The sequence below is a fragment of the Anolis sagrei genome, chromosome 1 (assembly GCF_037176765.1).
Source record: "Anolis sagrei isolate rAnoSag1 chromosome 1, rAnoSag1.mat, whole genome shotgun sequence".
In the NCBI taxonomy this organism is placed as follows: domain Eukaryota; kingdom Metazoa; phylum Chordata; class Lepidosauria; order Squamata; family Dactyloidae; genus Anolis; species Anolis sagrei.
Window position 1 is genome coordinate 229594334 of NC_090021.1, and position 72089 is coordinate 229666422.

The 72089-nt window shown below is 41.3% G+C and overlaps 1 protein-coding gene across 1 annotated transcript; it reads left to right on the top strand.

Annotated features, from left to right (window-relative positions):
* The first annotated feature begins 2102 nt into the window (after positions 1-2102).
* Positions 2103-39022, top strand: CFAP65 (cilia and flagella associated protein 65). Its single transcript, XM_060773269.2, has 31 exons — positions 2103-2158; positions 3163-3265; positions 4338-4504; positions 5622-5818; positions 6581-6726; positions 7409-7631; positions 8600-8865; positions 13659-13859; positions 14238-14600; positions 14955-15092; positions 16673-16918; positions 17767-17991; positions 18415-18573; positions 18892-19057; positions 19150-19278; positions 21531-21747; positions 21902-22030; positions 23104-23280; positions 23772-23838; positions 26627-26737; positions 28869-29060; positions 29347-29505; positions 30372-30515; positions 32316-32432; positions 32711-32848; positions 34089-34154; positions 34632-34846; positions 36087-36251; positions 37265-37549; positions 37845-37982; positions 38718-39022. Exons 2-31 carry the CDS (start codon positions 3224-3226, stop codon positions 38842-38844), a joined length of 5115 nt encoding a protein of 1704 aa, XP_060629252.2. The 5' UTR covers positions 2103-2158; positions 3163-3223; the 3' UTR covers positions 38845-39022.
* Positions 39023-72089: the final 33067 nt, after the last annotated feature.

Genomic DNA, 72089 nt, shown 5'->3' on the forward strand with positions numbered 1-72089 from the left:
CCAGGGAGCGGGACAAGCTCCCGGTGTTATCCCCAGCTTCTGCCAACCCAGAAGTTCGAAAACATGCAAATGTGAGTAGAGCAATAGGTAACATTCCAGCGGGAAGGTAACGGTGCTCCATGCAGTCATGCTGGCCACATGACCTAGGAGGCGTCTACGGACAACGCCGGCTCTTCGGCTTAGAAATGGAGATGAGCACCAACCCCCAGAGTCGGATATGATAAAACGTAATGTTGAGGGAAAAACCTTTACCTTTGCTTTACTGGGTGGCTTGTGCTTTTTCTTTCTATTGCAATAATTTGTGCTCAGTGGACACAAACTTTGGCTTCATGCACAACGTTATTAAAAGTATTGGGTATACTATCACCTTCAGGATATTTGTACAAGGTGTGCATATGAATAATAAATAAATGTTGTGTTTAGACCTGGGTCTCATTTTCTACACATTTCACTGTGTACAAAGATGAAAATAGAAAAAAAGGGGGTATTTCAAATTATTATTATTATTATTATTATTATTATTATTATTATTATGCTTGTTTATTCTCCACTTTTTTCTCCCCACAAAGGAGACTCCAAGTATTACAAGCATTTCAATACAATTTAAAACCTAAAATATGGAAATATTAAAATTGAATTGCATATTTTTGGTTAAAATCCTACCGGCTGTTAGGAATTGTGGGAGTTGAAGCCCAAAACACCTGGAGGGCCAAACTTTGCCCATGCCTGATCTACACTGTCAAATTAGTGTGTTTTCACACCAATTTTAGTGCAGGGGCTTAATGCTATGGGATTTTGGGAGTTGTAGTTTCACAAGGTCTTCAGCTTCCTCTGCCAAAGTGGGCTTGTTCTTCTCCAGACTATAACTCACAGGGTGAAATAGCATTGAGCCATGGCAGTTCAAGTGGTATTAACTTGCCAGTGTACCCAAAAAATTAATTTATTGCATTGTGCATTCTTTTGGAGAAATATTTTAGTAATGATTTTTAGATGATCAGTTACACTACAGAAGTAACAAATATTATGAAGACTGAAATCACTAACAGCTATTCTGGAAATAAATAAATTATCTTGAATTCATAGACCCCAAACAAACACAATATAATGATATCATTTTAAACGTTTATTATGCAGCAAATCCCCATTGAATGTACAGGTTTACTCAGAGTATACATAGGATTGTGCTGGTATAGATCGTTCTCTAGAGTTAAGGATTTTCTCTGCTAAAAAAAAATGTTCATGACAAAACATTTCCTCTAAATGCAGTCTAACACAGTTTTCGTTCTGGAGAGTAAGCTGCTCCATAATTTCTGAATGGCTAGACTGTTTGAGAATGATCTTCTCCTGTCATCACAAGCTTTGACATTTTGCAGTTTTCTGAATAATTAAGATATCCTTTGGCTCTCTCAGGTGCAAAGATGCTCACTCATTTAAATAGATGCACATCCAGCTCAGACCCTCTTCAAAGGCTCTGCCATAGTGGTAGAAAGCAGGTCAGTAATTTTTATGACTCAGATTGTTTTACACTTGAAATGCTGAGCAGTGTTATTTCCACTGACATTATCTTTGTTCAGGGGTGGGAGTAGTGTAATCATCACAAAAAAATCAGCTAAAGATGCTTTTTTTGGGGTGGTGGTGGTGGTGACTAAAACAGCATTTGGAGACATGAACCCAAAACACTTTCTATATGTGTTGTGAAATTACTTCCAGCCATTAGAAACATCACTTCCAGCCATTAGAAACATCACTGAAAATGATGTCCATTTTGTGGCCCTCAGGAGGTCGGGGGGGGGGGGGGTGTTGGGGGGGGGAAGCAAAAATACCCCTAGGACCCTTGATGTCATCCCTGTCTTAACTTTTCTAGTTATTTGCTCATAAGTATTGATATTAGAATACTTTCTCTTGCTAATTCTTTGGGTACGCAATAACTTGTTGTCTGGATACAGTCATGCCCAGTTACAACTTGCTTGTCCCTATTTCTTCAGAAGCCGGCGATGTCTGTGCAGGAGTCTACTCTAAGGAAAATTAAGAAGAATATTTTTGCGGGCATTGAAGTCGCTGAGACTCTCAATTGGCAAGGATGGTGTCTAGGAAGAGAATTCACAAAACACTTAACTTTGAGAAACGTGTGTCTGAAACCACAGAAACTAAAATTCAGGTATGTAGGTCATACCAAAGACAGGAGGAACTGTTCTCCTCTAAGCACCTTCCTCTCAACCCATGTTAATAAAACCTTCTGTTGCAGCCTAAAAAAACATGGATTTTAAAGCAGGCTTTTGGCCTCCAGAAGGCTGAAATGGGCCCATATGAGATTGACACTTCAGCACTTTAGTTGTGATTTGAAGGCAGCTAGTTTTAATGACAGATGGTGTGTGTTTAAAACTGTGTTTTTAGTTTATTTGATGTGTTCATAGTGATTGTTTTTTATAACTTTTATGTGATATTGTTCTTATACTCATGTACTGTTTATGTTATATACTACACTTCTAGTGCCTTGTAAGCCACCCCGAGTACCTTTTAGGAGATGGTGGTGGGATATAGATAAAGATTATTATTATTATTATTATTATTATTATTATTATTATTATTACTACTCAGAAAACATGTCCACAAAGAAAGGAATATGCAAGAGTGATACATTAATAAATACTTGTCATCACCCCATCTTTTTAAACAAGCCTGGAAACTTCTGTCGGATTTCTTGGACCTAAATAATTTTTCTTTGCTTTTTAATACCCTTACTGGATTGTGTAGGTTTTCTGATATGCAGCAATTCTAATTATCATCATAAACATTTTCATTAATATTGGCCAAGCTCCTGTATCAGAAGTTACAATGTTTAACTTTACAATGGCAGAAATATGTTGCTGACATGATGTGCAACTGTTCTAGTGACCTGCGATGTATAGCTTTATGCATTTGGTTTATGATTATGTAACTTCCCAATAGAATGCCAGCCAGTATCTTTATAGTGCTGTTTTTTAAAATGTTTATTTGATTTTTTTCTGAATGCCACAGTGGAACACATCTGATTTCACAATGTTATTTGGTCAATTCACGTATGAGTACAAACACTCAGCACCATATATTGTTAACATTTTGTAGTCACAATTTTTATTATGTCTTGAACAAAATGTGTTATGTTTTTGGTTTTAATTCCAGACCTCCCACTACACATTTCTTCATTACCATTTTTCCCCAGCCGATAATTTTGAGTCCTGGCATGTCTATAGCTCTGCCCGTCATCTTCCGTCCTTTGGAAAAGGTATAGTGGGGGTATTTGCTACTCCTTTAGAATCACCAATATAATTGTGTATTACCTTGATATCTCCCCCGCACCCCTGCCGCAGCTCTCATTTTCTAACTTGATAAGCAAAGAAAAAAACAAGAGAGATGAATATTGAACTAGCTGACTTATGCAAGGATTGAGCTGGTATGCTCCCTCTGGGACTTGTAGGCCCTGCTGTTTCTCAAAATTTATTCTTAGTTTGCTGTCACAGATACATGAATTCCAGTTAAAGCTTTCCTTTTCACATAATTGGAAGGAATCCAAATCTCAGGAAAGCAATGAGTAGTCTCTTAGGTGCAGTAAGAATAGTGAAATATTGGCTATAGTACAATTCAGTCTCGCTTTATTGCGTGTCATTCTTTGGGTGAAAGGTGGCATAAAAATCCAGTAAATGAATTTTTTAAAATGACCTTAATATTTACAATACTGTCCACACTACCTGCCACCTGTATAACCAACCTTAGTAAAGATATTGTAATAAAATTGAACTGGAAAAAATTAATCAGTTAATGAACTATGGGTGACCTTTATTCCTGGGTTCGGTTTAAAGGGTTGGTAATAAGCTGTTTCCTGGCTGTTTAAGTCTTCCAAATTTATCTTGAAGATTTCCTAAAGATCAGCTTTGGTGGCACCCCTCCTTTGTCCATTAAATAATAGTTGACCAGACAATACAAAAACAGGACCATCACGGAGGTGATATCACAGTTGTAAACATCTCTCCCTCAGTACATCACACTCATTTCCCATTTTAGATGGTGTTTGAAGCCTTTTTTCTGTTTTGCATTTTACAAATCTGCTGCTTATATTGTTTTTATCTTTGGATTTGGGTTCCCTTTATTGTTTTCTTGCAAGCTACTTTGGAAACTGTATTTGAAAATAATTTAAACTAATAAATTGGCCTAATAATTGCTGCTTAACTGTTCATGTTCAGTTTATTTTCTAGAAATCTCTTAGGAAGTATATATCTATACTTTCTGCTAAAGATGGCCTTCCTATTCTTTTCATCTGACATAGATCATGTCTTCATTTTGATTGTCCTCTAATGCAGAAGGAATATGAAGACAGCATCCTTTTTGAAAAGCAAGAGGGAGAGTTCTCTGTTGCACTTCGTGCCAAGCTACCACATCTTGACCTGCTTTTTCCAGACAGCATCCAACTTCCTGCCTGTGCTGTCCATGACTATACTGAAGCCTGTTTTACTGTGTACAATGATGGGTGAGTGTGCTTATGGGTAGCCTTCAGGGTTACTTACTGTCTGGATTCAAGGTGGGATGCAGTCTATTTCAGGAAATCATAAGAAGACAACTTCTGCCTCCATTAGAGCCATGATATTTGTGCTGCACATACTCCATATGAAATCTTTATACAGTAATTGCTGCTTGATTACTATGCTTTTCCTTTTTCATCCTCATCTCTTTTCCTCCTGTGCCTTTTTATGTAATAAGCACCAAATAAGAGATTTTCTTTTTTATGGGTTTGTACCTTCTGAAGAGCAGGATTTAAATATGTATTGTCAAAGGCTTTCATGGCTGGAATCACTAGGGTGTTGTTGTGATTTCTGGGCTGTTGGGCCATATTCCAGCAGCATTGTCTCTTGGCGTTTTGTCTGCATCTGTGGCTGGCATCTTCAGAGGATCCTTTGAAGATGCCAGCCACAGGTACAGGCGAAATGTCAGAAGAAAATGCTGCTAGAACATGGCCATACAGCCCAGAAACCACCTAATATCCCAGGATGCAACTCATCTAAATAAATACATGGTAAATAATACATGCAGCTGAATCATTCCTGTTGAATTCATAATTTCTTCCCACCTACCAACTCTGAAATGTAGAAATGTGATTAGTTTCTTGAAAGGATGCTGTAAACAGTTTTGAATGGGATAGCAGCAAGCTCTTGAGCTGTCAGCACTGGGAGTTGATAGGCTGATTCAATCCATGTGTTAACTTTTACGTCATATATTTGGGTCTAAAAATGTCTCTGTTCATCTCCGCAAGAAGATTCAAAGAGCAAGTTTAAATCCATACAATGGTATAGTAGCATAATGTCTGAACAATGATTGAGGGCCTTGTATGAACTGTCACTGCCGTGAAGTAACTGAGTAACCCTAAGTAAAGCTCCCACCAGCCTTCTCCCTGCAGACATGAAATTTGTTTTATCAGATATCAATATAAAGTAGGTGAAATGTACTTCCTTGCTAAGAAATTGGAGGGCATGGTATGTAGCATTCCCTCCACTTCTGGTTCAGAAGGAAGGGCTGATCAGGTGCTAAATATCTTTCCAATGCTTTGAGAAAAGGTTTCTTACCAGGATTTTGTCATGTGTTCTTTCCAGGGATCTGCTGACATGCTTTAGCTGGGAGGCACCAAGCCCCTTCTCTCTTCTGCCTACCCGTGGCATATTGGATCCAGGAGAGAAGTGTACAATGAAGGTGATCTTTCAACCTCTGGTGGCTCTAGTATATGATGTATCAGCAGTTTGCAATTTTGGAGATACTTGCGAGAAGAAGGCCATCAGGCTCAAAGCTGTTGGTGAGGACTCTAGAAGTCAGGGCACCCAACATAGGTCATAATGTTAGATTTTGTTAATTCAGTTTCCTTTTACCACACTGGAACGCCATGTGTTGAGACGGCATGGGATATGTCATCCTGTTTTCTTTTTTGCATAGTATCTTAACACTTGGCTTTATCTGATTATTAGGAACATCTCTAATTTGATCCTATTTTTTATTTGCTTGGTTCCTAATTCCATCATATTTTCTGTAATTTGCTGTATAGCCATACTCCCAAAGTATCTACCTAAAATTATGCCTAATGACTGTTTAAAATCCTTGTGCTGCTTGATGAATGTTTAGATACCTTCCATGCAAAATGGCACATTTTATAAAACAATGTGTTTTCTTTCTGAACATTTCTGTTGTGAGTGCATCTAACTCCCAGAGCCTGAAGGAACAAGTAAATCCCAGGCTAGATTGTATTCTTCTGGACAAAATTTTCTTCTTAGGAAATGATTACCATATTATTAACCAATATGGCTTTAATTCATTTTTATGTTTGATGTCTCTTATTTCTATGTGTTTCATTCTTGACAGTCCATTCATTGTGATGGGTTGAGTCTTGTACAGAAGGCACATTACTAATCCCAGAATGTTTTTGCAGCATCTTGATCCACCCTAAAGCAAAACGATGAGCTTGGAAAGTAGGCAAAGTGAAACGAATCCCTGAATTTGCACACTTTGAGAATAGAAAGATTCTGTAGTTGCCTATTAAATATTTTCTCACTTGTCCCTGCAGCTAAATATCCCCACCTGCTGGTGAATGTGCCTGAAGACCCTTATGAAGATCCTCGGTTTAAAAGTTTCCAGGATGTGCTCTCTTTTGGGTCTGTTGCTGTTGGAAGAACTGTGGAAAAATATGTGCAGATCTTCAATGTGTCTGTGGTACAGAAAACTGATCCTTGAATTTGAAGTAGTTAGTCAAATATATATATTCTAACTTTCTTTGTCAGTATCTATAGCAGTGGTCCTCAATCTGTGGGTCCCCAGATGTTTTGGCCTTCAACTCCAAGAAATCCTAGCAGCTGGTAAACTAGCTGGGATTTCTGGAAGTTGTAGGCCAAAACACCTGGGGACCCACAGGTTGAGAACCCTTGACCTATTGCATGCCTGTATTTTTACACCAGTGGTTCTCAATATTTGTCCTCCAGATATTTTTAGATTTTAGCTCCTTGAATCCTGAACATTGAATTCTGAGCTGTCCCCTGAAAAATCCTCAGACTAGGCTACTAAAAAGAGCAGGCAGATGCCCATGAGTTTCCATTCTCGTAGTCTTTGGTATGCTTCGCAGTATGCCCTGTATTATAGGTCCAGGGCTACAGAGAAGTCTACTGGATCTCCCTCCCAATCTTTTATTCCCCATATACACCTAATGTGATTATGTCTGCTGGTGCATCTCTGTTGCTTATTCCAAGGAGATTGTGAGTGGCTTGCATGGGAATTTAGTAATGGTTGCATTATAAGGGGAAAGTGTGCCATTTATGTTAACCTCTGCTGCAAAATGTTAAGGAAACTGTTTTGTATCCCAATGATGAGAGGGATGTAACTTTGTTTTGTCTTTTGACAGGTCAAGGCCCCGTTTACCATTAACAGACCAAAAGAAGGGGCATATCGCGATCATGTATTTTCCTGTGATATTATCCAAGCCACTGCTCCAGCTCGTGGGGCCTCAGTCATCCCTTTTCGGTTCACCCCACAGACTGTGGGCATGAAGAGCGTGGACTACTTCACTGTTATGCCGTCTGGGAACAACACACGCTCTGTTCTAAAAGTGACAGGATCATGCAAAGGTAATTGACAGTGAAAACACAAATGTTGGTATTTAACTCCTGATCACAACAGTTTTAGGATACAGAATATTTCTGGATATTAGACTTTACCATGTACAAGAGATTGCTATCTGATGTGCTTATGTTACATTCACACTACAGAAGTTGACCTTTGCAGGCTGTAGGTAATAATAATTAGAGATGTTTATTTTGGGTCTCTTTTCATTCCTGTTCTTAGAATCATAGAATCATAGAGTTGGAAGAGACTTTGTGGGCCATCCAGTCCAACCCCCTGACAAGAAGCAGGAAAATAGCATTCAAAGCACCCCTGACAGATGGCCAGCCAGCCTCTGTTTAAAAGCCTCCAAAGAAGGAGCCTCTACCACACTCTGGGGCAGAGGGTTCCACTGCTTAACAGCTCTCACAGTTAGGAAGTTATTCCTCATGTTCAGGTTGAATCTCCTTTCCTGTAGTTTGAAGGCATTGTTCTGTGTCTTAGTCTCCAAGGCAGCAGAAAACAAGCCTGCTCCCTCCTCCCTATGACTTCCCCTCACATCTTGATACATGGCCATCATGTCTCATCTCAGCCTTCCCTTCTGAAGGTTAAACATGCCCAGCTCTATAAGTCCTATAGACTTTGTGTGTTCTTTGAGGCAACTGTCACCTTCACCGTGGGTTGCTAGATAGAAATGTCTCGTACTACCTCCTTCCATTAGCAAACCGCATCTGGTCTTTCAAATAGAAAGAGGTAGATCCCATCTGTCTGGGAAGGTCTCTGTTTCTCGATTACTTTGTACAAACAAGAGTTTCCTTGTACAGCATTTGTTTGGAAGCCTTGAGACAAATACCCAGAGAAAGGTGATTAGGACCAATTAGTTCAATCGCAACAAAACTGAACAGGCAACTTTTGGAGGGCAAAAGACTGGGGACCATTGAGAGAAGGTCAGCAGCACTCATTGCATAAACATTGGTTGTATTTGTCATCCTAGGTCCTGAGGTTTCTTTTCAGCATCCCTTTGTCTACTTCAGCTGCATTAATCTTGGGGAATACTTGATACAGCCTTTAGAGATGACCAACAGCTCTGATGTCCCTGCCTACTATCAGTTTGACATAGACTGCAAGCAGAGTGTCTTTTCCATTGACTGTCCTTATGGGATCTTGGATGGGATGACCACTATCACATTGAAGGTGACATTCCAGCCCACCCACCCAATAATTTGCCATCGAAGAGTGGCTTGCCTTATTCATCAGCAGGTAAGAGGCATCAGAGGACTGCATCTTCTTTTGAAAGAGCTCTTTTGCTTGTACATTCCACTGAAGGAGCAAAATCAGTTGACTAGTACAACTCTGGTATTTCCTCTGGTGGTGCAGTGGTTTCAACCGCTGAGCTACTGAACTTTCTGACCAAAAGGTCAGTGCTTTGAATCTGGGGAGTGGGTGAGCTCCTTCTGTTAGCCCCAGCTTCTGTCAATCTAGCATGCAAATGTGAGTAGATCAATAGGTATGGACAATGCTGGCTCTTTGGCTTAGAAATATAGATGAGCACCATCCCACAGACGTGACTAGACTTAATGTCTGGGGAAAACTTTACCTTTGCTTAGTACAGTTCTGCTTATGTAATATTATTCTCACTCCAATATCTTTCTATTTGCATTCTGAAGAATATTTCTTAAACTTGACCAGAAGCACTGATTTTGATTTGTGCAGCTTCAGCTTTAGCTTCATAACTGCAGGTAGTGCTGAGTCTCCACATATTTATTGGTTTCATTTGCTCCCTTGTAGTATCTCAGGTATGGGAAACCATAAGTCCCGGGGCCAAATCTGGCCCTCATGTCCCTTCCTCCTTCTGTGTGATGCCACTATTTAGTGGTTTTGTAGCTTTTGTATATTTTCCCCTAACCCCTCCATTTTAAAAAGCTGGTATTCCTCTTCTGAGAGTTAGGTACAAGCCATAAGAGTTTTAAATTACAAAATGCCTGCAACATGCTAGAATTTTCAGTCCCAAGTCTTTATCTTTGGAACCTGGATTAGAGTCCTGAGAATGCTGGCAATGAATGAGAAAGCTCAGGCAAAAGGGGGTCCTACCTTTTTAACAGCTGTTGTTCCTTTTATTAGCCAAGTGTTTGATTTTAAATACTTTATCCTGTGGTCAGCTGTAAGAAAGGGAGATCTCATTTCCAGGCAAAATTCATAAAACATCTAAACATCCCTAAGACAATTTCTTGTATATCTATTTGGGAGAGGGAGAACAAAGCCAATAGCACAAGAAGGATTCTTGGAAAATGTTTGTATAATTTCTCTAGAAAACTACCCAGAGTAGAAGGAAAATGTCCAGAATACACAGAACTGGTAAACCTGCTGTTATCACTGTAGTATGTGAGGATCAGCCCAAGTGAGGCTGTTTGCCTATCCTCTTATATAGGATTGTTAGACTCTGGGTTGTTGTAGGTTTTTCCGGGCTATATGGCCATGTTCTGGACGCAATTTTTCTCCTGACGTTTCGCCTGCATCTATGGCAAGCATCCTCAGAGGTAATGAGGTCTGTTGGAACTAGGAAAAATTGGTTTATATATCTGTGGAATGACCAGGGTGAGACAAAGGACTTTTGTTTGCTGGGGCTAGCTGTGAATGTTTCAGCTGATCACCTTGATTTGCATTCAATGGCTTGGTAGCGCCTGGGGGGAATCTTTTGTTGAGGGTGATTTCATGTGCCTGTTTGTTTCCCCTCTGTTGTTTTTCTGCTGTAATTTTTGAGTTTTTTTTAATACTGGTAGCCAGATTTTGTTCATTTTCATGGTTTCTTCCTTTCTGTTGAAATTGTCCACATGCTTGTGGATTTCAATGGCTTCTCTGTGTAGTCTGACATGGTGGTTGTGCGAGTGGTCCAGCACTTCTGTGTTCTCAAATAATATGCTGTGTCCAGGTTGGTTCATCAGGTGCTTTGCTATGACTGATTTCTCTCGTTGAAGTAGTCTGCAGTGCCTTTCATGTTCCTTGATGCGTGTCTGGGCGCTGCGTTTGGTGGTCCCTATGTAGACTTGTCCACAGCTGCATGGTACACGGTAGACTCCTGCAGAGGTGAGAGGATCCATGGTCCCGGTAGCAGACACCATGGCACTCATCAACCAGAGGTTCCCAGAAGACATCACAGCTCTGTTTCACCATTGCCTCACCACCAGCTACTTTCAGTGGGACAATGAGTTCTATGAACAGAAAGATGGAGTAGCTATGGGGAGCCCTCTCAGCCTGGTCATAGCTAATTTCTACATGGAACACTTTGAAAAACAAGCCCTGGAAACAGCAACCAAAAAGCCCACCATATGGTTCAGATATGTGGATGACACCTTCACTATTTGGAGCCATGGAGAAGAAGAACTCAACAGGTTCCTGGACCATCTGAACAGCATCCACCCAAACATCCAATTCACCATGGAAAAAGAAAATGAAGGAAGACTGCCTTTTCTAGATGTCCTAGTCATCCGCAAACCAGATCAACAATTGGGTCACACCGTTTACAGAAAACCCACACACACGGATAGATATCTACATAAAGACTCCAACCATCACCCAAGTCAAAAAAGAAGCACAATTAAAGCCTTGGCAGACCGTGCAAAAAGAATTTGCGAACCTCACCTTCTCCAAGATGAACTGAACCACCTAAACTGGGCTCTCCAGGCCAATGGATACTCCACCTCAGACATCAGAAGAGCTGCAAAACCGAGAACAAACCACGAGCGTAAAGATGAAGATCCACCCAGAGGAAAAGTGTTCTTGCCATACATCAAGGGAACCACTGACCGCATAGGGAAACTGATGAGGAAACACAACATACAAACCACTTACAGACCCACCAAGAAAATCCAACAAATGCTACATTCAGCAAAGGATAAGAGGGATCCTCTCACCTCTGCAGGAGTCTACCGTGTACCATGCAGCTGTGGACAAGTCTACATAGGGACCACCAAACGCAGCGCCCAGACACGCATCAAGGAACATGAAAGGCACTGCAGACTACTTCAACGAGAGAAATCAGTCATAGCAGAGCACCTGATGAACCAACCTGGACACAGCATATTATTTGAGAACACAGAAGTGCTGGACCACTCGCACAACCACCATGTCAGACTACACAGAGAAGCCATTGAAATCCACAAGCATGTGGACAATTTCAACAGAAAGGAAGAAACCATGAAAATGAACAAAATCTGGCTACCAGTATTAAAAAACTCAAAAATTACAGCAGAAAAACAACAGAGGGGAAACAAACAGGCACATGAAATCACCTTCAACAAAAGATTCCCCCCAGGCGCTACCAAGCCACTGAATGCAAATCAAGGTGATCAGCTGAAACATTCACAGCTAGCCCCAGCAAACAAAAGTCCTTTGTCTCACCCTGGTCATTCCACAGATATATAAACCAATTTTCCTACTTCCAACAGACCTCACTACCTCTGAGGATGCTTGTCATAGATGCAGGCGAAACGTCAGGAGAAAAATTGCGTCCAGAACATGGCCATATAGCCCGGAAAAACCTACAACAACCCATGGATTCCGGCCATGAAAGCCTTCGACAATACATTGTTAGACTCCTTTTCATCGAGGGCCATATCAACCTTATGGTTGCCTTGAAATGGCCATTGAATCTATGGATGGCATATCCGTCAATACAGAGGGACAACAATAACCTCTTAATCATCCGGGCGTCTCCTAGGCAACGTCCTTGCAGACGGCAAATTCATAGAATCATAGAATCATAGAATCAAAGAGTTGGAAGAGACCTCATGGGCCATCCAGTCCAACCCCCTGCCAAGAAGCAGGAATATCGCATTCAAATCACCCCTGACAGATGGCCATCCAGCCTCTGCTTAAAAGCTTCCAAAGAAGGAGCCTCCACCACACTCCGGGGAAGAGAGTTCCACTGCTGAACGGCTCTCACAGTCAGGAGGTTCTTCCTAATGTTCAGATGGAATCTCCTCTCTTGTAGTTTGAAGCCATTGTTCCGCGTCCTAGTCTCCAAGGAAGCAGAAAACAAGCTTGCTCCCTCCTCCCTGTGGCTTCCTCTCACATATTTATACATGGCTATCATATCTCCTCTCAGCCTTCTCTTCTTCAGGCTAAACATGCCCAGCTCCCCAAGCCGCTCCTCATAGGGCTTGTTCTCCAGACCCTTGATCATTTTAGTCGCCCTCCTCTGGACACATTCCAGCTTGTCAATATCTCTCTTGAATTGTGGTGCCCAGAATTGGACACAATATTCCAGATGTGGTCTAACCAAAGCAGAATAGAGGGGTAGCATTACTTCCTTAGATCTAGACACTATGCTCCTATTGATGCAGGCCAAAATCCCATTGGCTTTTTTTGCCGCCACATCACATTGTTGGCTCATGTTTAACTTGTTGTCCACGAGGACTCCAAGATCTTTTTCACACGTACTGCTCTCGAGCCAGGCATCACCCATTCTGTATCTTTGCATTTCATTTTTTCTGCCAAAGTGGAGTATCTTGCATTTGTCACTGTTGAACTTCATTTTGTTAGTTTTGGCCCATCTCTCTAATCTGTCAAGATTGTTTTGAATTCTGCTCCTGTCCTCTGGACTATTGGCTATCCCTCCCAATTTGGTGTCGTCTGCAAACTTGATGATCATGCCTTCTAGCCCTCTCTCACACCAGAAGCGACTTGCAGGTTCTCAAGTCGCTCCTGACACAACAACAACAACAAAAAAGCTCTGGTCATGATGTTTAATGAGAAGGAATACAGGAGTTGTTGTCCAGCATCTGGAGAGCCACACAAAATGACCTAGTGGGGCAGATTCAACCTGTGAGCCTTGAGTTTGACACATGTGCTCTAACACAATGGAAAGGTGGTGGTGAAGGTACAGTAGGAGTGGCTAGCTGTACCTTCAGCACCAGCAGCATTTTCTCCTGACATGGATGCCTCACTCCCTCTGGCCCCTAAAAGACTCCCAATTAATGATTTGCAGCGCTGTCGAGAGTGAAAAGACTACACTGAAGATGACCCTTCTCTCCTTATGCTTGCATTTTTTTCAGGATCCGTTATTCCTAGATTTAATTGGGACCTGTCATACAGAGACAATGCACCCACTTATTCTGACACTGAAGCACCTTACCAAATTCAGGACGCACATGGCCAGGGGACTGACCTTTTTCTCGCCAGACATCCTTGGCACTATGCTGAAGGAAGGCAAGCTTTTGGTGGATGAAAACGGAACTCTCACACTCCCACCAGAGGTAAATAATACATGTCTGTGACAAGGACCAAACATACTCCATCCTGCAATTGTGTGATACTTATGTATAATCACTGCTGTCAGGATATGGTGTAAGAAGTATCATGAATAGAAGATGCCCATACAAATTCAAAGCTACTGAATTTTATGTTATTTTCAGCCTCCCTTTCTGGGTCCCCATCCTAATGATCTTTATTTAGAACTGGAATGTTTCTGAAATCTTGATTTCCCTATGAATAATGGCATTCTGACATTTGTTTCCCATACCTAGTGATACTGAAAGAAACACCATGTGCTTTTGGTTCAGAACAGTTCCCATCTAGTTATTTGTTTTCTCTTGAGACTAAGATACTCCCCCCCCCCCCTTTTGTCTTTATAGATTCTGGAAGACAAACCCCCAGAGGAATACCCTAACATTGAGCCCATGGTTGAATATTTCCATGATGGTGTCAGCAGTGACTTTGCTATGTTTCCTCCCCATGTCAGCCTTAGTGTTAAGGAGTTTGATTTCGGCTGTTGTGCAAAACTGGAAGAGATCGAGCCACTTCCTCTGAGTGTGACTAACCACACAAAGGGAAAGGTCACTGTGATATGGACAAAGAAGCCAAGCAGTCCTTTCCAGGCGATCCCAGAGAGTTGTGACATCCCACCTTTGAAGACGATGGCGTTTCGCATCACCTTCCAGCCTACCCAGCTCAATTCCCTGTATACAGCTGAACTAGAAGGCTTTGCCTTTTACAAGGTGAGTACTAATCAATGCCAACCATGTTAATGGCTTGGGCGTTCCAGTCAGTAAACTTGCATTGGTAATAATTTTTCCTGGTTATGGAGATGATCACAAAATATTTGCTCATCATCCTTTGGTCTACTTGATTTGATGGGCATGGAAGCCAAATTCTTCCTTTCGCAGTAAGAAGTGGCACTTACTTAAAAACAGACAATAATGGTCAAATGCAAGATTTCTGTTTAAGGCCAGCTTGATCCCTTGCTATCTGGTAGCCCTGTGATTTGGTGTGGAAACAGTGCATGGATAGAAATGTACTTTTGGTATGCTTCCAGTCAGAATGGTCCAATTTCTTGCTTTTTTCACTGGCAGGTTCTGCGCAACTATAACAACATTGAGGAGTCAGTCACGATGTGCCCTTCATGGAGCTTGACCATCCGCTTGTGTGGACACACTTTTCAACCTGGTGTGCAGCACTTAATCCCACGGTACACCATGGACTACCATGAGGTAAGATGGATAGATTCATCCCCCGAAGAAGGTTCTCGGTTCTCTACAGCAAGCTGACTGGAGATTAGAAGGGGTTATCTTTAAACTTCCACTTGGTTCTGTTTGCCAAAAACATATTCTCTTCACTTAGTTTGCTCACAGTTTATGATGGAGGTAAATATCTCTCCCCACACCCCATTTTATATACAGAGAACCAATTTCAAGAATTCATGCTTTGCCAGTTACACCCAGTGTCATGACTGGGCACAGTTAAAAATCTTGTGTGTGCAGAATGGAAGGTCAACACTTTACCCACAGGGCCATACAGTGTTTTTTCCCCTTCTGCACACTTACAAATCTGCCCAGAGCCTTGCATTGTGTATAATAAATAATAAAAGGATTAACATTTGTTTCTTGCTTTCTTTCCTCTTCTGCTGCTTGAGGGACAATCTTTTTCCTCCTTGGCAGTTGCCAATCAGAATTTCTGAATAAGTGTTTCTTGAGTGTTGTCTTAACCAGCTTAGTGACAGCAGAGGTCAGCAGAGGCCCATCTCCAGTAGGTTTGACATTTCTATGGAACTGAATATTAATTTAGTGCTGTAAAAAACCTCTTTTTCTGGTATTTTGGGAGTGCCACTTTATAATCATTTACATTATACGAATGAGGGATTAGAAGCCAATTCCTCCATTGTAATGACGGGGAAATCCCTCTCCTCTTTGTTCAATTATACTTGTCTTTCATTCTACTATGAAGTGCAAAGACTTGCATCTGTAGCAACCTGACTATATTTTCCTTTCATCTCAGATAAATCTTGTTTTTACAATATGTAGCCAAAGGGACTTTCCAGTGCCCTGATGGATACAGGGCTTTTGTTTCACTCCTGAAGACTCATCCTCTAGCAATAATTTAAACAACTTTTCAAAAGCCATTAACCATTACCCCCTCCTTTATAAAAAGATAAAGTTTTGGCCCATAGTATGGAAAGAAAGAGGCTACAAGGGTAACTTTCCGTTAAATTGTTGAGAAGATTAATTTATTCCATCACAGAATAGCCTATACACATTTCTCTTTGGTAGTGCATCTATGTATAACCTCACTTAGCCACCAAATTCCTCTCTCTGCCCACTTTTAATTTCTGTGTGAGTCTAGCCTAGAAAAGACTTCAGTGTTACAAGCCATCAATGACAGTATCCACTACTTGGGACTTACACTTAGTGGGCCTCTCCCATGGAAAGTGGACTAGGTGTTAGGCATTTTATTTGCTCTTTATTGTTATCCTCAGAAAATTCTATTGTCCCCACAAAGTATATCTTTAAGGAACAGAAACTAAGAAAAAAGGAAAATGCAACTAGACTGTTTCTCCAACCAAAACTTGTTTGTTTATTTATTTAATTTATTTATGACATTTATATCCTGCCTTTCTCAACCCTGGAGGGGACTCAGGGTGGCTTTACACGTAGGCAACTATTTGATGCCTTACGACAATGTACAATAAAAAAAAACATTTAAAAATAGAATTCTAAAATATATTTAAACATTTAAAACAATACATTCACTATTAACCACGCTATTTGCCATTGTAATTGTTATTGTCTCCCAGGTCTTCCCTCCAGTATGCCGGAACACTACTACATACCGCAGCATACTGCTCTATAATGTGGGCTGTACATCCGTCCATTTTCACATGGACCGGGAGAAGTGCCCTGCCATCTTGGTCAAGCCCAGCTGCGGATCTGTTGCACCTGGAGCCCATCAGATCTTTCTTCTCTCAACCTGCCCAGTGGACACTGTTACACAGCACCACATCTTGTCTTTGTGTCCCAATTACTGCTCTGCATTCATCAAGGTAGGGACAAGGAGATAGATTCTCTGTTCTCTTATTTCATCATGTAAGCATACTTCCCCATCATGTCTACACCAATTTAGGATTTTTCAATAATGTTTTTTTTTATTCAGGGAGATATGGTGGGTTATAAATAAAGTATTATTATTATTAACCTGCCATATCTCCCCGAAGTATTACTATTTTTAGGAGCCTCCGGTGGCACAGCAGGTTAAACTGCTAAGCTGCTGAACTTGCTGACTGAAAGGTTGGCGGTTTGAATCCAGGGAGCAGGGTGAGCTCCTGCTATTAGCCCTAGCTTCTGCTAACCTAGCAGTTTGAAAACATGCAAATGTGAGTAGATCAATAGGTACCATTTCTGCGGGAAGGTAACAGCGCTGGCCACATGACCTTAGAGACATCTATGGACAATGCCGGCTCTTTGACTTAGAAATGGAGATGAGCACCACCTCCAGAGTTGGACACAACTAGACTTAATGTCAGGGGAAAACCTTTAACTTTTACCGATGATGAAGATAATGATGATGTTTAATGTTCTAGACAGGAATAGGGAAGTGAAATGTAGCAGGATGCCAGAGTCTTCCATCGCAAGGCCTCTGTGGGGGCAGATGATGTGATAGGGATACTTTCAATTTGCTTTGCAGTTGAAAGTTATGTTTCTTAAATGACATTTCTGGAACTACACAAATTAATCATTTATTTTGGAAACATTTCCCTTGTGCCTCCTTCTCATGTTATCCCAGTTCTTTCCAGGCATGTCCATGCCAGCTTAGGAGCCAGCTCAACTTTCCTGTGAAAGCACTGTAACTGTCAGCTTTGGCTGAAGAATCCTGCTGATGTTTCTTCCTCAGGAGATCCACCTTAAGAGTAGGGCTGAGCCCCTAGTCCTCCTCTTAGAAAGTGATGGCAACCTGTACTTCAAACCCACCTGTGTGGGCACCTTTTCCTCACGTACCTTCACCATCAAAAACTGCACCCGCTTGCCCATGCTCTTCAGGTGGAAAATTCAGCAGTTGGACAAAAGGTTCCTGTCTGTCCAGCCTGCTGAGGGGACAATATTACCCAATGAAGCTTTGGTGAGTAAGACAATTACAAGGAAAGGTAGTAGCGTTTTCTTTAAAACAAGGTTAATAAAAAATAATTCCAGTTTCAACTGTTTTTACTGTCCCAGCAATTGAGGCCTGTCTTGCCCCCTTTCTCGGCCTTCCTAACCTTCAAAATCTGTTGCCTGAAGTGGTTGCTTTATTCTGTGTAATATAATGGGTGGCTCTCCTCCTTCCATTGACAAGAGTCTTTCTAAATACATGCTGTCAAATGGTTGATAATGTAGTTCTGGATGTGAGAATGAGGGAAGGCATAGGCAGTGTGAGAAAAAAAAACCAGTTTGTTTGGAGGTGGTCCTCTGTATCTTTCTTTAATAACATATTAATTCAGATTTTGCATCCCTGAAAGGCAGAGTGCTCTGGCTCTTTCTCGGGATCTTCTATGTGTGATTTCAGGCCCAAACTTGGACCTTCACTCCTAGTGAGCAGACCAAATATCTTCTGCGAAGTTGGGTGACAGTGTGGAGAGAACAAGATCCACCAAACGACAAGACCTCAGAGAGCACCCGCTATATCCTGCGGGTGATTGGAGAGGGATCATTTGGCACTTTAACAGTAAGTTATGCCATTCAGGGCACTAGATGGTTTGACCATGTTAGAAGAGGGCAGAATGCAAACTGTAAAACTACAGTGTTTATACACCTGATGACACCTTGGCATTTGTGAGGGCCTGGACTCGAGTGATTATGTGTCTTCCCAATTAGTGTTGCTTCAAAGCCTCTCCCTGATAGCCTGGGTTGAATATTAACCTGACTGAGATTACTTGCTTGTCCTTATCATCTGCAATTTTCTCTGAATACCAGTTTCTTTGGATGGCATACCTACAGTCTGTATTACTTCATGGACCTCATTTCTGTTACATTTTGGCTGCAGGCACAAGAAGAACAGGTGGATGTTGGCAACATCCTGGTTGGCAGCACACAGTCTTGTGAAGTGAGATTATTTAATAATGGGGCCTGCTCCTTACAGTATGTTCTCAACGTAGAGCAGATGATCATGGGACCATGTGACCCAGAAGAAGTTGCCAGTGACCCCTTAGGTATTTAAAGGAAGTGCAGATTTTTTGTGCTTCATAGCACAATGAAGACTTCCTTCCATGCTTACACTGATCTCTTTTGCCTCTCTCCTAAGCAATCACTCTTGACCACTACAAAGGAATAGTTGCTGCTCGGGGTAAGATCTTTTTGCGAGCAACTCTTAAACCAGCCCGCCAACTGCACTACGCCTGGACAATCAGTTATGTCATTTCTACTCCCAACGGTAAGAGGGCAGCCTTCACAAACAAACTTATTATATAGAGTAGGGAAGGGGGAGATACTACACTGGGCAAAATAGTACACAGTCAGTGGAATTTAAGGGTGTTTTTGGGAGTGTGAATTAAAAAGGGATTTTTTTTACTGCTTACCACCCTCTATTCTAGCCATCTCAACTGAATGCCTGGTACTAGCGTCCATACTTTCCTTTCCCTCACAAGTGAACAAAATGCTAAGCGATCTTGTATCACCTTTGAGACAAACAGAGAAAAGGAAGTTTGTAGCATAAGCTTTTTAAGGCTGGTCTGCTTCCTCATTTCTCTAGGGTCATGAAGTTTTTTAAAGCCTCATTTTATCTTTGGCAGTAATGAAACCTTTGTGGCAGTGTCTGGTTCACTGATAATATTGTGATAAACTATCTACAAACAGTAGACTGGTTTGAGAAGAAAGTAGCCTTGTGCTATTCACTCATAATGGAAAGTGGCTGGTGCAGGGGAATTGGCAGGCAGAATGAGCTGGTGTTATGGAGATCACAGGCAAAGTGATCAAGGTTGTGGGTTCAAGCCCTTTGTCTAATAAGTAATGCAGTGCAAAGAATAATTAAGGAACATGTGCAGTGATGATTTGGAATGGCTATGGTATACAATTTCTGGATCATTGGATTTTAATGTTTATACTAGGATGATTTTATTCTTTGTCTGAATGTTTAAATTTTATGTATGTCTTTTGTTTAATGGTTTTAATTGATTTTAAGTTCATAGTTATATGTAGTAATTAGTTATGATTTCTCTGTGTACAGTGTTCCCTTGCTACTCAGTGGTTCGCTTTTAGTGGACTCACTGTTTCGCGGGTTTTTGAAAATATTAATAAAAATATATAATATAAAACATTTATGTCCAGTGGAGGCCAGGGACTCTGGAAGTGTGGTGGCCTGAGGCGCCGTGAGGAAGGCCTGCCTCCCTGGCCTGCTGCCGCCTGCATGGCTGCAGAGGCTTTGCAGGGGTCTGCAGAGGCCAGGGAGGCAGGCAGGCGCCCTTGGGATGGGCCAGGAGGCGGGTAAGGAAGTGTGAGTAAGAAAATAATATATAAAATAATGTATAAATATTAAAATTAATATGGCGTCCCTACTTTGTGGATTTTCACTTATTGTGGGGGGTCCTGGAACGGAACCCCCGCAATAAGTGAGGGAACACTGTACTGTATGTTGGCATTGAATTTTTGCCCTGGGTATGTATGTTCTCACCCCTTTAGTCCCCCCAGGGGTGAGAAAGGCAGTATATTAATACAGTAAATAAATAAAGTGAATGGTTTCCTTCAGTGGTATAAATGCTTCTATCAGTTTGCCATCTTGTATGGCTTGTCCTATGTCTTTGTCTAACAAATCTCAAGCATCTCCATTTAAAGGCTGCTCTTTTCAAGCATGTGTTGTCCCGGAGAACTCTCTCAGAAACATCTTCCTTAGGAATGTGCATACTGTTATTTAAGTGCTAGAAAAATGCATTGTTCCTCCATCTGAAATACTGCTTTGAGGAAATAATAATAATAATAATAATAATAATAATAATAACAACTTTATTTATATCCCGCCCCTTCTCTCTGGAGGGACTTGGATAGCTTACAGCAAAACAAACAAATACAATAAATAATCTAACACAGACAATAATCACATATCAATTAATAAAACGTATAACAGTACTGTAAACATAAATAAATAAATAAATAAATAATTTAAAAGACTACGAGGCTCTCTAAAATCAGTATGCAATGCCATTTACAACCAGCCATTCCTATGATCAGAGTATCCAGGCTATAAATTATAATTTTAATAGCCATTAAAAATTCTGTCCAATAGGGTGGTTGATACTTTTAGCCATTATTAAAAGCCTGCTTAAACAGCCCAGGTTTCAATTATTTTCTGAATGTTACAAGGGTGGGTGCTTGTCTGATTTCCCTGGGGAGGGCATTCCAAAGTCAGGAGTCCACTGCCGAGAAGGCCCTCTCCCTCGTCTCTACCAACCTCGCTTGTGAGGGAGGTGGGATCGAGAGCAGGGCCTCCCTGGCCCTGTACAGGTTCATAATGAGAGATGCGGTCATGTAAATAGACAGGATCCAAACCGTGGACTGCAAGCAACTGGGGAAAGATTTTTATTACACTACCCAATTACTGTCTGGAGGTGTCTTAATTTTTATCAATGAAGTCATAACTACTAAGTCTGTTGCCTTCATTTATTCATTTGCGTGTTGTTATCTTCACCCAAGCTACAATACCTGTTGGGGAAAAGCGATCCGTTTGCTGTGTAACAGCATCAGGCATATATCCGTCTATCTGTATCACTGATGCTTGTGGCACAGGCAGTGCCCGTGGTATCAGCAAGCTGCACCTCTGGAGACTTTTCTCTTTGGATACTCTGAACCAGTACCTGGAACGAGAGCCAACACCCCAGGAGCTCACTTTTAGAGTCCCTACAAGGCACAGGTATAAATCTTTGGTCTTCTAAAATGACACGTTCCTTCCCTGTCCTTCTCTGGCGAACAATGCATTGGGAAAAGTAGTTTCTAGTATTTAAAGCCTCACCAGGGAACATTTCCTCAATCAGTTTATTAACCTTTCATTTCCTTCCAACGTGCAGTGTTGAGCGGATCCCCCCAGTCTACACTCCTGTCATGCTGGATTTCAATTTTGGTGCAGCTCCTGTTGGATGTGCCCCTTCTGTGGTTGTGCTGATGCTTCAAAACAACGGGACAATACCTGTGAACTGGTGAGTTAGCGCCTCATTGTTTCTCACCAGGGAATTGCTCTAATAGTCCTGTAGTTTCATGTTTTTCTTCTGCGAGCAGGTAGTGAGAATCTTAACACTATCAAGGGTGTTATTTCAGGAACTGGGGTAGCCTTGGAGCACATACAAGTTAGAGCACATACAAGTATCCTCATAGTGGAAACATGATGTCTGGAAAATTTGCAGTGAAAGTGAAATTCTATTTCCCATACATTTGGATAAAAGGTATGCAGATAAACTAAATCTGTTTGTATTACTAGTAGGATTCTTATATTTCTTGTGATTCCTTCGCCTACTCTGCTCATAACAAAAATTGTATATTGTAATCAGGAGTTGTAAGGAATGCAGACTGTGCTTGTTATCTCATTTTATGGAAAGCACATTTGTGGCCTATACATCTGCAAAGATCTTGCAAGTATACCCAATGTCTACTGAATTTTCAGAAGCCAAAAATAAGGCTAAACTACCCTGCTCTGGGGTGATGCTCCACTAACTAAAAAGCTCCTTGCTTCTCTCCTCAACTAGCAGAACCACAACCATTTGGAGAAAGCAGTAAACACTGCAGAATTTTGCAAAACAAGACAAATCATACAAAGTTTTCATAATTTATATAGGCTGCCAAAACTGTGTTTTTTTAAGGCACCAAGTACAGACGGTCCCTAGGTTATAAACATCTGGCTTATGTACAAGTCATAGTTACAAATGGGAGTGGGACATCAGGAAATGAGAGGAAATCTACCCCTTGGAAGGGAAATTAACTCCTGTAAGCGTTAGCATGGGAAAAAGGTGTCTCCACTGAAGCTTTGTCACCAATCCCCCAAAATTGTACCTGTTCCAATTTACATACAAATTCAGCTTAAGAACAAACTTACAGAACCTAGCTTGTCTGTAACTGCCTGTATATGAAGCACTGCTCATGATTGCCAAGCATGCAGCTCTACTGGTCATCAGCTCTTTATTCACTTTGCTTTCTAATTGTAAAGTATTGTAACTAATTAATTCTAATTCTTTGTTTAATTGTAATTCCTTTTTGTCTTCCACTGCCTGTCTTCTAGGGCCTTTCTGTTTCCTTCTGACCAGAAGATTGATGTGGAATACTGGGCAGAAAGTGCAGAGTTTGACCCCAGTGAGTTGCACCAGATGCGGATCCAGGATAACCAGCTTTTTACTGTCTCTCCCAAGGCAAGAAAGCTTCTTCCCGGTGAAGAGCAAACCATATATTTATCCCACAGGTAGCTACAAACACTCCTTTCTTCCTTATCTGTATGAAAAGTGATCTTTAATTGACATGTCAGGCTGTTTCTGTTCTAACTAGGACCCATCAGCACAGCATCCACTATGTACAGTATCTTCTGTGTTGGGGCACTGTTATAGGCCTTCTGTAAGTATGAAACTCAGGCAGAGCAAGGACTCTTTGCCCCAACTCTGACATATTCTGGGTTCCAGAATATGTCACAATATTGCTCTCTTCTAAATTCATTTTGAATGTCCTGTATTTGGAACATGGCATTGATGTAAATTCTAAATGGGTTTTGCATTGTTCTTTCCCATCCAGACTTGGCAGTCCTTGTGCCCGGGAGGCTCTTTATGCAACACTGCAGCTCTTTAGCAGGGAAATCAGTTGTCCCTAATCTATTGTTTGAGATAGGATTCTCCAGCTCAAAGTTTGGAATGATTTCATCTGTGTTTGTTTCTGATATGCACATTTATTTTCCCTTGCCAGACATGATTTCATTGGCACTGACCGGCTTCCAGTCTTGCTGAAGGTTTCTCATGGTCGAGAAATTCTGGTATGATTTTGGGTAGAGATGTTCAGGCATTGTTACCATTGAGAGCCAGGCATATGAGTAATCTAGAACATGTAATCCAGCCCCTTCTCATTTTATACTTTCCATTTTATGGAAAGTATTCCCTAAAGCAGTGTTTCTCAAGCTTTAGGGAATACTGAAGTTCCACACATACATTAAATCCACTTTGTAACGGGTTTAAGAAACCTGCTCCAAAGGGGGTTTAAATTCACACATGCCTGGGGGGAAACATGGGCTCTGCCCATTGGATATCCACATGGTATCCCAAATATTTTTGGGATGACATGTGCCCATCCAACCCCCACCTCCCCCAAAAATAAAAAGGAGTCAGGAGGGATTTGGGGTTCCCCTTCTTTTTGGCGTTATTGGTATGTTCCTTCAGATAGGAGGCGAAGCCAAATGGCTCCTGGTGACTATCCTTTTTATTTTTGAGGTTTTTTTTTGGGGGGGGGGAGGATGGGGGGGGGGCAGAGGCTTTCTTGCATCTCTGGGCTCCAGCAGTCCAAAAGGTATGAGATGGATGCATGGACAGGCCCCCAGAGTCCCAGGACTTCCCGTGGGCCTGTCCACACAGGGCCCATAGCCCATTAGAGCTAGGCCTTTCACAAAGGCATGGGTCTAATGCAGGGCCGTAGCCAGAAAAAAAATTCGTTTTTTAAATCAGAAAATAGCACAAAGCCTGAAACATTCCTGTCAAAATGCCTCAACAATGCACCTAAAAAGAATTTGAAATCATTCCTTGACCAATAAAGTAACTTCATTCTCACCTGTTCAATTACTTTTATATAATTTCATTACCTATGAAAGAAGCACAACAGATGACTTTAACTTTTATGATTTATTACATCCAAGCTCTGAAATTTAGGTTGCCCTCCCTGCTCTTTTCCTGACCATACATTGTTTTTCCTAGTAGCCTGACACTAAGTATTTACCACCAGGTTACTGAAAAATTGGCGAATCTTAGGTTCTTCTCTCCAAAGGCAGTATTTGAAAAATACCAGACACTTACCTGCAGGTTATTTACATTGTGGAGGTACTCTGCATGGGTTATGTGGGATTTACAGATAAATATGACTAGAATTGGAATCCAAGAAAGAAGTGGAGTTGGAAAGAAGGAATTAAGGAGGACTAGATGATAGCCCTGCAGAAATAAGATGTGCAGATGGTTCAGAGTTGTTTTATGTTTAACAAGCTGCTATATGTACAGTAAATTAACACAATTAATGCATGTAAACCTATATAGGGTGCCTACCTTTTGTCTTGTATAACTGCAATTCAGTTCTACACAAACATTATCTACTCGGGGAGCCATGTCAGTATGCCTTGTGCCACTTTGAAAGGCAACATGCTTTATTTTGTATTCACCTTTTTGGACTGCAGCTGACTTTGCCACAAAGTTAGCCATGGAGAGATTTATGTTCATGATTACTGATCTCATCTTAAAATTGCTTTGTGTTTTAAAACCATATTATCAAGGATGCTAAATGTTGTTTTTACTATAACACATTTTGAACACAGTTGTAAAGCATGAAATGGTGGTGGTGATTGTGAGAAATACTTAATGCATACTTCACAACTGAAGTAAACTATGTGAGGTGGGAAACTGTAGGCCCATAAGAGCTTCTTCCAAGTGAGGCTTTTACTTTGCAGTTATATCGCCTCAATCATGAATTTCACAGGACATACAGATAGTATCTTCAATTTGTAATCTTTCATGATTTCCATAGTTTCTTCCATTAAAAAATACTAGAAATATGCTAAGGAGAAAAATACAGAATAGCTGCACAGCGTCTTTGGATTTAGAAGCACAGTAAGGTGTGGACCTAAATCTTAGAGTGTAAGCACTGAAGAGAGACTCCATGAAGATTCAGTGGCATCTTGAAAGCAAGAGATCATGACAGCAAAAGAGCAGCAAATTGCTGAGAGATATCTCTGAACTCTTTCATGGACATAGCTTGTTCATAGTACTACTTACTCTAGATGGCTGTTTACACCTTTAGGATTGGCATCATTTGGTTGATCTCAACTATACATCTCAGTGGCTTTTCCTAGCCCAGCCCAGCCCAGCCCAGCCCAGCCCAGCCCAGCCCAGCCCAGCCCAGCCCAGCCCAGCCCAGCCCAGCCCAGCCCAGCCCTCTCTTAGCTTGCCAGTTATTCAAATTCCCCTTATGCTTCGGTAGGCACCTCTCTCATGCCCCACTGAACCTTTGCTGGTTCTCAATGCCCTCCCAAGATTTCCTGTGAAACTACTGTGTTCCCAGCATCCTTTTATTTTTATTCTTTCCCTCCCTGTAGGGACCATTGTCAGCTAAAAATCCAGTTTATTGAACAGGCTGTAAAAACACTGGCTTAGCTGTTCTTTTATGCAAAGCCTTTGGATGGACTCTTTTGGCTCAGCTCATTTGGCACAGGTCTTGATGGCTGCCCAGTTTGGGAGGGGATATGTTCAAGGTTCCTGACTGGTAGAAGGCATGCATCCTCGTTAGCCAGGTGGCAGGAAGCCCTTAAGGGAATTTCCCAGAATTTTTTTCTGCAAGGGTTTTACTGAAGAGAATCCTTGAAGATGACCAACAGTGTTTACTGAAGGTGTAATTATTCTATTACTTTTTTTTCCAAATGAAGCTCACAGCTCTTCCTTTCACGCTGATACACTTCTCTCTGATTTACCTATGGGGTTGATGTAAACACTTGTATGTTGGTTAACTGGGTGGTTCTGATATGCTACAGCCTGTCCTTTCCCTTCCCATCTTTTCTTATTTTGCACCTGCAGCTGAATTTCATTGGTGTGACACTGAAGCCAGAGTGCCGCTATATTCACTTCACTTCAACCAAACATATATTCACACCCATTGCTATTGGCACCTATGATCCTCCCAAACAGGTGAGACATTAAAAACCAAAAGCTAACCGTGTTGGAATGAGAAAGAGGAACCAAATGACCAGAAGCTATTGAAATCTAGGGTGACTTCCTGCTGGAGAAGCATCATGCTGTGATGGAGACAGGGAGCAGGTTATGTGAGAATGGTAACAATCAGGCAAACAGGCTTTCTAGCACAATTGCTTAACAAAGCTAATTCAGGCATGGAGGAATTTGCAGGGAAGGGTAGGTTCTTAGATTGGGTGGATGTAACAATTTATCACTTGATGGAGAAATTCTGATACTGGTTTTAAATGTTTGTGATTGCTTTTTATAGGATTTATGTTCATGTTTTTATAATGTTTATTTTTGTATGGTTTTGTGTCATTCAGCAATTGAATATTTTACCTATGTTGGAAACTGCCCTGAGTCCCCTCGGGAAGATAGAGTGGTATACAAATAATGTTTATTATTTATGTTTATTTATCACTTACTAATTGACCCTTAAGTTAGCACACCTTAAGATGTTTTTTCCCCCAGATATCAGAAATAATGTGTGTGTTTGGGTGTGTATGCATGTGCACACTGCTGGAGTAGCATTTGCATTGTATAAGTGGCAGGGCCTAGAATGGTTAAAAGGTGTACTTTTCTTCTGTTGGTTCTTTTTAAAATAATTACCCCTGCAACCCTGCATTTGACTTGATATGCAAAATTTCAGATTTGGCTTGAGGCATTGCCCTGCAGGATTAGGCAGTACCCATCTGCCCATGCTAGGGAAATAATAATAATAATGCCCAGAAAATCAGGAGGCAAGGGCTTCTGCAAGTGAAACAAACTGTAGAAGAAGAGAAACATGCATTGGCAGATTATGTGAAAGGCAGTCAAGAACTAACATTGAAGAAAGTCAATAGTAGAAAACTGCCTCAAGTGCAAAAGACAAAGAGTGAATACTGTAAAAATACAATGCAGATCAGAAGAGAAAACTGGCAAAAGAAGGCTCTCCATGGACAGTTCCTGGGAAAAAATGAGAGCAAAATAGACAAAGAAAAAACAGGGATGTGGCTCACAAATGGAACTTTGAAAAAGGAGACAGAGGGCCTGATTCTGGCAGCCCAAGAACAAGCCATTAGAACAAATGCCATCAAAGCCAGAATTGAAAAGTCAACAACAAATCCCAAGTGTAGGCTCTGCAAGGAAGCAGATGAAACAATAGATCACATCCTCAGCTGCTGCAAGAAGATCACGCAGATAGACTACAAGCAGAGGCATATCACTGTTGCTCAGATGATTAATTGGAACTTGTGCCACAAATACCATCTGCCTGCAACAAAGAACTGGTGGAATCACAAGCCTGAAAAAGTTACAGAGAATGAACACGTCAAACTACTCTGGGACTTCCTAGTTCACACTGACAGAGTTTTGGAGCACAATACTCCTGACCTCACAATCGTGTTAAAAAACACAGTATGGATCGTTGCTGTGATATGAGGATTTTAAGATTGAACTGCAAAGACTCTGGCACAAGCCAGTAAAGATGCTCCCAATAGTGATCAGCACACTGGGTGGCCTGCACTTAAACACAAGACTTTGGCCTGCACTTAAACATATCGGCACTGACAAAATTACCATCTGTCAGCTGCAAAAGGCTATCTTACTGGGATCTGCATGCACTATTCACCAATACATCACACAGTCCTAGACACTTGGGAAGTGTCCAATGTGTGATCCAATACAACAGCCAGCAGAGTGATCTTGTTTGCTGTGGACTCTTCTTGTTGTGTTTCAAACAACAACAACAACATATTTTTAGATCACCCTTTCTCCCTGGAAGGACTCAGGGCGGTTTACATGTAAAAAGGCAAATATTCAATGCCTCAAAGTAGGTACAGACACATCAAATCATACAAAATAATGAAATGCTTGGAACTCTCTCAGTCTTCCTGCTTTGACAAACAGCATTTGAATTATAATGGGGAGTAACACTAAGATTATCTAAATAACCCTTCCAGCAGAATGTAGTTGTAAAGCTTTTAGAAGGGACTGCTTGGAGTATGATCAAAAAGGAGCCATGCCAAGCAGAGATGTTTGTGGGATGTGTGAGTTGCCCAGTTCTTACCCAGTACAGTAAATTATTCTGGCTTAACTCTTCTTCCAGATCTATGAACTGTACAATGGAGGTTCCACAATTGCTGTGTATGAAATCCAGGTGGATGCTCTGACGAAAGTACAAGAACAGAATTACCAGCATGCAGTGTTTACCTGTCTAAATCCAAGAGGAGAGATTGGGCCAGGCTTAACAGCCCATACTGAATGGATATTTTCTCCATTGGAAGCAAAAATGTACTCGGTAAGGCTGTTGTCTTCAGGAACAAGCACTTCCATGTGGAATAAGAAGAGGGCATAAAAAACTGCTTGTGTGCTGACCTGAGATGCCCTTGCTCTTTGACACTTGAAAAAAATTAAAAGAGCCAGAGAGATCTATTACCAAGACAGCGACTAGATGAAGGGTTTAATCATTTATGATATCTAATTATAGCTGTTGCGTTCCAAAAAAGAGCAGTTCTTGGTAAATGCCAAAATGTAACCCACAAAGCAACATTCTTCCACATTCTTCTCTTTCTTTCTCTGTCTAGGTGGAGGTGCCCATTCACATCGTCGAAGGGGACTCTGCTCTGATTACCTTCCAAGGAATAGGTTTTGATCCCTCTGTTATGGGAGAGACGGCACAGTTTGACAAAGTGGTGTGTTCTACAACAACACCAGTCTCTGCTAAATTAACAGTGCCTGGTCTGGTAAGTGTTGAAAGTTACTGGTCTGACCAGTATTTTAAGAGAGGGCAACTGTAATGACATACTGTGGTCCTTCAATAGCATCTTAGGGACATCTAAAGGCATTGCAGATAAGGTGTGATGCCTGTTTCAAAAAGCTCCAAATGCCTGCAATATGAGGGTCAGTGCCATAGCTGGAGGTTTCACAATGTGGAAGCATTCAAGTTATTGAAATTTTGGTGCACTTGAAACATGCAAAACCTATTTACTAGACTACAGACAAAGAAACCCCAAAATATTTGGTAGCAGGGAAGATTTGAATATAACCATATGGAGCATTATTTTGAGGCTCACAAATTTATTCTTTTTGTGAGGTTTCAGCTCTTCTTTGACAGCATATTTATCGTGACTCTAAGTGATAATAAGTTGGCAATTCCACCTCTTCTTATCAAAATTGCCAATGTTTTTACACATTTTAGTGAGCATAGAATTTCAAATTGAGCTGTCCGTGTGAAGCTTCGGATAATTCAGCTAAACCTTTCACTTCTCTTACATCAGTTCTCTTTTTACTCCATCTTTCTATGTTACTGTCTCTCAGTGGGAAAGAGTTGATAACATGAGATAGCATCTGTATTTAAGATACTGTTTATCAGACAGGATGCTCGTAAAGTTTATGCTCCTTCTTGAACTGGACAATGATTTTTTTTTGTATGACTTTGTTTTAAAATTAAGTTTCATACATATGGTAGTACATGCATGAATTGCCATTCACTGCTGACACTAGGTATCACTTGAGGGTTAGCTTGTTTTGTTCCATTCAGAGGGTCAGAAAGAAAAAGGCTCCCAACCAGTTAACCTAGGGGATCACCAACTATTTGTTTTCTTTGCAGACAGTGTACTTATCACAGCCTCGGATTTGTCTTGGCAACATCCCAGTCTACAGCAAATGCAGCCGCCTTTTCTTTCTCAACAATGCCTCTGAAAATGAGGCTATCATTTTTGCTTGGCGCGCTGGCACTTCAAATTCCATGGTGGTAAGCTCCATCTGTTTCACTGCTTTTGGTTTTCCTTGGTGATCTCCAAGCTCATCTGTCTCCTTCAAAGCTTTCTAGTCTTTCTAGTCTGACTATGACAGGATAGCTGGCAAACTGGCTTACTGTAATTCTTATTAGACACTTTATTTAAATATTTATATCTTGTGCTTTATCCAAAGACCTCAGAATGTTGTACAATAAATCTGACAAGTCTAAAATTAAAATCCCATTTTTAAAGTCTAAAAGCATAGTAAAAAAAGGTAAAGGTTTCCCCTTGATGTTAAGTCTAGTCATGTCCGACTCTGAGGGGTGGTGCTCATCTCCATTTCTAAGCCAAAGAGCCGGCGTTGCCCATAGATGCCTCCAAGGTCATGTGGCCAGCATTACTTCATGGAGTGCCATTACCTTCCTGCTAAGGCAGTACCTATTGATCTACTCACATCTGCATGTTTTCAAACTGCTAGAGTGGCAGAAGCTGGAGCTAACAGTGTGAGCTCACCACGCTCCGCAGATTCGAACCACCAACCTTTAGATCAGGAAGTTCAGTTCAGAGGTTTAACCCACTGTGCCACCAGGGGCCCCAAAAGCATCATAAACAACCGGAAAATTAAAAGACAGCTTAAAATAGTTTTAAATGAATTGAAATAAGATGTAGAGGGTTTTATTTTGTAAAACCAATTAATTAATTTGCAACTTCTCCGGGAATGGCAGAATATACTCTAAAAGAACAAAAGAAGGCTTCCAAAGCTTTCATGAACAACTATATTTTTATTAGGTGCATCTAACAGCATCCAGTGGGGGAGTTCCATAAGTGTAGTACTCCAGTCAAGAAGGCCGTTTCCCATATATGCTCTGTCTGATGGGACACAGAGGAGGGTCCCTCTGGCAGACCTTGAATCTTAAGCTTTAAATGTCATTTCAAGCACCTTGAATTCAAATTAGAAACATATTCAAACTGATGTAATGTGGCTTCTGTATTATGTTCCTGTCAGCAATTCCACTGTTGCATTTTGCAGCAGCTGCAGTTTCCGACTAATTTTCAAGGGCACCCCTCGTAGAATGCAATGGGAAATTACACAGACTCAGTGAATAGACTCTATGGCCAAGTTATCCCTCTCCACAGAAGGCTGTAGCTGGCAGACTAGTCTGAGCTGGCCTTAGGCCACCAACCCAGTAAGTACTCCAGGGTCTCCTGTGACAGTCATGGTTGTAAGAGTGCAACGCCATCTTGGGCTGGTAGCTTACCCAGTTCTTGACTCAGGAACTACCAATCTGCAAACTAGTCTTCCGAATAGGATTGCGGCATAATTAGAATAAGGACACAATGGTTTCTGGATTCACATTAACAGTTTCTGAATACATACCAGCTGCAACGATCTATTGCAAGCCTCTTACACCTGCAGCCCTCCAAGTGTTTTAAACTTCAGCTCCCAGAATTCCTGACCATTGAACAAGCTGGCTAGGACCTCTGGGAACTGGAGACACAAAACATGTGAAGGGCTGCAGGTTGAAAAGGCCGAATCTGTTGTACACACATACACAGATCTAAATCTAGTTGTTAGTTCCAACGAGAATAAGCTACTGCATCAATAGGAGCTTGGTAAGTTTCTAAGTTCCACTGATTCAGTGTGACACTTGGATTTGGCCTGTTTTCTAATGTTGTGGCTTCTCCCATTGAAATGTTCAAGTGCCGCAATGCACATGGCCTCCTCTCCTAATAGTTTGAATGTCTGGGGCATTTGATGGGGAAGCACAATGCATTGCTGAATATACAATGATGTGTTGCTTTTTCTCTCCAAGGTATTGAACATCAGTCCAGAAAGTGGAGTTGTGCAAGCTGGAGAGAGCATCCAATGTGTTCTCACACTGCATGCCAGTGAGAGCCCATGCTTCTACAATGTGGATTTGATCTGTGAGGTGAGGATCTGTATTGGAGACAATAGTTTGAGACAATATTTTCTTCATCACTCAGATACAGGGACACTGCTTGAATATATTACATATCAGAAGCTTTGACATCAACCATAAAAGCTAAAATTCCATTAAGTTGGCTTACCAGATTCAATTGGGAAGCATCTAATTTATCAGGAGACAGGCAAAATTCTGCCTGTGCTCTTATAGCATTGAAGAAGAAAAGGAGCAAGAGTGCAAACTCTTAGAGTGCTGCAGTAATTGTAGAATTTTTCCCCCTGTAGATTTTTACTCAGCACCCACTAGATCAGTATGAGAAGGAGACGAAGGAATGGGAAAATGAGAAGGCACGGCAGGCTGTGGAATTCACCATTACAGAGAAAGACTTAAATACAAAGAAGAATCTAAAAGAACCCTCAAAGGTAAGGAGTATTGTCTTGCCAGATAATTTAGAAGTGAGGCACAAGCACTAGACCTTGTTTACTCATCTGTTCTCAAAACTGTTGCATCATATGAAGCTAGTCAGTATCTAATAAATAACGTTCTATTCCTTACTGGCACAATGGCCACATACAGTCGTGTTCAAATGTGTGACTTGAAATTTTCATTTTTGGATGTTCACAGGATATTCCCTGTATTTCCAATAACTGGCTTATTATTTTGAATAATTTGCATTAAAATTTCTAAGCAATAGGCACATAATAATATTTTCTTTATAACATAATAATATGGTTGCCCTATTTACAAAAACAAGGTTTGCATAACACAAATAAAGTTCAGCCTTCACACTGGAGCTTTACACACAAGGCCTTCTCATACCAAGGCCTACCTCACAATCAGGCCTACTAACAATGAGGCCTATCTTTCCACTGAGGTGATCTCTCACACAGAGGGGCTTCTCTCACACTGAGAGCTCTCTCAGAATTAGATGTTACTAAGCAACAGGCACACCTGTTTATATTGAACTGCAGCTTCTCTAAGTCACTGCATCATTTTAGCCCTTTCAGTGCTTGACTCAAATTTTTGTAACCAAAAATGCCTAGTTAATTTTTAATATTTCTGACAATCAACATATAATAAAATCATAAAAATTGTATTTCCAGTCATCTGAGTTGTTTTCCTCCATATATTCTCTGAATGTGCATAGGAAATCTAAAGACAGAGGCCTCATCTACAGTGCTGTACAATGCAGTTTCAGAATACAGTTTAATTACATTATTTGGTAGTGTAGATCCAGCCAGAAATAGTTTTTGGATGCTACAAGCAACTGAATTCTTCTGTGGGGCAACACCCATGGTGGAAAATCTCTTTCATGCCAGTTAACATGAGGCATAGACATCTGGGAAGTTCTCTCGCACAAACCTGATTAGCTCTTGTTTGTGGGAGCCCTTCCAATGAATTGCTGTATACTTAGAAGGAGGATTGGTGATAAAGGTCTAGTTGAGACACTTTTTCCCCATGATAACTCTTTCAGGAGTGAATTGCCCTTTTCTAGAAGGAGATTTCCTTTCACTTCCTTGTCTCACCCTTGTTCGTAACTAGGAGTCATATATGTCAGATGTCTGTAACTCGGGGACTGACCGTACTTTACTTTATCCAACAGTGTAGCCATAACATTCCTCCTTCTGTAACTATTGCTACCATTTCTTTCTCTTTGCTTAGAGGGTTTCAGACTCCCAGGAATCAGAAAAGGCTTCTAAGGTGTTTTCGGAGATCAGGAAATACAAGGTATTAAGTTCTCTACAATCTCTGAAATGAAAGAAACTGAAATCTCTCTCGGGATGATAATAAGACAGAGAGTTACAGGGATGGTCATTTCACCGTTAGTATTTTGATAGAGAATTCACAATTTTTGTGATAGAATGTTAACAACAGAAATTGTGTCCAATATGTTCCATAGCATTTGTTACTGTTTCCCTGCAGCATCAGAGGGATCTTAGTGTGGGAAAAATATTGTACACAAACTAGTATGTAGTAGTAGTAGAAGTAGTAGTAAACAGCCTTCGTAGCTTAGAGTTGTTAGCTGAGGTACATCTGCATATGAAGCAGACATCCCTCTCAGTTCTCTTTTGCATAACCTCACTTGTTTTCTTCACATTTAGCTTGTGCATAAGACTCCTGTGTGACAATTTTGTTCAGTTAAGTTAGCTTCCTGAGGGAACCAAACCACTCGCTGAAGAGCTTCTTATAATTTCTTCCCAACAGACTCTTCCCCCCATTAAGAACCCCCAGGTGCCTCACCCCCCTGCCAGCCGAAGTGAAAGGAGGCACTTAAGGGACAAAAAGGCCAGCATGTTGTGGGCCAAGCCAGACCCCCCCAAGCCCTACCTCATGCATTTAGGGGTTACGGCGAGGTCTCACCCAATTGATGATTTCTTGGCCACCTACCCTGAAGACTTCCCCCAGTATTTCCTCTTCCGGTAAGCCTTTTTCTGTAGTCAGTTCTTTGAAGATCTCAGTTCTGTTCTTGCTCACCACCGGATATGTGTGTGCACACCTTCAAGTTGCTTGATGTCTTACGATGACACCATGCATTACATGGGCTTTTCTTCTGCAAATAATACGTTTGCCAATTTATTTCTCTGGAATATAGCTGGCAGCACCTGATATTTATTGGGGATCCCTGAGCCAAATTGATCCTGCTTAGCTTTTAAAATGAGTTGGGATCGGGACCTTGGGGGTATTTAGGCACCTGTGTTACTAGTGTCTAACAGCAGTTCCTTCCAAGTGTAATGTAAGTGGAAAACACTAACTTGTGCTGGTGCTTTCTCCTGATCCTCAACTTTTCTGTGAGTAATATAAAATCCATAATTTTGCTCCCCAAAACTTGCCCTCAACTTATACATGGGATTAGCTTGTATACGTGTATAGATGGTATATTTGGAAAATAAAAGTCCAGGACTAACCCAAGCCATTTTCTTACCAGACATTGCAATTGGTACCCCTTTTCCACCTAATTCAAAATGTATAATACCAAATCCAGTCAACATATTCTGACTCATGGCAGAAGATCCAACAAGCACTCTCATCACTCCAAAACACAACAATGACAAATGTGCTGTTTGAGACAATTGCCTCATTCTGCCTGAAAGTCAGATTGGCATGGCAACATGCGAAGCACTATTGACAGAAAGCAATCTCATTACTTTCATTCCATTTTTGAGATTTACAGTATTTACTGTATTATTATTTACTCTATTTATACACTGCCTTTCTCACCCCTGGGGACTCAAGGCGGTTTACAGCATACTAATGGGAAAAAATCAGTGCCAACATAAAGTACACAAAGAACTCATAGTAACTAATTACTACATATAACTATTAACTTAAAATCAATTAAAACCATTAAACATAAGACATCCATATTTTAAACATTCAGATAAAGCATAAAATCCTCCTAGTATAAACATTACAATCCCATGATCCAGAAATTGTATATCATAGCCATTCCAAATTGTCATGGCACATGTTCCTTAATTATTCTTTGTACTGCATGATTTATTAGCCAAAGGCTTGATCCCACAACCTTGATCACTTTGCCTGTGATGACAGAACATTGAAGAAATTGAGTTAAAGGACAACATCTTAACTCCAGATTTAAGCAATACTTGTACATATTTTGAAAAGACATTTATCTTTCCCTTGTTGTTCTCTTTCCAGCCAGATTAAGAGTAAGACAACAAGAACCCATGCAACAAATACAGCATCTTTAGGCAGAAGCAAAACCAAGAGATATCCTACAAAAGCTAGAAGCTGGTCAGAACTAGGAAGCTGCACAGAAGAGGAGGCCCAGCTGGTAACAGACATGCTGTCCACAGTGATCAAGTAAGTGACTTCTTCATTTGATATCTTGCCGTACTATAGAGGTTCAGATACTGTGGTTATGGGACAAATATCACATTTGTATCCTGTTCTGCTTCCAAAGTAGTCAGGCAGTGATTGTCCCATTGTGTTTCAAAAAGAATCCTATCAGGAAGGTCAGGCTGAAAGACAGCAACATCCAAGGCAAGGATGTGAGTCCCATGGGGGAAAGGTTTTAAAACTAGGGGCCCACAGCCCAAGTATACTGCATTACTCTGGTTTACTGCAATCAACATCACTTTGTTCAGGCTCCTCCAGGAAAGGAGGAGTCAATCCATTATGGGTAGATGGAAAATAAGCATCTCTTGCTTGGCCTTTTTGGTCCATATGAACACTGGACACAAGACTTTCTCACATTCCCCTCATGAGATTTCACTGCAACTAATTTTTGCAAGATGGGCTGTGTGATTTTGAGAATGAGTCTTTGGGAAAGCCTCTCAATTCATATTTCATACTTTTCTACCTCCAGTGGCATACACACTTTTATAGTATTTTCCCCACTCATGCTGCCAGGCATTGCACATAAAAGATTTTGAGCCCAGAACGCTAGGACACTAATCTGCACAACATTTGCCTCATGCCTGAGAAAAAATTCAGTGCCATAGACCTGGCATAGCGACATCTCTACTGCTTTGAATGATGAGGGCAATGTTGGGATTTTTGTATGTGTCAGTAGCGACTTGAGAAACTGCAGGTCACTTCTGGTGTGAGAGACTTGGCCGTCTGCAAGGACATTGCCCAGGGGATGCCCAGATGCCTGATGTTTTACCATCCTTGTGGGAGGTTTCTCTCATGTCCCCTCATGGGGAGCTGGAGATGACAGTGCGAGCTCAACTTGCTCTCCCCGGATTCAAGCCATTGACCTATTGGTCAGCAGTCCTGCCGGCACAAGGCTTTAACCCATTGCGCCACTGGGGGATAAAGGTGAGCCATCCTTATGTTTTAAATCTAATGGCAATTCCCTCTTCATATTCCAGAGGTTTGTTGGAGGAGACCCAGTTTCAAGAAGCAGTGACCAGGAGCCTTGTGGAGCCCATTCCCTACTTCTGTCAGTTCTGGTGTGAAGAATCAGCTAAACAGAGGCACAGTCCTGGGGGCACCTCCATATCATCTCCTTCCCTTGAAGGTAGCCCAAAGGGTAGAACGGAAAGTGAAGACTTCAGAGGAGAGGCCTCACCTGCAGGGATTATGGATGCTCGGGAAAGTCTAAGTGTAATTATTCGCAAGGAACAGTTCCGTGAGCAGAAGGAATGCATCATCAGGTGAGCTAGTGATTTAGTTGCAAGGGCATCTCTAAACAGGAGTTGTCACTTCTTGGCAAAAGTTCATATTCTGGTGTCATTAAGGGATGCAGCTACCTTCCCTGACAAAAATATAAAGGCAGCCACTCAGCTGTAACTGGAGATATTTTTAGGCCACTGTTTCTTTGCTTTATAGATCTGAGCTTTGTTATTTGCCAACATGGTGACTGCTGGGTTAGAAAAGAAGGAAGTGAGTAGATACTCTCCTGTTATAGTATTTCAAAACTATAGGAACTGTTACGTTCTTTCTCTTTAGGATGCCAGCTTTCGCAAATCTGACTGAGATGGTGCTGGACAATACCATCCAGAACATTTTGGTGGAAGCCAGTCGTGGTGAAGTGGTGCTGACAGCACGGCCCAGAGTTATTGCACTTCCTCCTCCTTACTCTCAGAAGTGAGTAGATGGGGTAGGGGCTTGTAAATATATGAACTGCACCATTGGGATGTGATTTTAGAATGAGGATAGATAGGTAGACAGACAGACAGACAGATGAACTTGGTTGATGCCATAAGAAGGAGCAGACTTGTTTTCTGCTGCCATTGAAACCGGGACTAGAAGCAATGTGTTCAAATTACAGGAAAGGAGATTCCACCTGAATATTAGGAAGAATTTCTTGACCATATGAACTGTTCAACAGTGGAACTCAGAGTGTTGTGGGAGCTCCTTCTTTGGAAACTTTTAAATAGAGTCTGGATGGTCATCTGTCAGGGATACTTTGATTGTGCTTTTCCTGCATGAGAGGGGGTTGGACTAGATGGCCCATGTGGTCTTTTCCAACTCTATGATTCTATCATAGAAAATAAAAAACAGCAAAGAATTCGCCAAAATACTAAACCTCTGAACTCAGCAACAGCACCTCAGAGATGCAAAGGAGGGCCAGACCAGAAGCTTTTCATGTCAGCTGCTGCTCAAAACAAACCAACAAACAAAAAACCACAGAGGACATGAGAAGTCCTTAAGGTCATTCCTCCCACCTCTCTGAAGGTCTGAGCAAAGAAAACAATATTGACAAGTCCTGCTTCTTAAAAGTCCCAGAGTGGATATTGGCATTAACTGAGAAAAATATTTTCTTTAACACTGTATTGGTGTTTTGTAAATATTCAAAGGGACCTTTTTTCTTCCTTTCAGAGGTATCAGTCCCATCATTTCGATGACCAAACCATCTATGTTCCAGCTTTCTGTGGTACCATCAGTCAGTGCCTTGAGTGAAATCAAGGACCCTGAAGTGCACCGGCACATTATTCTGCCCCCTTAGGACTTGGAGGAACATTGGTGCTACCTTCACATGTGATCTGTGGCTGAGTAATGAAAATAATATTAAATAATAAATTTAATTTGTTACCAGCCTCTCCTCACAGCTGGATGTGGGGTGCCCTACAGTCAAAACCCGTTATCATAAAATACATACAATAAAATGCATATATTAAAACACATCACTATGAAATATATATATTAAAATACAGGATAGGCAAAGGTAAATGTTTTCACCTGACAGTAAGTCCAGTCGTGTCCGACTGAGGGTTGGTGCTCATTTCCATTTCTAAGCTGAAGAGCTGGTGTTGTCCATAGTCACCTCCAAGGCCATGTGGCCGGCATGACTGCATGGATCACCGTTACATGATACAAAGATTAAAATACACTTCAAATATAATGTAAATTTAAAATTCATGGCTGAAAATTGACTTGACAGGCCTGCCAGAAGAGAGAGGTCTTTAGTTGTGTCTTACATTTTAACAGCTCATTTAGCCATCAGAGCTCTTCCGGAAGGTTGTTTCACAATGTGGAGCAGCTGATGAAAAGATCAGTTAGTCGCCAGTTGGGTTCTGGCTGATTGGAGTAGCTGCCCCTCAGAGGACCTCAATGTCTGGGGTGGATTGTATGGGAGAAGGTGATCTTGTAGGTAGCATGGACCCAAACCATGTAGGGCTTTAAAGGTTAAACCCAATACTTTGTACTTGGCCTGGAAACTAATTGCCAACCGGTGGAGTGACTTTAGTATGGGTGTGATGTACTCACTTCTAGTTGTCCCTGTAACATGTTTTGAAATAATTAAATTTTTTAAACTTGGTTCAGCATTAGTCCAAAGAAAAACGCCTTGCAGAAGTTAAATCTTGAGGTTACCAGTGCATGCACAAAGTGAAACGACCTTCCAGAAGAGCTCTGACAGCTAAATGACAGCTAATATTTAGGTTCTTCAAATCTAGGAAGTGTTGCAGCAGTTGTTTCAGCTGAAGCTGGTAGTAAGCACTCCTGACTGTCACGTATACCTAGACTGACATTTGGAGAGATTCATCCAGGAGCACTCCCACACTGCAAACACAGTCTTTCAGGGGGAGCATAACCCATCCAGAACTGTTTGAGACACCTCCAGTGCTAGGTTAGGACCCTTAAGGGCAAGCACCTCTGTCTTATCTGGATTCAGTTTCAATTTGTTTTTCTTTATCCAGCCCATTATTTCCTCCAGTCATTCATTCAGAGGAAACACACTATCGTTAGCTAAGGCTGTATTTGAAGGTACGTAGAAATATATTTGGGTGTCATTGGCATACTGATTATCTCTCCCAGTGATTTCATGCAAATGTTAAAAAGCATTTGGGATAGAATGGGGGATATCACATAACAGCTCCTTTTTTGGGGGAGCAGCTATCCCCAAGAACCACCATCTGGAAGCTGCCTGAGAAGTATGACCAGAACCACTGCAACACAATGCCTCCGATTCCCAAATCCCCCAGGCGTTCCAGAAAGAAACCATGGTTGTAGTTGGGATCAAGTTGCATTTTCTCCTTGGATGAACGACCAAGAAGGGTAGGAATCAACAGGTTGTCCTCCTTATTTGTCCCAGCAGCATGTCCACACCAGAAGTACTCACCAATTGAAACTGATACACTCACAAGAATTGCCGGACACACTATTATGACTGTGCTACCATCCCTGTGAACTTTTGTGTTGTCTTCCACGCTCCTATTTCCCATCAGCAGGGGGCAATCTTGGCTTCTGTTCTGCTTTCTGCATGGTTCAGTAGGTGGATTGTATGCTATCTTTGCCAAGAGAGTATATGAATAATGAAATAAGGCAGCCAGCAACAAGAACCATTCTGAAGTGAACACCAAGAACTGAGACTCAGACAATACATGTTTGCAGCTAAGCTGACCAGAATGGCTGCCACAGTATGCGGCTGTTTTAGAAACGGTATTAGTGGATGGATTTTTTTTCACTCATACCTTTCCAGCAGCTAGAGTTTTTAAGATAGTAAATAAAATGAGCAAAGAAGAAGTCTGGATGGACACAACTCACAAACATTTGCTACATATCACCAGGTATTTGATCTCAAGTGCTAAGCTAAGAGCTTCTGTAGCTGCCCAGCAATTCCTGATATATTTGAAAAGACACACACACACACTTAGTTCTCAAATTGTCTCCTACCACAGATCACTTTTAAGAGCTGTTGAGGATCCTGTCATTGAACATGGAGGCTTATGCAAAGCCCAAAGACTTTCTTCTCTCAACAATAAATTCCAGAGAGAAAACTTTTGGGCTTTGCAGAAAAAGGAGTGCCTTTAAAACATGTCTGGCGCATGGTGTGGAAAGACTTTTACAGTACTTCATGGCTGACAAAAAGTTATGTCTTGCAGCTACAACTTCCTTATGTGTTTCTGGAGCAGAGGCTATTTGGAAAATAACTGCACAAGCCCTTGAAACAATGGCTGCATTCAAACACTTAAACAGCAGTAAGCATGACTATATTCTCTCCACTTCCCTTGCTCTGTGATCTAGTTTACTTCAGAAATAATTTCAGAAGGGAGGTACACCTTTCTTCACCACCTAAGAAAGGTTACTTAACAACTCAAGTCCACAATCCTCTTAAAACAGAAGTATTTGTGCTGCTGCTTATTTATTGAAACAGGTCTATAATGGCTTTAATCTAAGTACTTGGTTTTTCTAAGAGTTTAGATATCTTGGATCACAAGAACACTCTGGCTCCCTCTGCCTTGCCATATAATGCAGTTTGGTCAGTGTAGACTCATATGATGCACTTCATTTAACTGCATTATATGAGTCTACCCTGGTCATACAATACATTATATGGCAGTGTACATGGGGCCTCTGTTAACTACCCAATAGCATTTTAGGTAGTCACATGAAAAAGAGCTCCTGTATTTTTAATCACTGTTTTAAGAAATTGCTTTCATGCTCAACTGAACCTACTGATTCTTCTCTAGGCAACTGTTGAAGGTGCTCTTTCTCACGTGGCCTCTCTGTTAGCATTTTGCTGACAAATGCCAAATAATATGAGGATGCTGGAATAGGAGCTAAAGAGATGGGAACTTGCTGTCACTAGACTATGGTCAAAGAGGATTAAACTCATCCTGGTTCCTGAAAAGGATCCTCATCCTGTTCTTACTTCCTCCCCAGGACTTTTCAAACACCAGGAGTTGCTTTGGCTTCATGCAATTAACATAATTTCTGGGTGGCTTTAGGACTGTCAAAGGCCCCTTCCACACAACTGAATAAAATCCCACATTATTTGCCTTGAACTGGAATATTTATTTATTTATTTACTGGAATATATGGTAGTGTGGATTCAAATAACCCAGGTCAGAGCAGATATTCTGGGTTATATGGTTGTGTAGAAGGACCCTTGGTTGCTCTTCTTTACATAGTTTGTGAGATCAACCAAGGCCCCTTCTACACTGCCATATAATCCAGTATCTGATCCCAGATAATTTGTGTTGAACTGCATTATATACCAGTGTAGACTCATACAATCCATTTCAAAACAGAAAATCTGGGATCAGATACTGGATTACATGGCAGTGTAGATCCAGTGTAAGTTATCTTTGAGAAAGGAAATACACAATGGTATTTAAAGCCAGTTTCCCACTATGAAAATCCCTGAAATAGTTGTTTGTAGGAAGAAACAAGACCTGTCCTGGTTCTATTAAACCATTCTTAGTTCTTGTGCCTTTAACAGGCACTTCATCTGTAAATTTAGATATTATCTCTATAACTGGAAAAAATCCTGCTGGTTCCTACAGATCGAAAAGCTTTTAAAGGCACAAGGGTAGTTCATTATCTGGTCAACCGATAACTTTTTTGTTGTTGTTATAATTGCAATAGGATATTCAATCCACACTTCTGCTTAAAAGCATGTGGCTCAGGTGCTTCTGATGTTCTTGCCACTTACAGCAGCATTGCTCTTATTTGTCATTTCCTATTAGTAGTTCAGCCTTTTTTTGCATCTACAGGCTACTACATTTATAAACTTATACAGAAGGGGCCCTGCTAGTACTATTGTTGACACGTATTCTCTGATATGGATTACATCATTTTAACAAATGCAGAACATTAAAAAATAAGCAGCTTAGCATTTTAGCATTATAACAACTATATGTTAGTGGTTGAATTTCTGTCCATTGAAGGCACAGAAACGTACTCGGACTAAAGGTGGCAGACCTGTTATCTGACAGAAATCTGCTTATTTATTTATTTACATCATTTTTATCTCGCCTATTTCAACCCAAAGGTGACGCAGAGCGGCTTACACCCAGGGTCTCATAAAGAAAAAATATGACAGTGAATGTGATGTATTTTCTACTGTAATCAGCTAACCATTTACAGGAGTAGCTTCCTTTAAAATATGTAGACTAAAGAGCATGGTGTCGTGTACTAGTGGTTCTTTAGTGTTAAATAATGGTGATATCCATTAATATATAAAACCAAACACTTCTGTTCAAATGCACAGAAAAAGGAAACAATCTCATATGCATGAACAAAGGGCAGGTTTATGAATATATGAACAGTATATCTATACATATACACATATATAGTTACTGGGAAATCATGGGATTTTATGAGAAGTAAGAACCCTGTTTATGATATGTAGGGCCCTTCCACACAGACCTATATCCCAGAATATCAAGGCAGAAAATCCCACATTGAGTGTGGACTCAGATAACCCAGTTCAAAACAGATATTGTGGGTTTTTCTGCCTTGATATTCTGGGATATAGGGTGTGTGGAAGGGCCCCCAGAACATCAAGGCAGAAAATCCAACAATATCTGCTTTGAACGGGTTATCTGAGGGCCCTTCCAGACAGGCCCTATATCCCAGCATCTGATCCCAGGTTTTTTGTTTTTCCCAGATTATGTGGGGACTCATATAATCCAGGTTAAAGATATGAAACTACTACAAAATTAAATGATGTCCAAAAATCCCATTATCAGTTTCAATGGAAGAAGCTTTTTACAAATTCGGTAAGAAGAAAGGAGAGCAATGGATTACATACACAGATTTACTAATATATGAAGATGATAAATACAGATTTAAAACTCTAAGAGGAATTGATGGATACAGGATTTCACCTACAGTGGTGCAAACATAGGCAACTGAAAGAAAGATTTACACTAGACAGTAAAAATATTGGCTTTGAAAGAGAGCAATCAGGATTTGAAAAAGAATTATGTACTAATGAAGAACACCTTATTGAAAAAATATATAAATTATTACTGAATATGGAAATGGAACTAGAACTGATAAAAGATTGTATGAGTTGTTGGGCACAACATAGAATTGGCCAAATGGCAAAAATGTGCACTATTGATGTAGAGCAAATTTTGTGCTATGACCTTAGAGAAAAAATAAAATAAAATGATGAACAGGTGGTACCTGACTTCAACAAAAGCTTCCTAAAATGTATAAGGGAAGAAACAACAAGTGATGGAAATATAAAGAACATGAAGGAGACCTCACAACCTCTGAGGATGCCTACCATAGATGCAGGCAAAACATCAGGAGAAAATGCTTCTAGAACATAGCCATACAGCCTGAAAAACACACAACAACCCAACAAGAAGGAATTTTCTTCCACATGTGGTGGACCTGTAAAAAAAGCAGGAGAATTCTGGGACAAGGTACAAAAAACACTGCAAGAATTTTTAAATCAAAGATACAATTGGAGCCTGAATTATTTTTATTGGGAATGTCAAATAAACAAACAAAATAATTAAACTATAAAGCATTGCACTACATCAGCATAGCAGCATGGACATTATATGTACAGTTTTGGAAGAAGGCAGACCTCCTGACAATAGAAGAATAGATTGTAAACTTTTTTAAAAAATGCAGAACTGCACCAATTAGCAATGATGAACAAAGAAAAGAAGCACACAAAATATCAAGGACAACGTGACTTTCTCAACTTTGTAGAAAAGGGAAAAGGGAAAAGTTTTTATAGAAGGCTTCATAATTTAATCTGTTATAATCTTTGTAGGAAATCTATATAACTAATAACTATTAGGCCAGAAAGAAGAATAGAAAAACAATGTAATAAGAAGGAAGAATGGAATTATATATGAATGTCTCCAACCCAAAGGATGGGAAGTCACCATAATGGGAGGGGTGGGAGGAGGGAAGGGCATAGTCAAATACAAGTATTTATGTTAGGGAGTATTGGGTTGGTCCATGTCCATATACATACATGTATATAGATTTGTTTCATTGTTTTTTAAATGAATATGTATATTTAAAATAAAAATATATATGTAGAAATAAATAACCTTTCTTGCTTCTTATTACAAAGAAGTAAGAACGACACATAGCTTTTGCCAGGGAATCATCTCACCGCTGACAACCTTTGATTGTGGGACATATACTTGTCCTTCCCCCAGCTTGAGTCTCTACAACTGGGGAAACCAGTTTTACCAGTGCAGAGACTCAACTGTTGATGCTGGCAAACTGCTTCCTCTTTTAGCATTATTCTTATCAGAGTGTGCTCTTTTGTTATTGCTGGACGGTATGTGTGACGTCACTGTGACCACAACTCCAAGAATACCTCTGATAGCAGCGACATTGTTCAAGCCTTGTCATCACACCCAGCCTTTCGACTATGCGTGGTAGGGATGGTGGGAGTCACAGCTGAAAAACGCCGGCAGAGTGATACCTATCCTGCCTGCCTTCAATGAGATTGCGTGCATACAAAGATGGAACATAGAAAAAGAACAGATTTTTGGCCAAGTGACTGCTAGGCTTGTAATAATTCATATTCTGAACACTGACAACATTTATCTCTCCAATTAGGGTCACTGATTAATATCCTGCTTTATTAATTACTGATGAAGTATACAGATACTTTATCTGAATTACTATTGGAGCTATACCATTGTCATTGTTGATGGAAGTACAATGTTTTAAGATGATTTTCCTACCACTAAAAACTATACATTTGTGTTATTTAATCAGAAGTGTTTGTTAACTGCCACCTATATATGTAATAATATTTATTTTTGTTCAAGGTTGTGTTTTTATCAAAGAACAGAGGAAACCAAGTGGTGAATTTTGATAATATTCTTAAAACACAGAGAACAGAACTAATTCTTTCATCTTGTAATTGTGCCTTTATATAAACTCAGGGATAATACAGTATCCTTGACTTGGGACAATAGAGCCATTTTGGATATTATTGAAAAGAGTAGTACAGCAACTGCACATCGATATCCAAACTGACATCTCAGTTTCCAAAATGGCTCTATCGGTGTCAGATTCACCAACACCTGACAGCGTTCTGGGATGCTGCTCCAGAAGTAATTCATTAAAAACAAATTAAAGTCCTAACAAGTGTTGAAATTACAGAGAAATCAGAACCACAAAGTGAAACTAGAGTAGTTTCTTATGAGAATCTTGCCTCTCATTATTAATTACCTCCATCTAATTTACTTTACCTGCTCATTTTCATTAGTTGTAATTAGCTTAATCTGACTTGTGAGAAATTACCTTTGGTCTCTATAACAAAGACACCAGCACTATTTATACCACTGCACATATTTATTATTATTTATTTATTACCGTCACTTTTACCCCGCCCTTCTCACCCCCAAGGGGGGACTCAGGGCGGCTTACAGAAAAAGGCACAATTCGATGCCTTATCACATATACATACAAATATAAAAACAAGTAAGCAATTACAAAATTAAAATTAGATCATCAATACATAGTAACACCATAAACACAATAGTAGGCTAATCCTGAGCTCAGAGTTCGGAGTTCCGTAGATCCATCCGGTCCAATTCCAGCTCGTCATCAGGTCTTTCTTTCATAATCAATCTCGAACATTGCATTCTTGTAAATTGTCTAACCAGAAGCCAGTCTCACTGAATTCAATAAGAGTTATGAGAATGTTATGTGTATATAATTAAAGTTTTAATATCTTTGCTGAAAGAAAGGTTGAGCAGACAAGGTGTATAGTTTGCAATGTCTTTGACCTTCTATATAAGCGAAGGTATCAAGTTGATTAGATGCAAAGACAGTGAAATAAAAATAGGGTTAGATATCATGGAAAGGCTATGAATCCCTCTTCCCCTAAACAGCATTCACACATGCTCCCATTTGAAGCACTGCTGCAATGAATGTACAGTAGAGTCTTGCTTATTCAACCTTCACTCATCCAACATTCTGTATTATCCAGCACAATCTGGCTCCTGCCCAGATCCATAGCTGTCACAATATATGGTGTTGTTTTGGTGCTAAATTCGTAAATACAGTAATTACTACATAACGTTACCATGTATTGAACTGCTTTTTCTGTTGATTTGTTGTAAAACATGATGTTTGGGTGCTTAATGTGCAAAATCATGATGTAATTTGACCTTTAATAGGCGTTTCCTTAATCCTTCCTTATTATCCAACATTTTCGCTTATCCAACGTTCTAGGGATCCATTTATGTTGGATAAGCGAGACTCTACTGTACTAGGTAAAGGTCAAGCTTTTCCCCTGACATTAAGTCCAGTCATGTCTGACTCTGGTGGGTGGTGCTCATCTCCATTTCAAAGCCAAAGAGCTGGCATTGTCTGTAGACACCTCCAAGATTATGTGGCTGCCATGACTTACCTTCCTGTAGTTGTGGTACCTATTGATCTACTCACATTTGCATGTTTTCGAACTGCTAGGTTGGCAGAAGCTGGGGCTAACAGCAGGAGCTTACGCTGCTCCCCGGATTTGAACCTGCAACCTTTCAGTCAGCAAGTTCAGCAGCTCAGCCCTTTACCCATTGCACCACTGGGGGCTCTGAAAGAAAAGTGAAAGAAAACAGGCCATAATGCTAAATACAGTTCTACCAAAGTAAACTCTGGAATTTAATGAGATTGTATGTTAGAGTTGCCAGATGAAATAAGTGACAGATACAGATTTTTTACTTGTATCACAAATATTTCTTGAAATTCTATCTTCTACACAACTATTTAAAGGGCACATGTTCTGCCTCCGATTTCACTTGGCAGCCCTAATATATGTTTATTATGGACAATCAAGTCATAATGTCAGTCTTTACTTCAACAACTGAATTACTCTTCCTCCCAAACTAACCAAGTGTCAAACAAATCCAGCCAATAATGCAGGGAAACACCTTTGCTAATCATCCCATAATTGGATAGCAGGAAATGCAGGATGTTGGTGAGAAAACACCTCGGCAAACCATAGCGTCATCTCACATCCCATCTTTCTTTCTGGAAGTCCAATATAGTAACAGCATTACCAACCAAATGTTTTAAAAATGAATGAACAGGCTACTATAACATTTGTGTGCTGAGTTTCCCTTGCAAATCCATTAAATGAATGCTCCCCCCCCCCCCACCACCAATGGTAGTGTCTTCCCCCATAAGCTACTGCTGGTCTCTAGTTACGTGACAACCGTAAAAGGGAGAGGGGGGTTCTTTGGACCAGGTGTGATCTTGAGGCTGGTTAAACATTTAACACCTGCTGAATCTCTCTATTGTGAGGCTGGAAGAAATGTGAGAAACAACAAAGGCAGCAAACAGGATCAGCTGGCGGGAGGTCGCTTTAGGCAGACTTACCAAGATGCTTCCCCTTCGGCAATTGACACAAGGTCCAACTCTAAAACAGGGTGCCATTCCAGAGTTTCCTTGCCATAAGCAGTTGAACAAATAAAATAATTGGAAAACTAAGGTGGAATATCACACTGCTTAAGTCTCTTTGTGAGAATAATCCCACTGTTTCATGCTGCATAAGAGACACACTGACTTTTTTTCTTCTAAATAGGCATAGAAAGGAGAAACACTTCCAAGGCTGTTAAGATACTTAGTCTTATTCATAGTTTTCCCAATAAGAACACACTACAAAGTATTCTTTATTTTTCTTTTGTTGTGTGAAAATTAAGGATTTATAATGTGTGTTCTGAAATTTTTATATCACTGTCATATATTAGATACAATCAGACTGATGGATAACTGGCAAATAGAGGGAGAAAATGTGGAGGCAGTGACAGACTTTGTATTTCTAGGTGCAAAGATTACTGCAGACGCAGACTGCAGCCAGGAAATCAGGAGACGCTTACTTCTTGGGGGGAGAGCAATGTCCAATCTCGATAAAATAGTGAAGAGTAGAGACATCACACTGGCAACAAAGGTTCACATAGTTAAAGTAATGGTATTTCCTGTAGTAACCTATGGATAAGAGAGCTGGACCATAAGGAAGGCTGAGCGAAGGAAGACAGTCACTTTTGAACTGTGGTGCTGGAGGAAAATTCTGAGAGTGCCTTGGACCGCGAGAAGATCCAACCAGTCCATACTTCAGGAAATAAAGCCCGGCTGCTCACTGGAGGGAAGGATATTAGAAGCAAAGATGAAGTACTTTGGCCACATCATGAGAAGACAGGAAAGCTTGGAGAAGAGGATGATGCTGGGGAAAAAGGAAGAGGAGCCAACCAAGGGCAAGAAGAGACTGGCTTGACTTTGAAGGAGCTGAGGGTGGTGACGGCTGACAGGGAGCTCTGGCGTGGGCTAGTCCATGAGGTCACAAAGAGTCTGACACGACTGAAAAAATAAACAATAAATACTAGCTACATGAATAATTGCATATTTTTCACATTTTTAAAAATTAAAAAAACCTTAAGAATAAATGCAAATCTTATAAAAGTTCATCACCCTGTTGCACAAAAAAATTACACACACAAACCAAAGCACAAGGAGTGAAACGGATGTGATCCCAAGATACAATCAGGAAGTGTCTGAAAGATATCAACACAACATTGGCTGGTTTTAGGCATATTGCAGTTTCTTCACCCTCAACTTCTCATCTGTCAAAAGAGAACAAAGCGATGGCTTTGTCATGTAATCATGGCATCAACTAAGATTGTAAAATATGATACACATTCTAAGTGCTACAAAAATAACAAAACGCAGTGCAAGATTCCCATTGTTTTTCTATGACTGCTGTGTCAGGTCAACCTGAAACAAAGAACAACATCCAGCCACAAGGTAACTGCCTGTAATTCTGCTTAAGTTTTTGTGACCTTGCACACACAAATGTACACACGCATATGCAGGCCTGTAGCGAGGGGGTGGTTTTAGGGATTCAACCCCCCCCCCCCGAAATGTTTCAGATTTTTTTTTAAAAAACTGTTTTACTCATGAATTTTAATTGGTTAACCAAATCCCCATGCTAAGTCTATGAGATGCAAAAAATTAAGAGTCCCTCCAGAACTGCAAGCACTATCTCAGGCAAATATTGACAATTTATTCACACTGTCATTACCTGCAGCAATAGCCGATGTAGTGAAGTAACCAAGTTGGGGATGTGTGTGTTGAATGCTCTCATTAAGGAGGCCAGACTTGGTGGAGGTGGTTGACAGCGTGAGCTAGGAGGCAGGTTTCAACCCCCCCGTGAAATTTTCAACCCCCCCCCCGAAAATTTCAACCCCTCCCGAATTTTTTTTCTGGCTACGGCCCTACGCATATGTGTGCACACACAACTCCTTTGCTTTCCTTCTTGCTAAACCTACTGGCACCTTAGATAGCACTTTCATCTTTTGTATTCTTCAGCTGTCACAAGTTACAATTAACACAAAGCTCATAATAAAGATCAAAACCTTCTAATTGTGAAATAGATAATCAGGAATGCTAAATGCAGATATAGAAATTTCTGTTTCATTTCTGACATGTCACTTTAAACAGTGCATAAATTCAATCAAATGCAACAATGCCATGGTTTTTCAAAAGGCCTTGTTTGCACAGTAGAAAGATAGAAATAGGAACTGCCCAAATACAGCTGCCTCTAGAGCAAGGATGGTCAGCTGCTACCCTTCAGATATTGCTGGACTGCAACACCCAAGGCTACTCACAATGATTGCACAGACCATGGTTGCTGGGTATTAAGGCTCCCCACACTTTGCTTTAAAGCTACCAGGTAGACATCCATATGGCCATAATCTGGACCAACCGGGAGGTGACAGCTGCACAGGACAACATCATCAGAGAGCGTGTATGTTGTGGCAATCATTTTTGGCAGCAAAAGTTTTTGGTTAGTATCTACTTATTTCAAGAGAGGCTTTTCAGTGACAAGCTCAACACTTATTGACAGTAGGCATCCTTGGAGCCCTCAATTTTCTTTTTCAGCAAACTGCCAGCTTGCCGGAGTACAAAATAGTCAAAACACTTATTATCAAGACACTAGATTTTACTGTTTCAGTTTGCCATATAAATGAGCATTGTAATACTGTACAATACTGTTATAGTATAATAATATTGACAGAGTAGTATCATTGTACTACCAAACCTCCTTATCCACAGATTCTGTATTCATAGATTCAACTATTTATGGCTTGAAATGGCTTGAAATTACCCCCGTCCCCCCCAAAAAAAATCCCAAAAGCAAACCTTGATTTGTGTACAGGATACTGTTTTACTATGCCACTGTATATGGACTTGAACATCCATGGATTTGGGTATCCACATGAGACCCTGGAAACACTGGATTCACTTAGGAAAGTTTGTAAAAAAAATGCATTTTTAACTCAGGAGCACAAAAACCTGTTCCTAGAGATTGGTGAACATAATAGATATTTCATTTTCATTGCATTTCTGCTGTCACTAGGATCAGTCAGAGGTACAGTCATAACTCCTAGCATCCTGACTATGAGACCAACTATGCTGGTTGGGTCTATTGGGAGTTGCAGTCCAAAACAGGAAGGCAGTTACACACCCTACTCTCTTTCTATACTACTAACTTTGATGATAGCTGTGTCAGTGGCCTTGTTGATCCATGAAACAAGAAGCGAATGACAAGCAACAAAGCAGCAGCATATATATATCATCTATTTACACATTACCAAGACCCCTGTGGACCAAAGCCAGACAGATTCTGAGAGAAGGCTATTACATAAAATGTGACTGACTGTGGACACACGCTAGGCAGTGATTCTCACCCTGAGGGTCCCCAGATGTTTTGGCCTTCAACTCCCAGAAATCCTTTTTTTTAAAGCTCCCAGAAATCCTAACAGTTGGTAAACTGGCTGGGATTTCTGGGAGTTGTAGGCCAAAACACTTGGGGACCCACAGGTTGAGAACCACTGTTCTAGGGGTTTATGTGCTATCTACAATTTGGGTTCATTGTATTGAATTTAGTTCTTAGGGCAGACATGCAGATTGGTAGAAGTGGATTTCTTCACACTTTCATCCACCAGTTTTTGTAAATTTCTATACAAAACCAGAGAAAGATGCGGAATGAGGTGAGCATGAGCTTTGCCCACATGGGGTGGAAGTGCCTCCCATGACCAGAGAAAGCAGAATCCTGATCCCACCCAATGGGCCTTAAGGAAACATTAAGGAAACACCTCTTTTTCATAGCCTCAGTGTCTCATCTGTAAAATGGGAAGAGAATGCCACAATGTTCTTCAAAGGTGGAAGGAGATGAACACTGTAAAACATTAAACAGATTAGGTGAATGATTAATATGAGTGCTGGATCAGTCCCAAGAAGATAGCTAGAGCCACTTCCCCCAAACTCCTGTAGTACGTCATGCACAATTCTCTTGCTAATGTCTCTCCAAATGGCAAGCCTGTGTTTGTACTGTGGTGTTACCTGGCTGAGTCACATTCATTCTGTGACTTTCTCTCAATGGTGTGGAGAAGGGGGAAATATCCCAAGTTGTCATTCTCTCCTTCAGCTTGCCAACCTTTCCCTGGCACAAGCAGACAACCCGCTAAATAGTTTTGCAGTGCCCCTAGCTATCGGCAGGGCAAAGGGATTGGAATACTCTCCCTTCCGGCCTTCTCCTCTCCCAAACCTAAACAGGCAAACCTGTTTCTTCTTGGCACCTTCTTGAAACAGGATGTGGCTGTTGTATGCCTCTCTCCTCCCTCGGCCATGCCCATGCCCTCCTCCCATGCCCGGCCCAGCACCCCACACCTGCCCTGTCTTTCCTTCCCTCTCCACTCTGCCAGCCCTGGGGCAGCCAAGTGAGAGAGGCAGGTGGGTGGAAAGCGACAGCTGGTGTTGTTCCAGGGAAGGTTTAATGAGCATCTCCTTCCTTCCCTCCCCCTTCGGCTCTTTGTGGAGTGAGTTGCCCAGGCTGCTGGCTCTAATCAACCCCATTAGCAAAGGCTCTGGTGCTAATCTGGGGGGCTCCCAATGTCCCCCCTTCCTCCCCTTTCCGCGTGCCCGGCTTGCCTTCCTACCCTGCTGTGTCAATATTTGCCCTGAGTAAATGCAGAGCCCATGACAGGTGTGCAGGGGAGACGGCACTCTTGGTGACAACCCAGCCCTCCGGCTCGTCGTCGATCGTCCCTGCAGCCCCCAACGCCCTGGCCCCCCTCACCGCCTGCCAAGCCAGAGCTATTTTTATCAGGCCTATAAAAGCCACCGCAGGGCCAGCATCACCCTCATTTTCCACTCGCTCGGCTGGGAAGGTGAGCCGCTCACCTGGAGCTGCCAACGTGTCACAGGAGCCAGGTGAGGCATTCCCAGGTATGGGCTGTGTGGTGCTGGAGTGGGAAAAGACTTCAGTGGAGTGGGAAAGGAGTACTTCAGTGAAAGCTGCCCAGATGAAAGGGCTTATGGAAGGCTCAACACCCTAAAGATGCAAAGCTTCTGGAGTAACCTAGGACATAAATTAAAAGTGTCTGGGGGAGAGGAGGAGATGGAAAAGGGGGCCTCTTTGGTTTGCGAGACCAGCCCTGCACTTTGGTATCTCCAATGGGTTTTTGCCTACAAGAGGGAATCAAACAGCTGCAACTTCTCCATCTGCATAAGACTGGCAAAAGTTATCCCCTCTGTAACTGACCTAATGTTTAGAAACGTGGCAGCATGCTAAAACTATCCAGTGAGATTAATAATTCTGCCCTACTTTAGACTTTTCTAAGAGTGTTTTCTCATCTTTTTTCCAATGATGGCCCCTTTCTCTTAGAATCAACTATAAGGAATCTGCTTCCTATACCAAATCTGAGCCAAGCCTTTCCATTCTTTTACTGACTATACATTTCAAAAATGTTGCCCCTCTTCCTCTCTCCCTGCACTTTGCATTTTATGATTTCTTTCTATTGCTTCCCTTCTCTTTATGCTGTTTTTCCTTCACAGGTGCCCAGGAATCATGCTCCAAGTGATGCTCTGAAGCCCCATATGGCCCCAGGAACACACTCAAGTGGGAGAAGGACCTGGTGGGAGTGGGCTCCCTCACACACAGCCCTGGTGGCCTGCCCCATGGCGACTGCTGTGCTTGCCTCGCGTCGAGCCCCACGCACAAGACCTGACGTAAATGTTTTGTTCGTTCGGCTCGCGTTAGGCAGGTCCAGCCTATCTGCAAAGGCATGGTGTACCTGGATTGGGCTACATGTGTGTGGCACTCACATGTCATGGCAAAGGGGGACACACATGCGACATTCACATCTGCCTGCACAGTGCACATGCTTATGTGCATGACCACAGGAGTGCACATCTATGCTCCCTTCATTTATGTAAGATGAAGGCTCCACAGTCAGGAAGAAGGCTTTATGCTCAAGTGGTGCAGAATGGGATTTAAAGGCTAGTTTTCAGGAGCCCTTGGCATGGGCAACATAGCAGTCATACTGAAGAGAAAGATCTTTTTAAAAAAGGCTTTCAGGAATCACTGCTTAAAAACATATGTGTGACACTGCTGGCAATCTTGTCAAACAACTTAAATTTATGATTATGTCTTTGAATACCCACAAATGGCTCCTGGGTTTACTCACACTAAAATGAAACCATTGCAGAGATCTCTGCTATTCCATGGCAGAGATAGGATTTTAGCCTGGTTCCGAAGAATGCTTTCATTCATTCTTTCTTCACTTTTGGTTCCCTTAGTCACTCTTGTCTCTGGTTCTACACCTTTTGGGTTTCTGGTTACCTGCTTCAAGTGTTGGATGTATAACAAAGAAATAATTAATGCCACCTATACTCCGTGTTCTTCGGACATGTAGTATAAAAACAGAAAGGGCATATCCATATGGTAATATGGGATGAGAACAGGATGAAAGAAGAATAAAGATGCATTTCCATTTACTTTCCTCAGATGGATTCCCTGCGACAAGATTTGAATGAGAGAAAGAGCATTTGTGAGGTTCATAAGCACCATCCGTTCTTTCTATATGGATACAAGATTAGATGAGCATTTATTCAACTTTGTTTCTAGCAGGAACGGTGTGTCTTGTGAAAAATCTGGATAAGAGAATAAAACGTCTTGCTTCCCCATTCCCATTTACTGATGATCATATGACGGTAGCAGGCAATCTAATAGCCAGGGTGAAACAGTTCTGGCAAGACTAGGGCTAATGTCTTCCATGCAATCCAGTTTCTGAATCCAGATTATCTGTTTAGAACTGGATTATAGGAGTCTGCACTGCCAGGGGCTACACTGGAGCTCCCGTGGCGCAGAGGGTTAAACCACTGAGCTGCTGAACTTGCTAACCAAAAGGTCACAGGTTCGAATCTAGGGAGCAGCGCAAGCTTCTGCTGTCATCCCCAGCTTCTGCCAACCTAGCAGTTTGAAAACATGCTAATGTGAGTAGATAAATAGGCACTGCTCCTGCAAGAAGATAATGGCACTCCAGGCAGTCATGCTGGCTACATGATCTTGAAGGTGTCTATGGACAACACTGGCCCTTCAGCTTAGAAATGGAGATGAGCACCAATCCCAGGAATTGGACATGACTGGACTTAATGTCAGGGAAAAACCTTTCCCTTTCCCTTACACTGCCATATAATCCAGTTTAAAGCAAATAATCTGGATTCAGAAACTGAGTTATATGGCAGTGTAGATGGGGCCTTAAGTCTCCTGTGACATTATCTTTATCCATTGGTTCCCAGCTGCCACATCTCAGTGGACTTCCAGACAGGTCCTTTATCCCAGGATCCGATTCTAGGTTTTCTGCTTTAAACTGGATGATATGAGTCCGCACTGCTAGATAATCTGGGATAAGCAGAAAACCTGGGAAGTGATCCTGGGATAAAGGGCCTGTCTGGAAGGGCCCTCAGAGAGAACCTGCATAAAAGATTTGCATCTGGAAGGAGAAGACCAGCAGAGCCAGGTCCAGTTTTGAATATGTTAATTACCTGGTGCAAGCTATCTATTTTAGTCAGGGTACAGCAACAGAATTAATTTGCCTACCTCCACAGGCAACAAAGCACAAGGAAAGAGCATGTGCTTTATGGTGTGCTCTGCACAGGAAAAGTGCTGCTATGGCTGTATAAAAAGAAAAAAAAAAGGAAAACTGTAAAAAAATGATAGAGTGATTTCTATCAGATATGACTGCACATCCAAATAAATAGCACTTTGGAAGGATCATATTCAACATGTGGGTCCCTGGGTTATCCAAACCTTCTAGTTAGTAGAACGATACCAATTTCATTTTAAGGTCCTAAATCAGTCTCTCTGTACAAATGGTGCTAAAAGCTCTCTGTCGTAAGTTTTTTTCTTCATGTCAGGTGTGATTTGAGAAACTACAAGTCACGTCTGGTGTGAGAGAATTGGCCATCTGCAAGGACGTTGCCCAGGGGATGCCCGGATGTTTAACCATTCTGTGGGAGGCTTCTCTCATGTCCCCGCATTAGAAGCTGGAGCTGAAAGACAGGACCTCACCCTGCTCTCTGGATTCAAATCGCTGACCTTTGGGTCAGCAGTCCTGCCAGCACAAAGGTTTAACCCATTACGCTACCAGGGGCTCCAGTCATAAGTTTGCTTTGCCACTTACTATAAATCAGAAACAACTTTAAGTTACATAGCAATAACATTAAAACCACACCATGAGTCCCAACTACAGCAGACCCACTGCATGAAGAGCATAAAGGCTTCAGCAAATTCCAGTCATTCAATGGTTTCACTGCAACCTGGGTTGGAAATTTCATTTTGGCCAAAGAAAATGATTTCTAGTACAATAGGACCTACTAAATAGCCAAATGCTTTCTTGCCTGACGTAAACATGTGCAGGCCAGGTTGTCCATGAATTGTGTGTTTTCTAGATGCCTTCCTTCAACTCTAATTACTATGAATAAATTAAGCATTTCTGTTTTGCCAAGTTTCATGCACATATCAACTGGTCAGCAGCTGACAAGTTAATGTCACATCAGATATTATAGTTTATGTCAAGTTAATTAATTTCCAGTGAAAGTCATCTTGCAACAAATCAAGTGCCTGCAGCACAAATTATAGCTTAGAAATCAACCAGATGGTTTGTGTTAATGTATTGCCTCATAGACATGTTTAAATTGAAAAAAGAATTGTTTCTGCTCCCAAAGCACACCATTGTTTTAAAAAGTTTCATTTACTCCAATCAACACACACAGAGATACAATTGAACTGATAACACAATATGCACATACAGTGATGGCACATATTGGAACTTCTCAATGAAGTTCCCAAACCCTTTCTAGCAAGGCTCCTTTGATGTTAAAACTCTTATAGAAATTCAGTGTTTTCCAGTATGCAGGTGGGGAGGGGGGAGGGAGATACCTCGCTTGTATACACCCTAGTGTAGCATTTCTCAACCTGGGGGTTATGACCCCTGGGGGGGGGGTGTCGCGTGAGGATGTCAGAGGTGGTCACCAAAGACCATCAGAAAACACGGTATTTTCTGTTGGTCATGGGGGTTCTGTTTGGGAAGTTTGGCCTAATATAATCCAGTTTAAAGCAAATAATCTGGATTCAGAAACTGAGTTATATGGCAGTGTAGATGGGGCTTCAGTGTAGATGAAAGAATCTATATATTCAAGTGACAAGAGGAAAATTACCACAAATTACAGCTTGAACACTGTGGCCACACTTTATTTCTATCGTTGGTGGGGTTCAGGATGCTCTTTGATTGTGGTGAACTATAAATCCAAGCAACTACAACTCCCAAATGTCAAGATCTATTTCCCCCAAACTCCATCAGTGTTCACATTTGGGCATATTGAGTATTCCAATATGTTTGGTCCAGATCTATCATTGTTTGAGTCCACAGTGCTCTCTGGATGTAGGTAAACTACAACTTCAAAACTCAAGGTTAATGTCCACCAAACCCTTCCAGTTTTTTTCTGTTGGTCATGGGAGTTCTATGTGCCAAGTTTGGTTCAATTCCATTGTTGGTGGAGTTCACAATGCTCTTTGATTGTAGGTTAACTATAAGTCGCAGCAACTACAACTCCCAAATGACAGAGTCAACCTTCCCCCAACCCCACCAGTATTCAAATGTGGGTGTATCGGATATTTGTGCCAAATTTGATCCAGTGATTGAAAATACATCCTACATATCAGATATTCACATTATGACTCATAACAGTAGTAAAATTACAGTTATGAAGTAGTAATGGAAATAATGTTATGGTTGGAGGTCACCACAACATGAGGAACTGCATTAATAAATAAAATTAAAAGGTTGCGGCATTAGGAAGGTTGAGAACCACTGCCCCAGTGAAAAGCTCACTTCTGAATTGCTTAAATCTGTTCACATGAACAACAGAAAGCTCTCAACAGCATTTTGCTTCTTGCGCCAGAATGGTGTATTGGGGCTTTGCCTTAGAATATCATCTAGGGTGTTTGTCCTTTCAGCTGTAGCTGTGCATTTAAATTTGCACTGTCTGCAGATATGAGCAAGTGATAATGCTTATCTTCTGTAGTGTGTTGGGAAGTCTTCACTCTTGCAGATGCTTATCCCAACAGTCCCCAGAGCAATGCCAGCAGGGCAAAAGTTCAAAATGCAGGTAGCTGTTAGTTTATTTTTAAAATTTCAAACCAACCAACAACTTCCGGCTATTTTTAGCTCCACCAGAAGCAAACATTCAAGTTCCAGCAATTGGAACATTCTGCCTAAAATATATAGTTCACAACCAATATATTTCCATGTGATCATATGTCTCCAACTACTATTTCAGCTATAGCTAACCACTCACAGAACAGAGAATCCTGACACAGGTAGTAGATGAATGTCTCTGCTCCTCCAAAAATCCCTTAACTACACAATTTGTGAGCTGTGAAAGTCTCCTTTGTGGTTTTCTGCATCAAGCTGCTGTTAAATGCACAGAAAGTCTTGCAATCCCCACCCTCTTGTAACTGGACCACCCCAACCTAAACCTCATGTTGCCCCTCACCAAACTCCCATTTGTGCATTCAACATGAAGCCCATAATGTATTAAAAATCAACTTTAATGTGCATCCACTTAAGGCCACAGGGTATTTATTCACCTTATATGGCACCCATTAACATTTGAAAATGTAGGGTTGCCAGGTTCTTGTCTAGAGACAGTACTTTTATTATTGAAGACACAACGAGATGACACAGCTATTGCACCTCCCACTTTCTTCTTTCACACATCTGTTTGACTATTTTTCCTTCCTGACAACCCATGTATGTGTGTTGAACTAGGACTCTGGGAAGCCAAATTTCCCCTCAATTACAGAAATTCACTGGATGATCTTGGGCAAATCGTAGAATCATAGAGCTGGAAGAGACCTCGTGGGCCATCCAGTCCAACCCCCTGCCAAGAAGCAAGAAAATCACATTCAAAGCACCCCTGACAGATGGCCATCCATCTCTCTCGCCAACAGAAGTCATAGAATCATAGAATCATACAGTTGGAAGAGACCTCGTTGGCCATCCAGTCCATCCCCCTGCCAAGAAGCAGGAAAATCGCATTCAAAGCACCCTGACAGATGGCCACCCATCTCTCTCACCAATGAGCAAGACAGTGGCAAACATTCTCTGAATACATCTTACATAGAAAACTGCATCACAGGGTGACTTTAAGTCTGAATTGCCTTAAAGTCCACTTTCCCTTGTTTTCTGTGCTATGGACAGCAGGGACCACAACTTTGCAGCATAATACAGGCATGAAAGGAGCAGGGTCCATAAGAGAGAGGGAACCAGTGGAACAAAAGGTTGGTAGATACCAGAGCTGCTGGATACACACTTAACAGTCTAAACATGTGCTTCTCAACATGTTGGTCCCAGGACTAGTGCTAAGCTGTGAGCCATTGGTTGCCAGTTTGTCAAAAGTTCCCAGGAAAGAAAGAAAAAAACCCCGTTGTATCCAATAGGCAGATTACAAAATATATAGGCACTCTGGGGGTGGGAAGGAATGGTCAATTTTTCCACATCAACAGCCTGAGAAGCACTCGTCTCAATTATTTAATATTGAGGACTAGCAGGTTCTTTATCCCAATGTGCTATGGCCATTGGTAGTTTTGGTCATTGGCTCCATCAGTAGTTTTCTTTCTTGGAAACTTGCTGTAAACTGGTAACCAAGAGCTCCCAAATTGGCACGAGTCCACAGAACACCACCTTAAGTAGCACTGATGTAGATTATATCTATAGGCAAAGAGCTTTGAACCTTTCCAGAAAGACAGACAGAAGCTGAAAGAATCTATATATTCAAGTGACAAGAGGAAAATTACCATAAATTACAGCTTGAACACGGTCTCTACACTTTAAATAGGGTAGCCCAACCACTATTACCTATGCATCGATATGAATGTATGATTTCTGTTTTGAACTCCTGGGCTAGCAAATCACCATCTTGAGAAAATAACAAGACCTCATGCCTTTCAATATTTCATAATAAAAGCTGGGAAAGATACAGCTGAACAACTTTGAAGTGTGGCCAAGCAACAAGAGGAAGAGGAAGAACATACAAAACTACTATTTCAGGTAGGGTAACTCTAGAATTTAGGTACTGAATTTTTAAAAGACTGAAAAAAAGGATGGGGCTAAAATAAACCTACTGGGAAGGATAAGACTGCCCGCCTCCTCTCCTTTAAGATGAGTAAAAATTACTTTTTTTAATTTTTTAAAACTCAATTCACAGCAACTGAAGCAAACTCAGAATGAAGGAGGAGATGGGGAAGGAAACTGGATCATTTAAAAAATAACGGAGAAAGCAGGATGGCAGAGAATTAACCTGACCTGCCCCACTAGGTGGTACAGTTGGAGGAGATGAAGCCTCAAAATAAGCAATTTAGCATTCTGGAGCCTCCGGTGGTGCAATGGGTTTAAACTCTTGTTCCAGCAGGGTCAGAAATTTGAATTCAGGAAGAGTGCAGATGAGCTCCCTCTGTCAGCTCCAGCTCCCCATGCAGGGACATGAGTGAAGCCTCCCACAAGGATGGTAAAATATCAAAACATCCGGGAGTCCCCTGGGCAACATCCTTGCAGAGGCTAATTATCTCACACCAGAAGCAACTTGCAGTTTCTCAAGTCACTCCTGACATGAAGAAAAAGCATCCTGTTCCCTCACTGACCAACCAGAGGCCAAGGGAAGCCAAAAAGCAGAATAGTCATTTCCTTATTGTTGCTCCCTCTGACGTGGTATGTTACCTCTTCTGCTGAGGATGAAATATATCCATTATGAGAAACAACCATTGATGGTCTTCTCCTTCAAATCTGTCGAATCTCTTTCTAAAGCTAATAAAATTGGTAGTCGTTAAGACACATTTTTAACATGTATCCACAAAAATGTATGTTAGGAACGCCTTTTTCTCAGTCTCAAAGATACTGCAAGATTCCCTTATAAATGTTTAATAAGTCGTGGAATGAAGAAGGCCTTCCATTTGCGTGCCTACCTTTCAGTCTAGGAGGATAGTAGAGCGTCATTGCTATTATGTGAAAAATCAACAGGGAGTGCCATATTTCAATGATAAGCTGCCCTCAACTGTAAGGAGGATCACCCTAATTTCAGGACATCACCACCAACAAAAATACATAAGATACACCTGCAATTCTAAGACGCACCCATTTTGAGAGAAAAAGGGAAAAAGTGCATCTAAGCATTTAAGAAACACAGTAAGTAAATAAAATGATCTCTGTTCATTTATACATTTGCTAACCCAGCATGTTAGCCACATACAAAGGAAACAACACACATATGTACAAAATGCAAAGGTCCTCAATGAGAGCAACAGTGGCATAATGGTTTGAGTGTTGGACTACATCTGAAGACTATGGTTCAATTTCCAGCTTGGCAATGGAAATCAATTGGGAGACCTTTAGCGAGTTACACACTGTCAGCCCAAGAAAATCCCATGATAGTCAGAACTGGTTTCAAGGCACACAACAAAAACAACAACAAATGTCCTCAAAAGAGATCAAACTGAAGTGCTAAAGAGCCAAGGCAGGGGGAGAAATTAAGGGGCACCATCGATCTCATGAGACCAGTTCAAAAACCTGCTCCTGTTGAGTTAATAGTCCTTTGATAAGGAGATGGTCTAGGCTACTTCCAGGGATATTCAAGAGCCAGGCCTCCTTTATTCAAAAGCAGTTCCATCCATGCTACTCAGACATAACTCTCATTGAGTTCAATGGAAGTCTGTGTACATTAGATGACTGTGTTGCAACTCTTGCTATCCCTCTGACTCAAGCAGTATTAAAACACCTTTTTATTTGTGTACAACGGGCCCTTGATATCTACTGAGCTTTGGATGCAGGACCTCTGTGGATAACAAAATCCATGGATGTTCAAGCTTAGTGAAACAGGTATCTCTTATATAAAATGACAAACTCGAGGTTTGCTTTTGGGTGTGTGTGTGGTGTATTTTTAAGCCATGGGCAATATACAGAGGGAAGGCTATATGGTCATTTTAACATAGCCTAAATTAAAAAAATGCTGGTGGGAGGCATAAATATGAGAACATTAGAAAAAGAAATATACTACTACACTTTTTCTGGAACACAATGAAGACCTCATCTTGTTATTGAGAAATTGGACCTCCCAAATAATGAAATATGCAAAGTTATATTAAATGGTAATCACAGTTTTGCAAGAATCTATGGGCTGCACCTTTTTGTTTTTCCTTAATTCTCGCTATGAAATCACCTTTGGAACATTGTCCCGCTGCACCCAGGACCCCTGCCTCAATCTCCATCATGTCTTTACAATGAACTGGGAGATAGAAGGGAGATTGCTCAATGAACATGCACCAAAGTGTTTCCTGCTCTCGTTGATAAATCTCCTGTCTCCATCGATAGATTTCTTACCTCCATTAACAAATTTCCTGCTTTCATTGATAAAATCAGTACTAGCCGTGCACGAGACCTGGCACCCATGCTTTGGGCCAGTTTTTCCAACTGACATGACTATCACTTAAAAGTACGCTGGATACTATTCTGTTCTCCAAACCTAAACCATTAAGCCCATCACAGACTCTTCTGCTTATTGCCACGTTGCATTCCTTTCTCAAGCGGACCATCAAATGGACTTCAAATCTACAAATGACAGTTTATTAAATTTCCCGCCACTGCCAGGAGCAAATCAATGGAGCCACTCCACAAATCCCTCTGCCAAGTGGAGCACAAATCCTAGAAGGACTGATCTTCTACCAATCTGAGGCAGGCACAGATATTCTGAAAAGTAGTCAAAATGAAACAAACATGCTCTGTACTTTCCATTGCAGTATGTCAGTCTTTGAAAGTGCAGACTCTGACATCCTTTTTGGCTAGGAAGAATAAATACCTCTGCTTTTGCCTTGCAATTTGTCCATCCTGATTTGACCTTCTGGGGTAGCTAGACACTCCAGGCTTCTGAATCCACAATTTTAGCAGAGCTGAAATCACACAACAACCTGATATACTGCCTCTTTCTGGAGACTGGGGCCTTTTGTAAAATTACTACCAGAGGAAGAGGAGGAGCATAGGATAAACAGGGACTTGGGTTGTGCTCCTGGAAGACATGAAAGAAAAACTATGGGAGGAAATCCTTATTTTATTTATATCCTGCCCTTCTTCCATGATATCAACCAAGGGGTGTATTTCCACTGTAGGATGAATGCAATTTGACATCACTTGAACTGCCATGGCTCAGCGCTATGGGAATCCTGGTGAGGAACCAGCTCTTTTTGGCAAAGAAGGCTCAAGACTTCACCAAACTCCAGTTATCATGATTCCATAGCATTGAGCCATGGCAGTTACAGCAGTATTGAACTGCATTGATTCTACATTGCAGATGCATCAACAGGAGTGGGAATAATGAGCCCCTCCACTGAAATCTCAGTGTCCCTCACCATTGGCTGGTAGTAGCAGACCAATAGTATCTGGAAGCCCATCCTATTGTAATACTTTTGAGTTACTGCAAATCAAAATTGAAAACAATCCCTACACAGATATATGATAGGCTTGCAGTCTTGGGCCAGTTGTATCTTTTTTATATATATATATACATTTGGTAGAGTTTTATGGATTTTTCATAGTCAAAAATTTTCTGGTGGTGAACAAATAATAAAACTTACTAGAGCAATAATGTGTATAGATGTATTTGGAACTCTACATTCACTTCCCTTTTATAAAAAGACAAATCAACTTTTGGCACTCTTCATATGTCAAGACTGTGTAGTAGATATTTAAGCTTCTATTCACAATCCATTCCACTCATAAAAGTAAATACTGCAAGTTGTTTCAGAATCCTCACCAGTTTCTTACTATAGGTGTAAGAAACTAATTTTAGACTATTGGCTCAATATTAAGAACATGTGTTTAGAATTGGAGGCTTAACCTCAGAAGTAACAAGTGGATGCAAATGGTTAATTGACATTTCATTCTCAAAGGGTTTTTTGGTCTATAGAGCAAAGGTTGGCAAATATAACCTTTCAGATTTTGTTGGACTGCAACTCCTAGCATGCCTTGATGCCTGATGTGAGTAGAATTACAGCCCAACAAGTGTCTCATGTTAACTACCACTGGCCTAAACCTTTCAGTTGTATTTCCAGAACTGTACTGAGATTTTCAGCTTGGGACAAGGTAAAAACCTATCCATCCAGGCAATGGGGAGAGTAGGGATAAATTCCTGGTTGGCAGGGTGGGGCTTCAGGATGTGGTAACTCTACAGTTACTTCTAATCTGTTTGGCGTCTGTTACCTGAGCAAATAGAAAGCAGGCACACAAATACAGCTTACATGACTGGTTGATTTGGTTGCCAGATACAAAGAAAAATTAGGCTCTTCTGTCTTTAAGAGGTCTTCTTAAGAGACAAAGAACAAGATGAAACAGGAAAAACAATTTGCCCTGCTGGGAGGTTACAATGATGTCCGTCCCTCCCCCCCCCCCCCCCCCCCGCCAGCCACTTGTGCTCGCACTCTACTTTTAACTTTGAGTTGTCATTCTTTTGACTTCTCTTGGAATGAGAATGATTTCAACTTGAAGGTCCTGGTGACAAAGATCTAGAGAGGACCTATACAAATACCAAAACATGTCATTGGCAAATACAAATGTGTGAGATATATATGTCAGGAGCAACTTGAGAAACTACAAGTCACTTCTGGTGTGAGAGAATTGGCTGTCTGCAAGGACATTGCCCAGGGGATGCCCAGATGTTTTGATGTTTTACCCTCCTTTTATGAGGCTTCTCTCATGTCCTTGCATGGGGAGCTGGAGCTGACAGAGGGAGCTCAACCCACTCTCCATGTATTCAAACTGCAGACCAATTGGTCAGCAGTCCTGCTGGCACAAGGGTTTAACCCATTGCACCACGGGGACTCTTGTTCTATTTTAAGCAACCAAATCAAATGCCACATCTACAGCACCTGATAGCATGCTGAGTCCTGCCACATTTTTCCTTAGATAGGCTCCCTGCACCTTTAACAACTCTGTAGTTTGAAGTTCAAGAGTTATACATTTCAAGAGAAATGGAACAGGAATTGCTTTCACAATAACTTTTTTAAAGGTGATGTTATAAAGTCTGTAATGCATGACAAACTTTTAAGGTCCAGAAGATGAGTGCGAACACTACTTTACCCATAATGTCTGGGAATCGCCAGAAGGCTAAACGGAGGGCTGCACAAACACAACAAGGACCAAGTACCAAAAGCACAATAATCCCAATTAAACAGCTCAAGTTGAAAATCTCAGGGGCTCACATGTCTTTACACTAATGCACAGAGCATGGGAAATAAACAAGACGAACTCCAACTTTTAGCACAACACCACAAATATGATATCATAGGCATCACTGAAACCTGGTGGGATGACTCCTATCGCTGGAATGTAGATATCGAGGGGTATAACCTCTTTCACAGAAACCGAACAAAGGGGAGAGGAGGCGGAGTAGCCTTATATGTCAAAAACTCTTATGCTGCAGAAGAGATTCAAGACAGCAATCTGGGAAACCAGCTTGAAATCATCTGGATAAGAATCAAGGGAACTGGGACTCAAAAAGATGTCGTTGTAGGCGTCTACTACAGACCCCCAAGCCAGGAGGAAGAACTTGATGAAGTCTTCTGCCAACATTTGACCAAACAAGCACAGAGAAGAGATGTAGTAGTCATGGGCGATTTCAACTATCCCGATATTTGCTGGAAAACAAACTTGGCCAAGAGTACAAGGTCCAACAAATTCCTCACTTGCCTTGTAGACAATTTCATGGTCCAGAAGGTAGAAGAGGCAACAAGAGGATTGGCTACTCTTGATCTCATCCTAACAAATGCGGAGGACCTGATCGATGCGGTCGAAGTGGTAGGATCCTTAGGGGCAAGTGACCATGTGCTCCTGCAATTTGAGGTACAAAGGAAGGCCGAAACTAAGACAAGTCAAACCCGCATTTTGGACTTTAGGAGAGCTGATTTCCAAAAAATGAAGGAAACGCTGAGCAGCATTCCGTGGACACAGATACTAAAAGACAAGGGAGTTACGGATGGATGGGAATTTCTCAAGAGTGAAATACTCAAGGCGCAATTGCAAACGGTGCCAACAAAGAGAAAAAATAGGACAAGTGCAAATAAGCCAGAATGGATGTCCAAAGAACTTCTAACTGTGCTAAGACACAAAAGAGACATGCACAAGAAGTGGAAAAAGGGAGAAATCTCCAAAGAAGAATTCAAACAAATAGCCAACACCTGTAGGGAAAAGGTCAGCAAGGCTAAAGCAAAAAACGAGCTCAGGCTTGCCAGGGACATTAAAAACAATAAAAAGGACTTCTATTCTTATGTCAGTAGAAAAAGGAAAAACAAGGAGGCAATAGCACCTCTTTGAGGAGAAGATGGGGCAATGCTGACAGGGGATAGGGAAAAGGCAGAACTACTTAATGCCTTCTTTGCCTCGGTCTTCTCACAAAAAGAGAGTCTTCAACCTCAGCAAGATGGAGTGGATGAGGGATTGGAGGACATCCAACCCCAAATTGGGAAAGAAGTCGTCCAGGAATACCTGGCTGCTCTTAATAAGTTCAAGTCCCCAGGGCCAGATCAACTACACCCCAGAGTATTGAAGGAACTAGCGGAAGTCATTTCGGAACCATTGGCAACCATCTTTGAGAGTTCTTGGAGAACGGGAGAAGTTCCAGCAGATTGGAGGAGGGCCAATGTGGTCCCAATCTTCAAGAAGGGAAAAAAGGATGACCCAAACAACTACCGTCCGGTCAGCCTCACGTCGATACCGGGCAAGATTCTGGAAAAGATTGTTAAGGAAGCGGTCTGCAAACACTTAGAAACAAATGCAGTCATCGCTAATAGTCAACATGGATTTATCAAAAACAAGTCATGCCAGACTAATCTGATCTCTTTCTTCGATAGAGCTACAAGCTGGGTAGATGCGGGGAATGCCGTGGATGTAGCATACCTGGATTTCAGTAAGGCCTTCGACAAGGTCCCCCATGACCTTCTGGCAAGGAAACTAGTCCAATGTGGGCTAGGCAAAACTACGGTGAGGTGGATCTGTAATTGGTTAAGTGGACGAACACAGAGAGTGCTCACTAATGCTTCCTCTTCATCTTGGAAAGAAGTGACAAGTGGAGTGCCGCAGGGTTCCGTCCTGGGCCCGGTCCTGTTCAACATCTTTATTAATGACTTAGATGAAGGGCTAGAAGGCATGATCATCAAGTTTGCAGACGACACCAAATTGGGAGGGATAGCCAATAGTCCAGAAGACAGGAGCAGGATTCAAAACGATCTTGACAGATTAGAGAGATGGGCCAAAACTAACAAAATGAAGTTCAACAGTGACAAATGCAAGATACTCCACTTTGGCAGAAAAAATGAAATGCAAAGATACAGAATGGGGGACAATGCCTGGCTCGAGAGCAGTACATGTGAAAAAGATCTTGGAGTCCTCGTGGACAACAAGTTAAACATGAGCCAACAATGTGATGTGGCGGCAAAAAAAAGCCAATGGGATTTTGGCCTGCATCAATAGGAGCATAGTGTCTAGATCTAAGGAAGTGATGCTAGTGTAAGTTAGATGTATGTATTAGTGATGTTAATTGTTGTTTGATTCTTTTGTAAAGTGTCTTTTTGTACTGTACACCGCCGCGAGTCGCCCTAGGGCTGAGAGCGGCGGTTAACAAATGCAAGAAATAAATAAATAAATAAATAAATACCCCTCTATTCTGCTTTGGTTAGACCACATCTGGAATATTGTGTCCAATTCTGGGCACCACAATTCAAGAGAGATATTGACAAGCTGGAATGTGTCCAGAGGAGGGCGACTAAAATGATCAAGGGTCTGGAGAACAAGCCCTATGAGGAGCGGCTTGGGGAACTGGGCATGTTTAGCCTGAAGAAGAGAAGGCTGAGAGGAGATATGATAGCCATGTATAAATATGTGAGAGGAAGCCACAGGGAGGAGGGAGCAAGCTTGTTTTCTGCTTCCTTGGAGACTAGGACGCGGAACAATGGCTTCAAACTACAAGAGAGGAGATTCCATCTGAACATTAGGAAGAACTTCCTGACTGTGAGAGCCGTTCAGCAGTGGAACTCTCTGCCCCGGAGTGTGGTGGAGGCTCCTTCTTTGGAAGCTTTTAAGCAGAAGCTGGATGGCCATTTTTCAGGGGTGATTTGAATGCAATATTCCTGCTTCTTGGCAGGGGGTTGGACTGGATGGCCCATGAGGTCTCTTCCAACTCTTCGATTCTATGATTCTATGAGTGCCTTCTGGTTGTTCATGAAAAACCTAGGTGAGAATAGCAAGCAAGCAAGGAAGTCAGCTGCTATCAGGTAGACAGAAATATACACATCAATGAGTACAGCAATATCTTCACTTTCCCTGAATACAAAGATTCCTGTACCAGAAATCTAGCAAGGAAATAAAGTCTCAGTCTCCAGTAAAGGACATGGAGAACAGTTAACCAGGGGTTGGAGAATCTTCTCTTCCTCTGAACTCCAGATTTCTTTAGATGAAAAAGTCAGGGGTCTGTATTTTGTCAGTACACAGCATTAGTAACCAACATGGGTAAGGAGCCAAAGCAAAAACAAGTTCTCCAAGATCTGTACCGCATACACCTATGCATGTGCCTTCAAGTCACTTGTCAACGACGTATGAAGACCCCATGAATTTCCTTGGGTTTTTTTTCTCCCTGTAAAACACCTGGTATTTAGAACCATAGAATCACTCAGTTGGAAGAGACCTCATGGGCCATCCAGTCACTGCCAAGAAGCAAGAAAATCACCTTAAAGAATCATAGAATCATTGAGTTGGTAGCCTCCCATCCAAGTACTAACCAAGAGTTGCACTGCTTAGCTTCCAAGATCAGATGGGATCTGGTACCTTTAGGATATACAGCAATAGAAATTATTTCTGTACTGTTTACACTTCTGCCTCACTGATTGCAGGGGAAACTCAATTGGGGTAAAGCTAAGTATTATAATGAAATTGTCTACTGGCATGGAATTGCTATGGAAGCAGCCTGAGGCTTGTGAACTGTTTATAGTTTATAGTTAAGGGCTATGATGCGGAAACTTGTGGAAACCAACAGGCTTTTGGGGAAGGGGAAGGGGAGGCTCTGGGGAGGGATTGGGAGGGATATGAGTTTTAAAGGCAATTTTAATGTATTTTCTGTATCTTAATTCTGTTTTTTTTTTACCACACTATTATTATTTAATTGTTTTTAAACTTTTGTATTGCTCTTTGTAAACTGTTTAGTGTGGATAGATGTTAGTTGCCTTGATCCCCATGGGGAGAAAGGTGGGATATAAATAAAGATCATCATCATAATAATAACTTTAAAATTTCTAGTTGCCATAGCCTTCTCTTGTTCTAGTGAGAGTAAAATTTGTGCTCATAGGAAGCTTTGATGCAACACTTTCCATAAGTGATTTATATCGTTTCTATTTATAGCAGGTCACCTTAACCCTATTTGCTGGGGAATGGCACCACTATTCCTAGACTTGAGTCCACAGTGTCCTTGGTTCAATAGCTACCAATGATAGCACATACGAAGGAGGGACCAAGGAAACTTTACAAGCAAGTATACATGGAGACAGGATGTGGTTTCATTCATGAACCATGTTAGGTCAGTTAAGCTAAAAATTGCTCACTGACAAGAGAACTGGTCTCTTATTAACAGGTTTTGATGGGCCAGAAAAGAAGCAAAAGAAACATTTCTGCCCAGGATGGATTGGCAAAATGAAATCATGAAACAGTTTCCTTCTACTCAAAAACTTATGACAAATTGCCAGAATTTTAGAGAGAGAGAAAAACCTAACAGTGGCTTAATGAAAGTCAGAAACGGTATCATTCCAACGCCACTAAATTGTTACATTGGAGACTCTCGGGGCTTGTCTATACATGACAAAAATAAAATAAAATAAAATATTATTTGCACCATATTTTCCCAACACACTGAAACTGTATGTGTTTTTTTTTTACATTGTTAGTGCTGAATGAATTATGCGCATGTCTTACATGGCAACATGTCATAACTATAATTATTAGTATGTTTATTTATACCCCACTTTTTCTCTCCACAAAGGAGACTTGAAGTGGCTCGTATTAAAAGCATTTCAATACAATTTAAAACCTATCAATATACAAACATTAAAATAAAATTAAATATCAAAGGTATTTTAAAAATCACAGTGCAAATCCATAAAAATGAATTAAAACATATTCAGAGCTAAAACTGCAGTACCCCCTGACTTGATCTTTTCCTTCTTGAAAAGCCTGTCTGAATAAAAAGGTTTTAGATTTTAGAAGGATAACAGGGAGGGGGACATTCTGGCTTCCCTGGGAAGAAGGGAGTTCCAGAGTTGAGGGATTACCACCACCCAAGAAAGAAGGCACTCTCTCTCGTTCCCACCAACCGAGTTTGCAGTGGACGTGGAACGGAGAGAAGGGCCTCTCCTGAAGACCTCAGGGTCCAGGCAGGCTGATATGAGGAGATACATCCAGCCAAATAGTCTGGACCTGAACTGTCTAGGACTTTAAAGGTCATAAGCAGCACTTTGAATTGTACCCGAAAACAAACTGGCAGCCAGTGGAACTGCTGCAATAGGGGGATTGTCCATTCCCTGCAATCAGCCCCAGTTAGCAACTTGGCTGCTGCTCCTTGGACCAGCTGCAGTTTCTGAGCATTCTTCAGAGGCAGTCCCACGTAGAGCATGTTACAGTAATCCTGGCAGGATGTAGCTAAGGCATGGAGCACCGTGGCCAGATCCAGCTTCTCAAAGAACGGGTGCAGCTAGCGCACAGGTTTTAACTGTGCAAAAGGTCCTCCTGGCCACCAAATATACCTGGGCCTCCAAGTTCAGTGTCAAGTCCAGGAGGATCTCCAAACTGCAAATCTGTGTCTTCAGGGAGAGTGTGACTCCATCCAGCACAGGCTGAAACTGTATCCCTGATCTGACTTCTGATTGACCAAGAGCACCTCTGTCTTGTGTGGATTAAGTTTCAATTTGTTTGCCCTCATCCAGCCCATTCCTAATGATAGGCACTGGTTTAGGGTTAGAACAGATTCCTTGGCTTTAGGTAGGAAGGAGTAATGGACCAGGAGCCTCATCAGAAAGGCTAAGTGAAGTGTCTCATTCCCCTGGGTTCCATAAGAAAAGAGTGGGTCAGCGGGGACTGTTTCTTCTTTACATGGGGAAAGTATTGCTCTCCTGGAGTGCTACCTCCATTGGAGCTAGCACAACACAGGAAACCTCCTGTGTTGGGAAAGCGTCCATCCCAGTGGGGTGGGACTTCCCCTGAAAGTCTCACACATTGTTGTTTGATGTCCGATGTGCGGCTCCATCCTTCAGATGGGGTAGAAGCATCATAGGACACTGTTTAAGGTAAGTATGATGAGGTCACAGGTCTCCAGGGTGAAGTCACTTCAATATAAACTTTCTTTATAAACTCTCTCATTTGCACATAAGGATTATTGAACATAGTATTGCTCTGGTGGACCTAGAGTTTCTTAGAGGGCTGTTCCCTCAGGTAGCAAACCTCCTGTTTTTAATTCATGTTTTCCCACTTTCATAAGAGTTCTGTGGTTGGCACTTTTGGTGCCAAAAATTTTAGGTTTTTCAAGGACCTACGGATACCAAGGGATGCCTGG

Coding starts and splice junctions, on each gene's coding strand:
- CFAP65 (XM_060773269.2), top strand. CDS start 3,224: ATGTCTATAGCTCTGCCCGTCATCTTCCGTCCTTTGGAAAAG. Junction 19,058..19,149: donor AGTTGCCAGTGACCCCTTAG/GTATTTAAAGGA, acceptor CTCTCTCCTAAG/CAATCACTCTTGACCACTAC. Junction 29,061..29,346: donor TGGAAGCAAAAATGTACTCG/GTAAGGCTGTTG, acceptor TTCTCTGTCTAG/GTGGAGGTGCCCATTCACAT.